This window comes from Cryptomeria japonica, chromosome 7 (assembly GCF_030272615.1).
Source record: "Cryptomeria japonica chromosome 7, Sugi_1.0, whole genome shotgun sequence".
NCBI lineage: Eukaryota > Viridiplantae > Streptophyta > Pinopsida > Cupressales > Cupressaceae > Cryptomeria > Cryptomeria japonica.
Window position 1 is genome coordinate 17,273,306 of NC_081411.1, and position 72,089 is coordinate 17,345,394.

General features: G+C 37.8%; 2 protein-coding genes across 2 annotated transcripts; both read right to left on the minus strand.

The window, feature by feature from the left end:
• Positions 1–32,914: 32,914 nt before the first annotated feature.
• Positions 32,915–37,791, minus strand: LOC131056903 (disease resistance protein Roq1-like). The gene is made up of 5 exons (XM_059208115.1): positions 36,977–37,791; positions 35,642–36,727; positions 35,206–35,550; positions 33,786–35,105; positions 32,915–33,697 (listed from the first exon to the last, which is right to left on the minus strand). The coding sequence occupies exons 1-2, from the start codon at positions 37,789–37,791 to the stop codon at positions 35,785–35,787; spliced, it is 1,758 nt and encodes a 585-aa protein (XP_059064098.1). The 3' UTR covers positions 32,915–33,697; positions 33,786–35,105; positions 35,206–35,550; positions 35,642–35,784.
• Positions 33,216–35,746, minus strand: LOC131037163 (disease resistance-like protein DSC1). Its single transcript, XM_059208114.1, has 6 exons — positions 35,642–35,746; positions 35,206–35,550; positions 34,574–35,105; positions 33,786–33,922; positions 33,641–33,697; positions 33,216–33,509 (listed from the first exon to the last, which is right to left on the minus strand). Exons 1-6 carry the CDS (start codon positions 35,744–35,746, stop codon positions 33,216–33,218), a joined length of 1,470 nt encoding a protein of 489 aa, XP_059064097.1.
• Positions 37,792–72,089: the final 34,298 nt, after the last annotated feature.

Genomic DNA, 72,089 nt, shown 5'->3' on the forward strand with positions numbered 1-72,089 from the left:
GCTCCAGATACTTGTCGTCCTTGTGAGTGTTGGTGTTGAATATAGCATCCCTGACATCAATATCCATGGTAACAAACCTCACCATCTACTCACTTGTCTGCTTCATATCCAGAACATCTGCCTGAGCGATATTAAGGGATATGTTAAGTACATTCTAGCATTCTGCAATCCAAATCCCTTTATCCTTTAACTGCTTTGCCTCATCTACAATATTTTTTAGTGTTTCTTCAATTACCCTTTTTGTCTTGTCTATCAGCATAGGTTTTCCCAACTGATACTTTGGATCTCACCCCATCTATTTCCCCTTTTCCCCAAGACTTGACTTATCCCAATGGATCCTTCTTTATTAGTCAATTTTTTTTTATGTTACTTCAGGGTATGTCTCTCCGATGAAAACTACCTTTGCTTATCGCTCCAGTCATTTCATCGGACTTCAGCTGAAATCACTTAATATTTCATCATGACATATAACTCACCTTTTGATCAGCGTAACTTTTACCAATTTCTTCATTGGGCATCGGCGTAGCATGTTTCCCTTACCTCCAATAGTTATAGCTTCTCCGATAGATCCTCCCTCTAGATATGTTTTAGTTTCACCTTTGTGTCACATCGGCATAGGTTTCCCCGATGAGGTCTCCTTTCTCACACCCATCTCTACTTTTTCATTGAGTATCGGTGTAACGAAAAATGTCTCCTCCCGATGAGTCGATGATATCCCAATGACTTCAACTTCGATCGATGTAACTTATCCCGATCAAGTCTCCTTCTCCGTGCTCAACTTGTCTTCCTCATCGGGTATCGGTATAACCTGAAACACCTTTCCCTGATGGCTTAAGTTACCCTGATGACTCAGTATTCTCCTCCTTTTGGTATCACCTCATCGGAGTAGATTTGGCCGATAACACTGTCTTCGCCACCTAGTTTTCCACCTCACTATGAGCTGCACCCGCCACTAGACTCGGGCCCCCCTTGTTGTTGATCCATAATGGGTATTCATTGTGCAACTTTCCTTCATGGTATAGCGACATCTGTTGGATCTTTTATATTTGCCCAAACTTTATCTCATTCTTTACTGCACATGCTTTGTTGCTGATCCGTGATGAGTAACCAACGAGCATCTTCGAGTCGCGGATCAACCACCACCGTTGATCTTCTCCAACTTGCATGGTTGTTAACTCGCCTTTTCCATTTAGTGTATCGGGTATCAAGGTAACATAAATTAGGATTTTCTGATAACCTGATGTCACTGCTATGAAAACATCACCCCATCCATTGTCGGTAAGAGCTCCACCGATAAACCCATCGGGTATCAGGATGACATTATTTCCTCGTTGCCGATAGTGTATGTTACTCTGATGACTCTGACTTCATCACCGTAGCTCACCCTGATGGATCTCCACTTAGTCACACCTTTTTCTACCGCTCTCACTTTAGGAAACACCATCGGTATGAGTTACTCCAATCAACATACTCCTTTCTTGTGTGATCTCATCGGGGTAATTTATGCCAATAAGCAAAAATTTTGCATTTCTTACAAAAGAAGTCTTTTTCCATGCATGCAATTTTTAATAATCATACTGAAAGGTTTCTCCCACACCAATGACATCTCTAAACATGTTCACCACCCTACTCTATGTTGATCTTCCAAAAAATTCTTCTGTAATGAAACTAATTTTGAAGATGAGGATTGCTAGAATGCCATTTCACTCAACACTTCCCTTGAATATGCCCAAGTGATGCCCTTTTATGAAGACACTGCAACCTAACTCCTGCACATACAAACCAATAGTAAATGCTCTTATGACGGAACTATATGCAAAAAGCATCCATATTTAGCACAAAAAATATTTTGTAAAAATGTGTGGTAACAGTGGCTCTTTCTGGGGATGTATGTTCTCTTTAAGGATATAGCAAGATCTCAGCTATCTCTGGAAAGCAGACCAAAATGAAAATTGAAAACATGAAGCAGTAAACAAAAGGAAAACTATATTACTATGATACAAGAAATACTCCTTGATTATCAAGAAAAGAAATGCTTGAGGTATTGAGCATGGACTGGAAACTCCAGCACTTTGCCATCAGTATCCTGCAAGTAATATGAGTTTTCTCCACTTTTTTCCAAGATGATATAGGGTCCTAGGCAAAGTGCATCAAATTTTCCATGTTTTCCTTTGTCTTGGTCCTTAGCATTCCATTTAAGTACTCATTCTCCTTCTTCAAATGTTTTGTCACAAGCCTTTTTATCATGTAAAGCCTTAATCATCTGTTGCCTCTGAATGTTTCTTTCCTGAGCCTCTTTTCTATACTCATCCAACTCAACTAACTGCATCAACCTGTCCCCCATGAAATTTACTTCCTCTAGACACTCCTTTGTAACAAACTTATAAACTGGAAGGAAATTATTCAAGGGCAATCTTGGTTCTTTACCATATACAAGATCATATCGAGCGAATCCTGTGGACTTCTTCACTGTTACTCTATCAGCCCATGCTGCTAGGTTCAATTTTGAATCCCAAGCTCTTTTATTATCACCCAACATCCTTTTAATAATCTTCAACAAGTTCTTATTGCTTGATTATGCTTGTCCATTTCCTTGGGGATGGTAGGGTGATGAAAAGGACAATGTGATGCCATAATTTTTACAAAAATCAGAGAACTCCTTGGATCTAAAACACATCCCATTGTCCACCATAACCTTCTAAGGTACTCCAAATCTAGTCAGAATGTTTTCCAAGAGAAACTTTGTCACAACTTTTCTTGTAGCATGTCTTGTGGGAATAGCTTCAACCCACTTAGTGAAGTAATCAGTAGCCACCAAAATCTATTTGCGCCCACCACTAGATTTGTTTGCTATCTCCCCTATGAAGTCAGTACCCCACATCTGGAATGGTTCTTCTATATGCATGGGTCTAAGAGGAATAGCTCCATTATACTTAAGCTTTCCTAAAAATCTTTGAAATGCTTCACATTTTCTGATATAAGCATGACAATCCTTGAAAACTTGGGGCCAATAATAACCAGCATTAAGAATTTTTTGAGCAATGGTTTTTGCTGAGAAATGACCTCCACATACACCTTCATGCAAGTCTTTTAAAACAACAGATGCTTGATACTCATCTAGACACAATAAGAGAATACCATCTCTATTTTTCCAATATAAATCTCCTTTAAGTAATACATACCTAAATGTTTGAAGCTTTAAAGTTCTTTTCTGGCTATCATTTAAACTATCAGGATATTTCATATATTTCAAGTAATAAACAATATTTTTATACCAAGGACACCTTTCAATGCTCATTTGTGCATCTTCCAACTCAATTTGATTTACCTATATTGCTTCAAGATTGGATTCTGCCATCAATTTTGCTAAACCCTGACTTCTTCCCAACTTTTTGATTTGTATATCAATATTGAATTCTTGGATCTAGTCTATCCATTTGCATCTCCTTCCAGTAGTCTCTGATTGTCTGAAGATGTCTTTAACAACAACATTTGGTACATATGCAATGACAGTGGCACCAACCAGATAAGGTTTGAAAGACTTTACAGCTTTCACAAGAGCATAAGCCTGTTTTTCATTTAAATCATAGTTCAACTCAGATGCTTGTAATGCTTTGCTAAACAATGCCATTGGTTGTTCATGGCCCTCATTTTTCTTTTGTAACATGACAGTAGCAATAGTATGGAATGAAGCAAATAAAAACACTTGGAAAGGCTTAGAGAAATCAGGGGACTTTAATATAGGGGCTTCCTTGATGGCCCTTTTGATATTTACAAAGGCTTCAAGAGGTTCATTAGTCTACTTTAGTTCAGTACCCCTTTTCAACATTTTAGCAATAGGTTTTACAATTTCAAAGAAATTTGAAACAAATCTTCTTACAAAGTTAATTTGACCGAAAAAAGATTGAATTGCCTTAACTGTTTTAGGGATTTGAATTTTATCAATAGCAGAAATCCTTTCTGGATTGATTCTCACACCATCTTTTGAAACAACATGCCCTAACAATTTCCCTTAAGTAACTCCAAAATGACACTTTTTAGGATTTAAAGATATGCCATACACTAATGCTCTAATAAAGATTTTTTATAGATCATTACAATGATCTTCTGCCTTTTTAGAATAAGCAGTCATGTCATCCTGGTAAACTGCCAAGATATAATCAATTATACCCTCAAAGGCCACATCCATAGCCCTCTGGAATATAGCTACTGCATTTATCAATCCAAAATGCATCCTAGCATAGACATAGGTGCCCCAAGGTGTGGTGAAAGCAGGTTTGAACTTTTCTGCTTCCCTAAATTTGACTTGATTGTAGCCTGAGAAGCCATCCATGATAGATAACAATTCATTTCCTGTGACTTTCTACAAAAGAGCCTCCATGTTAGGTAAAGCATAATTATCTTTTAAAGATGAAACATTTAAATTCCTAAAGTCCACACATAGTCTGATATCACCTTTCTTTTTTCTGACTAGGACCAAATTAGACACCCATGTTGAGTGCCTTATAGGCTCAAAAATACCAACATTCCTCATTTTCATCAGCTCTTCCTTCATCTTGGGAGCCAAGGTAGGGTTTATTGGCCTTTATTTCTGTCTGAAAGGCTTTGCATCAGTCTTCAATGGTATCTCATGCTGGAACAAACCTTCCCTATATGCTTTAAGGTCATCATATGACCAAGAAAAGACATGTATGTACTTCCTTAGTAGATTAATCAATAGTGTTTTGATTTTCGGTGTGATATTTTTTCCAATATATAATTCTCTTGGATTGCGTTCACTTCCCAAGTTTATTTTTTCAACATCCTCACATCCTCCTGGATTAGGTCTAAAACTTGCCATATCTTTATCATCAAACATTCTTTCAAGCTCTACCAATCCTTTTGGGATTTTGTTTTTTTTCAGCTGCAACACCTCTTGCCCAAGTACAGTCTCCTTGCCATCCTTGTCCTCCACAAGTCCATTCCAATCAATCTGCTGGTGCTCATAGTGATCCTCACAAAATAAAAACTTTAGCAAATCCCTATCATCATCAAATACTTGCCAACTCTTTACATTGTCAGGGACTAATGGTCTGGTCTTGATTTCTACTTGGGTAATATCATCAAAAGAGATATCATTATGCTTGATAGATAGGTTAGCCATGAAGCCTGCCCAAATATTATTGGACCTTTCAGTCCAATTGATGGAGAAAGCATCGAAGAGCTCAATGTAATCCCAAATCTCATTCCTGTAGCTTCTTAGTTTTTCATTTTTTGCAGCAAATTTGTCTTTAACTTGTGAAACAACTAATTCTAAATCACCATAAACTATTAGTAACTTAATGCCATGTTTATTTCCTAATTTAAGTCCTAATAAGAGGGCCTCATATTCAGAAATATTATTAGTACACTCAAAAGATAACAAGAAAGAGTATTTAAAAATGTTTTCATTAGGTGAAATCAATACAACTCCTGCTCCATTTCCATCCTTACTACAGACACCATCAAAATATAATTTCCAAATTAAATTTTCAATTTTTTTAACTATTTCTGTAATTTTATCAATTTTTAAAGGTTTAGAGATACCTAAAAGTTGTCCATGTCTAAGTGGCAAAAACATGTCACTTTAGCAGGATCAACCTCTTCTATGAGGTAGGGAGATCTTGGTTCTTTGTTTACCCTCACCTCTGTCCCTTTCACTGGAATAGTGGCATATGACAAGTCAAGCTGGACATGTCCACCCACCAAGTTAGACCACTCTCTGGACAACAACATCCCATAGTTTGCAGGAACTTGTACAACTGTGATATCTGTCTTGTACGCAGTGTCTGGGCAGGCTGGGAATCTGAACTCAACATCCTTCATGATTCCTACTATAGGAATTGACCTATTATCCATGGCATAGCACTTATCGTAAGGTGTATCAACATGCATTCCCAATTCTTTCATGACATCCTCTGGCATGATATTTACTGCTGCTCCTGAATCTATCATGCATTTTTTTAGCATTTTCGTGTTTATCTGCAATGTGAGATAGAAAGGATCTACCTGTGTGAGATTTTTGGTAATGGATGTGCCAAGATACACCACAGGAGGATCCTCTTTTGATTTAGGATCTTCCCTACTTCTCGGACATTAGATATAATTTTCAATGTCTCATTTTTGAAGTCTAGGAATTTCATTACTTCTAGCAGAGGCATAGATGCCTTGGACATGAATGAGTTACTACTTGAAGTGGGCTTACTCACTTGCTTCTTTTCCACGGGTTTAATTAGTTTAGGCATTTCTTCTTTCTTGACCTATCCTAGTGTTGTTCCCTTTCCCTTCTTGGTATTTACATGTTTGCCTGTGAAAGTGTTGTCTTTGTTCCCATCTGATTTTTTAATTTTGGAAAACACACTTGCTGGCTTGCCATTCTCATTATTTACGTTTCTATTTCTCAGCTGAAAGTTACTCTTTACTTGTTCTACCACTGCAATAGTGAAGGCTTTATTTTCTTCCTTAGTTAAGTTCCTTAGTTAAGGCACTGAATCATCCAAAAACAATCTTCTCAAAGCTGGAATGTTTTCATCATCATCATCTGAAAAGACCTGCTATATATTGTAATGTTGGTTTTCTCTCATTTGCTGCACATCAAAAAAATGCTCCCCCTTAGATGAGTCTTCATCCCTTCCCCAATATGCATCAGATGAAAGTACATTTACAATAGGTTCACAATCCTCATTATTATTTTCCTCCTCTATCAAACCTTGGGCGATCATGCACTGTTCTGCAACATGAGGTAAATCACAAACATCACACCATGGATATTCATCTACAAAATTTGTGGCCTTTTTCAATGGATCATGAGTTTCTTTCCTTACATTAGGCTTTACTGGGCTTCCCATCCTTCTAGTTTGTGTTATATGGCATGTCATGCAGCCTCAGCCTATTGTAATGCATTTGCTTATTGTTTCTATATGGTGGTTTTTTATTTGGATTTTGCTTACCTTTTTGGTCCTTAAGCACTTCCATGATCTGAGTAAGATCATCTTTCTTGGGAACCCTGGAATTGTACAACTTTGGATCATCTCTTTTAGAAACCTTCCCAACAACCTTCCTATTGTTCTCAATGGTAGCAGTTGTCTTGAATTCTTGTTGTAGTGTATCAATAATGCATATTAGGGAAGCATTGAATCCTTCATATTGTTTGTAGCCATGAGTAAACCATTGAGGTTTACCACACCTCGTTGCCTATGAGCTTTGGCCTTATTCACCAGTAAGTGTTTGTCATCAATGACAATACTAATTGATGAGCCGGTTGTGCCAACACCATTAGTTATGCCAACAATCTCCCCCTATGGCATTGATGGCAACACTTCAAACTTCACTTTTGCAACGAGTCACTTCTTCTTCTGTTGTATCGATCAATTTCCCTGTTTGATCTTGAGTAATGATTTTACTCCCCCTTTCACTGGCTCCCATTCATGTCACATCTAACTTCATTCTCCTTCATTCTACATTCTCACTTCATTCCCCCTTTGACAACAATGTCAAAGGTGTAGTCTAGACATCCTATTGGCATATGTGCAGAGTTTGATGACATGATGATATTGTATGTTGTCATTGATGTCAATATGCTGAAGTATGAATCGATATATTGAAGAAAGCAAACTGGCAAGAGAACCGGTATGATGGTATGAAGTGAACCGGTATGATGATGTGAACCAGTATATGTGAAAAGGTGAACCGGTATGTTGAAATGTGAACCGGTATATGAAAAGTTTGTATTGGGGTTTCATTTGATATGACTACCGGTTGGTAGTCTCAGCTTCAGGGTTTCCGGTTGATGCATTTCAAGTCTGTATGATTCGACTGACGACATCCTGTGATGGGTTAGCATTGAAATGAAGATCAGATCGTGTTGCCACATCAACCTTGTGTGTGTGAAGAATTTCCTTGAGGATCTTGCATGAATAAGATTGATCCTATCTACCTCGGGAATGTGCAAAGTCTCAGTAAACGGTGGAGAGCGCATGATGGGTTATCAGCTTCCAGAAGTGGCAAAGAATGAACGATGGAGAATGTCTTGAGATTTGTTAAAGATTGTTTTATCCTATGCAATGTGATTAAACGATCAGGATTGGACCAACTGTATTGATAACCTAAATGTTTAGGGTTTAGGGTTTATGCCACCAACCTATCTGTTTCCTATAAGGTAGATGATGATTTGCATTGTGAAGTTGTTGGCAAATGGTTGTGTCTGTATCCAAGTGAAGAGATACTTGATTCTTGCCAGACTGGTGCAGTGAGTAGAGATCTGTAGAGTGTGATTGCAGATGAAAAGGAACTAAAGTGGATCTGCCTTGGCATTGAGTGATGTTATCAGATCAATGTATTACTTGTTGACTTCTAACCATTTCAGCAATTGGAAAATCCCTTTACCAGGTAGATTTAATAGGATTTTTGCAAATCCTTTAATAGGGTGACTCAAAATCATTGAGTTCTTCAAATCCTCTTGTGAGGTAACCTTTAACAGGGTTCTAACCTTTAACCGGGTATTTAGCCATCCCTTAACCAGGTGATCCCTAACAAGATTGATTCCTAGCATAACCTATTGTAAAGTCCTTAATCGGACTAGGCTCCTAACAAAGTGGACTTCAAAAGGGTTCAAGAACAACTTGTGGGTATTCATCCCCGCCATGGTTTTTCCTAGTTGGGTTTCCACGTGAAAAATCAATGTGTTATATGTGCTGCCTTTTCATGTGATGTCTTAGTGTTTTCTGTTAAGTTGTAATGCATGTTAATCCAGTGGTCATTATATTTTTGATGATGTATTACTTGTCTAATCTTATGGGTGAAGTGGAAATGAGACATTAGGTTTTGTGAAGATCTAAGTGTTACCAGTTTATGTCTTTCACAGTCTCACTGTGTTTTACCGATAGTGCCCTGATTTAGATCAGTGATGTTGTTTACCAGTTAGTGTAGTCTTTGCAGTTTATGTTGTATAAGAAGTTTTGTGTATACTGATCACCCCCCCCCTCTCAGTATCTGTTGGTTATTTACTATTCATCATTATTCATCAATTGGTATAAGAGCGTCCTCCAGGTCCTCTATGCTATAAGCTTAATCGCTTGAGGAAAACATCCTATTCTAATGATGAAGAAGGAAGGTCCTAAGTTCAACAGAGATAACTTTAAGACATGAAAGGAAAAATGAAGATATACATTAAAAGCATGGGTGCTCAACACTGGAACTATGTTGAGAATACTTATGTTGTCCCTACCGGTACTCTCACCGATGAACAAAGAAGAGAAATTCAGGAGAATGGGCAAGTCATGGAAGCTCTTACCAGTAGTCTATCTGATTTTGAGTTTATAGATGTTCTGGAAAAAGACAATCCCAAAGATGTATGGGATACTTTGGAGTCTATCTATGGTGGTGATGAGCATGTGAAGCAAGCTAAGGAAGAAAGTCTTAGAGGAAAGTTTGAAGACATGCGAATGGTTGAAGGAGAAACCATTCAACAATATGGGATAAAGATTAAAATTGTTGTTGGAGACATCAAGAGTGAAGGAGGTACAATGGATGGTTCCAGCATTATTTGCAAAGTTTTGAGAACATTATTACCAGTCTGTGCAATAAGGGTTGCCGCTATTCAGGAGTTGAGATCTATTGACAAGACAAAGGTATCCCTAGATTTCATCACTGCTAAGTTGACCGCATATGAGCTAAACAGTTATGATGGTAGTGTTAAGAAGACTGATTCAGCCTTTAGAGAATCTGTTGCACTATCTAAAAAGGGTAAGGAAGCCAGTACCAGTTATGAACCAAGACAAAGTAGAGATATGGATGATGAGGAGATCCTGATGGAATTTGAAGCTTTTCTTGCCAAGAGACTTCCTAAGGGAACTGGAAAATATAGAGGTAAGCTCCCTTTGAAATGTTTTTCTTGCAATAAGATAGGACACATTTCTCTAAACTATCCTAATAGTGATAATAAGGACAAACCAGAGAGGTTCAAAAAGTTCAAAGGAGGAAATAGGAGAAATTGTCTTGTTGTAGTTGATGAAGGAGTCACTGATGATGAATCAGAAGATGAAGAAAGCGAAGACATAGTATTTGTAGCTGTTAAGGAAGATGTGTCAGACAAGAAGGCTCTTGTCTCCCGCTTTAATAATTCTAATGAAGGGATTATTGGTAGTGGTTGTTCTCACCACATGACTGGTGACCGGAGAAAGTTTTTGGCTCTGGAAGAGTATGATGGAGGTGTAGTCCGATTTGGTAATGATGCACCTTCTATGGTAAAAGGCAAAGGGTCCATCTCTCTAAATGGAAAAAGAAGTGCTGATAATGTGTATTGGGTAGAAGGTCTCAAGCATAACCTTTTGAGTGATGCTTAGCTGAATGATAAAGGACTCACTCTGGAATTCAAAGATGGAGTATGCAAAATAAAAGGAAAGAGTGGTGAACTGATGGCCACCAGTATGCAGACCAAAGGTAACTTATTTCAGTTAAATACAAATATCAATCAATGTCTAATGGCTAAGTTTGATGACAGTTGGATATGGCATAGGAGACTCTACCATGTAAATTTTGATAATACTGTGAAGGCCAGTAAGATCAAGGCAGTTAGAGGATTTCCTGTGCTGAACAAACTAGAGAATCCTTTGTGCAGAGAATGTCAACTGGGGAAAATGTCTTCCTCAACCTTCAAAGTTAAATCTTTCACAACAGGTAATTTACTTGATCTTGTGCGTACTGATTTGTGTGGTCCTATGAAAATAGAAGTGCTCAGGGAGATAGGTACTTTATGATTCTTACTGATGATTGCTCAAGAATGATGTGGGTCACATTCTTGAAAGACAAGTCTGAAGCTTTTGGAAAGTTCAAAGCCTTCAGAGAACTAGTTGAAAAGGAAAGCGGTAAGAGGATCAAATGCCTTAGAACCGATCAAGGAGGTGAGTTCACCTCTGGGGAATTCAATAAGTACTATGAAGATAATGACATCAAGAGGCAATTGTCTGCCCCCCGGACTCCACAGTAGAATGGCCTAGCAGAAAGAAACAATCAGACTGTAGTTGAAGCAGCCAAAATGATGTTGATTCAAGGGAAGGTTGCTCACACCTTTTGGAGAGAAGTGGTGAGCCCTGCAGTCTACACTATGAACTAGGTACTCATCAAGAAAGGTAAGGATAAAACTCCTTATGAGTATTGGAGTGGTAAAACTCCAGTGGTAAGCTACTTTAGAGTGTTTGGTAGCAAATGTTATATCAAGAGGAGTGAACACCAGAGCAAGTTTGATGCAAAATGTGATGAGGGAATATTCCTATAGTATTCCACCAAGAGAAAAGCTCTCAAGTGTTTTAATAATAGGACTCAGAGAATTGTTGAAAGTATCAATGTTAGAGTTGACGAAACCTCTAAGAAACCTGAGGAAACTGACAGTGAGCGAGTGGTAGATGAACCGGTTGTAACCTTCTGGGAACCGGTTACAAATCAACCAAGTACCAGTAACAGTGCTCCTACACTGGTAGATGCTGATGCTGATGAAGATGAGGATGAAGAATTAAAGAAAGAGGAATCAGTTAAGATCATTCCTAGGTATGTAAAGCTGAATCATGATCCAAAGCAGGTCATAGGAGATAAGGATGCAGGAATTCTTACAAGAAGAAAGGTTAGAGAAAATTCTTGCAAGATCTCTAAATTTGAGCCCAAAAAATTTAAAGAAGCACACAAAGATGAAGACTGGATTAAGGCTATGGAAGAGGAACTTGACCAGATAGAAAAGAATGGTACATGGTCTTTGGTACCCAGACAGACAGGAGCATAAAAATGTTATTGGCACCAAATGGGTTTTTAGAAACAAGGCGAATGAAGATGGCACAGTGGTAAAAAACAAAGCAAGATTGGTATGTAAGAGATATGCTCAAGAAGAAGGAGAAGACTATGGAGAAACCTTTGCTCCAGTAGCTAGATTGGAAGGAGTTCAAATGCTACTTGCATATGCATCCTTCAAGGGATTCAAAGTGTATTAGATGGATGTAAAATCTGCATTCCTGAATGGAATACTTGAGGAGGAAGTATATATAGAGAAACCAGATGGGTTTGCCCTATCAGAAGACAATGATATGGTGTGTAGGCTACATAAAGCCTTGTATGGATTGAAGCAAGCACCTAGAGAATGGTATGAATGTTTACACTCCCATCTTGTGAAGATTGGATTTGAAAGGACAAGTGAAGATAGCAGTATCTATCTGAAGTCAGAAGGAGATCAGATTCTGATCTCTGAAGTGTTTGTTGATGACATAATTTTTGGTGGAGATGACAAGATGAGCCATGCATTTGCAGATGAAATGAAGAAGGAATTTGAGATGTCACTAATTGGAGAGATTAAGTTCTTCATTGGACTACAGATTCAACAATTGAAAGATGGTATCTTTATCACTCAGTCCAAGTATGTCAAAGAGGTGTTGAAGACCTTTGGTATGGAAGACAACAAACCAGTTGGTACACCGATGCTGACCGGTTGTAAATTATCAAAAGAAGATGACTCAATGTTGGTGAATGAGAAAGATTACCAGTCAATGATTGGTAAGTTGCACTATGTAGTACACAGCAAACCGGACATAGCACATGCAGTGGGCATTGCTGCACGTTTCCAGAAAAGTCCAAGAGAATCCCACTTGGTAGCAGTCAAGCAGATTCTTAGATATCTGAAGGGAACTATAGACTATGGATTGTGGTATCCATACAGTAATGATTTCAATCTCAAAGTGTTTAAAGATGTTGATTGGGCTAGTAATGTGGATGACCGGAAGAGCACAACCGGTGGTGAATTCTTTCTTGGTGGTAGACTAGTCTCATGGATGAGTAAGAAGTAGAGTTGTATCTCTCAGTCTACAGCAGAAGCAGAATATGTAGCAGCATTTATGAACTGCACTCAGACAATTTGGATGAAGCATGTATTAAGTGGTTTCAAAGTCCCTATATCTGAAACGGTGAGTATATTTTGTGACAATACAAGTGCAATTAATATTCCCAAGAATCTGGTTTAGCATGCTATAACCAAACACTTCGAGCTCAAGTATCATTTCTTGAGGGAGAAAGTTCAAAACAAAGAGGTTGTATTGGAACATGTTTCCAGTAAGGAGCAGTTAGCAGATATATTCACCAAGTCTCTACCGAAGGCTACATTTACCTATTTAAGAGGTGAATTAGGGGTGCTGCCCCTTCAAGAGGTGAACTAAAGGTATGTGCTCCACATCAATCAGGTATTGTATTGTCAAATTTTTTTCAGGATTGGTGTGTTGAAGGATGCTACTCCTCAGGGGGAGCAACATAGTGGAACATGGATATCTATGCCCCCACTTTGGCATTGTTGTCAAAGGGGGAGAAGATGTGAAGCAGAGAAGATATCTGCAGTTTTGAAGATATTATATGGAAGAGATTGAGGAGAAGATGTGAAGTGGAGAGATATCTTTGTTTATTGCCATCAATGCCAAAGGGGGAGATTGTTGGCATATGTGCAAAGTTTGACATGATGATACTGTATGTTGTCATTAATGTCAATATGCTAAAGTATGAACCGGTATATTGAAGAAAGAAAACTGGCAAGAGAACCGGTATGATGGTATGAAGTGAACCGGTATGATGATGTGAACCGGTATATGTGAAAAGGTGAACTGGTATATTGAAATGTGAACCGGTATATGCAAAGTTTGTATCGAGGTTTCATTTGATATGACTACCGGTTGGTAGTCTCGGCTTTAGGTTTTCTGGTTGATGCATTTCAAGTCTGTGTGATTCGACCGACGATATCCTGTGATGGGTTAGCATTGAAATGAAGATCAGATCATGTTGCCACGCCAACCTTGTGCACGTGAAGAATTTCCTTGAGGAGCTTGCATGAAGAAGATTGATCCTATCTACCTTGGGAATGTGCGAAGTCTTAGTAAATAGTGGAGAGCACGTGATGGGTTATCAGCTTCCAGAAGCAGAAAAGAATGAACAATGGAGAACATCTTGAGATTTGTTCAAGATTGTTTTATCCTATGCAATGTGATTGAACGGTCAGGATTGGACTGACTGTATTGATAACCTAAATGTTTAGGGTTTAGGGTTTATTCCACCAACCTATGTGTTTCCTATAAGTTCGATGATGATTTGCATTGTGAAGTTGTTGGCAAATAGTTGTGTCTGTATCCAAGTGAAGAGATACTTGATTCTTTCCAGACCGGTGCAGTGAGTAGAGATCTGCAGACTATGATTGCAGATGAAAAGGAACTGAAGTGGATCTACCTTGGAATTGAGTGCTGTTATCAGATCAGTGTATTACCTGTTGACTTCTAACCATTATAATAGTTGGAAAATCCCTTTACCAGGTAGCTTTAACAAGATTTTTGTAAATCCTTTAACAGGGTGACTCAAAGTCATTGAGTTCTTCAAATCCTCTTGCGAGGTAACCTTTAATAGGGTTCTAACCTTTAACCGGGTATTTAGCCATCCCTTAACCGGGTGATCCCTAGTAGGATTGGTTCCTAGCAGAACCTGTTGTAAAGTCCTTAACCAGACTAGGCTCCTAATAGAGCGGACTTCAAAAGGGTTCAAGAACAACTTGTGGGTATTCATCCCCACCGCGGTTTTTCCCAGTTGGGTTTCCACATGAAAATTCAGCGTGTTATGTGTGATGCCTTTTCATGTGATGTCTTAGTGTTTTCTGTTAAGCGGTAATGCATGCTGATCCAATGGTCATTATATTTCCGATGATGTATTACTTGTCTAAGCATATGGGTGAAGCGGAAATGAGACATTAGGTTTTGTGAAGGTCTAAGTGTTACCGGTTTATGTCTTTCACAGTCTCACTGTGTTTTACTGGTAGTGCCCTGATTTAGATCGGTGATGTTGTTTACTAGTTAGTGTAGTCTTTGAAGTTTAAGTTGTGTAAGAAGTTTTTGTGTATCCTGATTCACCCCCCCTCTCTGTATCTATTGGTTATTTACTATTCATCATTATTCATCACATCCTATTTCACATATTGCAATGACTGCTCCCCCTAACAGGAGTAGTCCATAAACATCAATCCAAATACATAGGATTTTCAGGAAAATCATACCGGATTGGTGTTTTTCCTATCTTCACTCATCTTAGAGTATGCAGTGGAATCTCCCCTAGCTTACCTCTGAGATACTCAAAAGTATCCTTAGGTAGCGGCTTGGTGAATATGTTTGCAACCTGTTCCTTGGTTGGCACATATTCCAGTCTAACTTCTTTGTCCTACACCTATTCCCTAAGATAATGATATTTAATTATAATATGCTTGGTTTTATAATGCATTATAGGATTTTTTGATATGTTGACGACACTTGTATTGTCATAGTGTATCACCACAGGTTCAATCACCTTTTCTTGGATACCTTCCAAGATCTTCTTAATCCATAATACTTGTGTATACTTGATTGCAGTAGTCACATACTCCACCTCAGCTGTGGATTGCGAGATACAATTCTATTTCTTACTTGTCCATGACACAAGCCTATCTCGAAGAAAGAATGCACCTCCACTAGTGCTCTTTCTATCATCAATATTCCCTGCCCAATCTGCATCGGTGAAGACACTTAAGTTGAAATCTCCCTTATGTGGATACCAGATACCATACTCATCAGTCCCCTTAAGGTATGCAAATACCTTCTTAACCGCCACCATATGATTCTCTTTTGGATTTACAACAAATATAGCAACCAAACCAACTGCTTGTGCTATATTCGGTCTAGTGTGCACTACATATTGCAACTTACCGATCATAGATCGGTACAGTGTCTCATTCACTTCATTAGCCTCATCATCTTTGGAGTACTTGCAACTTGTAACCATCGGAGTTCCAACAAGTTTGGAATCTTCCATTCCAAAGGTCTTCAATATTTCCCTTATATATTTGGTCTACATAATGAATATACCATTCTTTAGTTGAGATACTTGCAAACCAATGAAGAATTTTATTTCACCGATCATGGACATTTCAAATTCTTTCTTCATTTCTTCTGCAAAACCTTTGCTCATTTCATCATCTCCTCGAAAGATGATGTCATCTACAAAAATCTCTACAATCAGATGTTTTCCTTCTTCTCCAATCTTCAAATACAAGTTACTGTTGTCACTAGTTCTCATGAACCCTATACTTATCAGGTATGAGTGCATCCTCTCATACCAAGCTCTTGGTGCTTTTTCTAGCACATACAGAGCCTTCTTCAGCCTACAGGCCATATCTCTTCCTTCTTCTAAAGCAAACCCTTCTGGTTGCTCAATGTACACTTCTTCCTCTAGAACACCATTCAAGAATGCCAATTTGACATCCATTTGATAAACCATGAACTTCATGTAGGCAACATAAGCAAGAAAGATTTTTACCCCTTCCAGTCTGGTCACCGATGCAAAGGTCTCTCCATAGTCCAAACCTTCTTCCGGTGCATACCCTTTGCAAACTAACCTTGCTTTGTTTCTTACTACTTGACCAGTTTCATCCATTTCGTTTCTAAACACCCACTTGGTACCTATCACATTTTTGTTCTCCGGTTTGGGCACAAGGGTCCAAGTTTCATTTTTCTCAATCTGCTCTAGTTCTTTCTCCATAGCTTTGATCCAGTCTTCATCTTTTACAACTTGCTTTGCTATTTTGGGCTCAATTTTAGAGAGTAGACATGTATTCTCCCTTGCTTTTCTTCTAGTCAGTACTCCTGCATTTTTGTCACAAAAATATTGTCAGCAGAATGATTGTTTTTGACATACCTTGGTAGTACCGGTTCATTTCTTGGAGCTTCTTCTACCGGTTGTGCAGATTCTACTTCACATGCTTCCTCATTTTCAGCTATACAAGGATTCTCTGCAGCGGGTTCGACCGGTAGAATATAATTGAATCATTGATATTCCTCTAGTAAACTATTGTTGTCATGTTCATTTCTCTCAGAGAACGCATCTACTCTAACATTTGCACTTTCCACAATCTTACCGGTCTTTTTATACAAACACCGGTATGATTTACTCTTTGTGGAGTAACCTAAAAAGACTCCTTCATCACTCTTAGGATCAAACTTTTCAGAGTGCTCATCCCTCTTTATGTAGCACCTGCTTCCAAATACCTTGTAGTAACTCACATTGGGTGAGTATCCACACCATAATTCATAGGGAGTCTTATTTGTCTCCTTCTTCACCTATATCCTTTTCAAGGTATACACAACAGTACTCACCGCTTCTCTCTAGAATATATGTGGAATATCCTTCTGAATCATTAGAGTCCTCGTACAATCAATTAGAGTTTTGTTTCTTCTTTTAGCAACCCCATTTTGTTGAGGTGTTCTGAGTGCAGACATCTGCCTCATAATCCCCTGTTCTTCGTAATAATTTATGAACTCTTGAGAGGTGACCTCTCCTCCTCTATCCGATCTCAAACATTTTAGACTCTTACCAATTCCCCTCTCCACTCAAACCTTGAGGATCTTAAACATGTGAAAGGCTTTAGATTTTTCTTTCAAGAATACAACCCACATCATTCTTGAGAAATCACCTACAAACAACATGAAGTACCGATCCTTATAGAAACTGTTAGTCCTCATAGGACCACACAAATATTTATGCACTAAGTCTAGTACATTCTCAGATGAATAAGATTTTCTGGTGAAGCTAGATCCAGTCAACTTTCCTAGTTGACATTCTTTACACATAGCATTCTCAGATTTCATAATGTCAAGCATACCTTTGACAAACTTCATTTTACTAACCTTTGCTATGCTATCAAAATTAACACGACATAATATTTTGTGCCACATCCAACTATCTTCTACCTTTTCCATTAGGAAACTTCCTACAGTGGTGTCTAGGTAGAACAGATTACTTCTAGTTTGTTTATCGGTAGCAATCAAACCTCCTGATTTATCACTCATTTTGCATATTCCTTCATTAAACTCTAATCGGTAACCCTTATTGTTAAGTTTTGCAACACTTAATAGAATATACTTTAGCCCTTCTACCCAATAAACATCTTCACAATTGGTTTTATCATTTAGGGCTATAGATCCCTTACCTTTTACTGCATAGGGAGCATCATTGTCGAATCTCATCGATCCTTCATCACAGTCCTCCATGCCGAGGAACTTGTTCCTATCACCAGTCATGTGGTGAGTGCAACTACTATCAATTACCCAATCTCCACACTGGTTTGAACTGGAGATCAGTGCCATATCACTTTTCTCTATGCTATCTTCCTTTACCACTACAAATGCAATCCCTTCTCCATCATATCCTTCTAATTCTTCATCGGCAACTCCTTCCACAAGATAGCACTCCTTCTTGCTCTTCTCTTTGTATCTTCTAGAGTTGTCCTTCCTATCATTTTTAGGATATCTGGATGCAATATGACCTATTTTATTACAAGAGAAACACTTCAGGGGTAGTTTACCTTTGTACTTTCCTTTTCCTCTTGGCAACCTTCTTGTTATTAGAGCTTCAAGCTCATCTTGTTCCTATTCTTCAGATAACAGGTTGTCATGTTCATGAGAATGACCGGTTCTTGTAGTAGAACTACTTCTGGTTTCCTTTCTTCTCCTTGTTGGTGCAAGTGTCATGGAGGCTTTGAAAGCAGCATCAATTTTTGGCATATTGTTATCATAGTTGCTCAATTCAAAGGCAGTCAACTTATCAATCAGAGAGTCAAGTGTAACATTAACTGTTCCCAAATATCTGAGTTCCTGAATTGTAGAAACCCTTATGGCATATTGTGGTAGCAAGGTTCTCAAGATTTTGCTAACCACATTGTCTTCCTCAAGTTTTCTTCCAGCATTTCTGATGGAATTTACCACATCCTTTATTCTTTTGTTGTACTATTCTATATTTTCTCCTTCTTGCACCCTCATCTCATCAAATTTGCCTCTCAAATTGTCCACCTTAGCCTTTTGTACATGAGGATCTCCTCCATAAACCGTCTTCGGCTTATTCCATATCTCATAGGCTATTTTTCAGATCTTGAACCTCAACATACTCATTATCAGATAGAGTACTAGCAATCACATCCATGGTTGTGATGTTATCTTGCTTCTCTTTGATCTAATCTACAGTGAGAACCCTTGTAGGTTCATTCTACTCTATGCTTACATCGTTCCAATATAGATCTCCTAGGGTTCTTAGGTAGAGCTTCATCTACCACACAATAATGAGTAATTATTCTTAGCGAGCTTGGTGCCTTCCTCTCGCATCATCTTGGATCTTTCCTTAAGCTATTAATTTCTTCTGAATCTAAGGACCAAGGCTCTGATACCAATTGTTGGTCCCAACCGATGTTGAGAGGGGAGGGGTGAATCAACACTATACTTGTTCTTGTAGATTTAACCTTAATCAAAATTTCTACTCAAACTTAACACTTATCAATATGAGAAACATTAATAAGAAATCTACGCACATAAAATCAATTACACATGAACACCAAGGTTTATCACGTGTAAACCCAAATGGGAGAAAACCATGGTGTGAGGAGAAACTCACAAAATCTGCACTCTTTTGGAGTACACCTGGTGAGGAGCCATCCTTGTTAGGAGATTACAAAGATATTGTTAGGTGCCACCAAGTTAAGGGATTTTCTTCAAGGCCTGTTAGAACCTTTACCCTATTAGAGGTAGCCTTATTAAAGGACTTAGGATCATCAATTAAGATGTCACTCGGTTAAGGGGTCTTACAAAGGGACTTGTTAAAGTCCACCCGGTTAAGGGATTTTACTGTTGTAGTTATTAGAAAACAACAAAGAGAATGATATGCTACAATAGCTACTCTTAGCTTAGTCAAATCCAATTGAAGATCTTTGTTTTGACCACCGGTTACACTTGCTATGCACTCTGCTGGTGCTCTGCACTCTTTCTCTTCTCTTCACACTATCCGACCTCTGCACACTTTGTTCACCACTATGCCATTCACTTAACAGTTTTGCACTCTTCTCACCTTGCTGGATTGCCTTCTCATCTAGATTGCACTTAGCAATTTCATGATCAAATCTTTTTGGTTTTCACCAAAAACCTTTATACTATGTTTTTCCAACACATAACTATTGTTTCCTAAATGAGTTCAAACCTAAATCTCAATAAATTTTAAATTCAAATCTTCCCGCACTTTCTCTGGGTGCTCTCCATCATTCTCGCCTGCAACTTCTAAGTCACGTTCAGACTTTTTAATGCGAACCATAAAATCCTCACAAATCTCGCCTTAACTGGTTGTTACTATTGTAGACTTCACTAGCAGTTTGTTTGATGATAACTCACCTTGACTGACATACCTTTGGTCATCACATCCAACTTACCGGTCACCGCTCCGAGATTCTCGATGGATAGCATCCTTCAACCTGTATCAGCGGTTCACCGGTGTCACTCTTCATCTTTTGCCACCAGTCACTGATCATCAAGAAGACTGATCACCTGTCTGTCCAGAGTGTTTCAATAATACATAAGACTACTGAACTGCAATCTAAGCCACCTCCTGTGACCGCATCATCATTTCAACTACTAGTTGGAGAAACTAATCTCAACACCTATTGGATGCTTGACTGACTGGTCAACTACTCTATTTATCCTTCAACCGATTAGTCTTCGACCAACACACTGCTTAAGTGTGTCAATAATGCATATTTGGGAAGCACTAAATCCTTCATACTATTTGCAGCCATGAGTAAACCATTGAGGTTTACCACACCTCCTTGCCTATGAGCTTTGGCCTTATTCACCGGTAAGTGTTTGTCATCAATGACAATACTAACTGATGAGCTGGTTGTGCCAAGACCATCAGTTATGCCAACACAAAATGCACCAGATGAGTGTCAATTGCCAATAGGCTATACATCTGCGTGAACAAGGTTTCACAAAAGGTGTAGTAGATAGCAATGTATACTTCAAAATAAAATGTGATAGCATGCTGGTTGTTTTTGTTTATGTAGATGATATCATATTTTACAATAATGAATCTAATTTATGCTCCGAGTTTCCTAATATTATGAAGTCAAAGTTTGAAATGTCAATGAACCATTAGGTGAACTCTCATTCTTTTTTGGGTCTGCAACTCGGTCAATTTGATAAAGGGAACCTTTATATCTCAAACTAAGTATGCTAAAGAAATGTTAAAAAGGTTCCAAATGGATGGGTGTAAACCTATTAGCACCCCTATGGAAACAAGTTCCAAACTTAAATAGGAAGTTGATTAACCAGACGTATACCATATAATGTATAGGTCCATGATTAGCAGTTTGTTATACTTGACTAGAACAAGACCTTATATTATGCATTTTTTCTCTTGGTTTCAATGTTTCAGTCTTCACCTAAACAATCTCATTTGAATTTTGTCAAATTAATTCTGAAATACAATTATGGTACACTTAATTTTGGTTTATGGCATCCTAGATACAATGATTTCACTTTAATTACCTATATAGATGCTCATTGGGCAGGTTGTCTAGATGGTGGGAAAAGCACTTCTGGTGGTGCATTATTTCTAGGTGGCAGATTGGTAGCTTGGCACAACAAAAAACAAGATTTTGGGTTTCTATCAACTGTTGAGGCATAATATGTTGTAGTTGCTACTTGCTACACACATGTACTTTGGATGATTCAAACATTACAGGATAATCAAATTGCAGTCTCTAAACCTATACATATACTATGTGATAATACAAGTACGATTAATATTTACAAAAACCATGTTCAACATTCTCATACGAAACAAATAGATATATGATATCATTTCCTTCAAGAAAAGGTATTGGCCAATGATGTGATTCTAGATTTTGTCATTTCAAGTGGACAAGTGGTTGATATTTTCACTAAGCCATTACCCAAAGCAATGTTTGAATCCTTGTGTGATAGACTTGGTGTCTTTCCTCTTACTCTTTGTCAGTGATTTCTCCTTGTCATGGAGTTAGGGGGAGCTCTTCATGCTTTCTTTTGCCCATGTTGGTCATATTTGGTATTGTGGGTTTTACATATTGTTTTGTATGATGCATGATTGTAAACTGTAATTTTATGTACCATGCATTATGCATTTTTGTCCTCCATGGTTCTCCTACAACATTCCTCTCTTTCCCATTTTTGGTGTTGTTGTCAAAAGGGGGAGATAAATTTGACAGTTATAATGTGTTATAGAGGGATACAAATATTGATGTTGACAGTTATACAATGATATAGTGATACAGACATTGATGATGCAAGACAATGACAGTTATGTAGTGACACATTTTTTATGGTGCCTCACACAGTGCAGTATTTTTTTCTAACAATGTTGGTGTATCCTCCAATTATAGATCTTTGGCAGAATGTAGTGATATTTAGTCATTTTTTATGGTGTCTCACACAGTGCAGCGTTTGTTTTCTGATAGTGTTGTTGTTTCCTCCAGTGTTAAATCTTTGGCAAAATGCAGTGATCTTTAGTAATTCATTTGATATAGTTACTGATGTTTCAATTTTGTTTTATGTTTTTGATAATAGTGTAGATGATTTCAGGAAAAATTTTGATACAGTTTGTGCATCCTGTGTTGCTATGTTAGTGCTATAATTCCTTTGTTATACACAGTTTTTTTTGTGCAATATATGAACATTGAACATTCATTGTGCAGTTACAGTTATTTCAGTGACATTGATAGCTCATATGGGTAGACTGTGCAAATCTTGTTGAATCTAATTTCCAAGTACATCTATCTTTTTCGTATCTCTTTTTATTGGTTTGACATCAATGTCAAAGGGGGAGTTTGTTTGCTCCTTCTTGGTCTTTATTGGCATTAATGTCAAATTTCAATTTTTAAATGGTTGACTCAAATTTGGCATATTGTACATAATCTTGTATCAAAGGTTACATATGTGATAAGTGATAGAGGTGTCATGCATATTCATTATTCTTTATGAACAAGAACTTGGCTAAATTGTTTCTTGCAAAAAGTGTTCCACAATGACTGTAAAGTCATATTGATCAAGAGTGTGCTAACATAGTATCTTTGAAAGGTTTTCCATGACCTAAGACTTTAACATGTTTAAATGGAATTAATAAAGTAAAAGATATAAGTCCTTCAAACTTAAGATGCTTATATGGTGCAAGGTAATGAGTCACAAATTCGCGGAAGTCCGCATGTTGGAAAACGCACTCTTAAAAATGGGAGCCCGTTTTCAAAAAATGGGGCCTCATTTATGCTTCGTGCTCCCGAGCCGAAAGGTAACAGGGGCCCAAAGCGAAAATAAACGGGCTCTCATTTTGTTCTAAAATGGGGGCCCGCTTTTAAACAAAATGGAGGGCCATTTTTTAAAAACGGGCCCTCGTTTCTAAATCATGTTTTACCTTTTCTTTCCACAAGCTGCCCTTCTTTGAAAACGGGGGCCCGTTCTGTGGAAGTTGATTCCATAACTTGCCACTTGGCTCAAGATTAGGCCCGAGATAGCCACACCTGAGACATGGACCTGCAAATTCAAATCTCCATGAATGAAAGCACAAATATGAACTTCTGAAATAGTTTACGTGCCTGTAATTAGAGAATTTTTATACGAAATTAAAACCCATTTCAGATTATACTATCTAGATTATAAATATATAAATTTATTTAAATTTTAATTATTTTAACTATTTTTCATTTACTTTATACTAAATCTGGTCCATAAACTTGAAATTTTAACTAATTTTGTTAATTTAATAACTTTTTTATTTTAATGAATTTTGAAAAACAAATTATATGTCATCAATCTACACAAAATTATTTTCTATTTAAAAATAAAAATAAAAACAAAATATTAAGTTTACGTCAAATTATGTGGGCCGTACACATCAAATTTTTAAAAAGATAATTACGGCCATTAAAAAATTAATTAAAAATAAAATATTTTAAAAAAATACAGAAAAATATGCCCATCAATCTTTAGTGTGTTGCAAACCATTTCCCAAAACGGTTTGAGAAAATGATTTTAATTGTGTCAAAAAGTGTGGGTCGTACACATGCATGGTATGGTCCTGAAATAGACATTTTTAAAACATAGTTTTTAGAATTCCATTTTAAAAGTTAATTTTTATTATGTGGGTATTAAAATAAATTACATATTTGGAAAGTACACTCAGAGGGGTGTCTTTTATTTTACTTCCTTTTTCCAAGATTCAATCTCCAAGTGTTTCAAAATTTAAGCTCAAATGAGACAAAATCTGAAAATCAGGGAAAACACTTCCACTTTTTGGCAAAAAAGTGGACTCAGCTTCTGCACTGACCCATATATCATAGTACTCAAAGCTCTTTTCCATGGAAAAAGCATTGTTATCATTTCTTTTTGGAAACAAGCTCTTACGAGCTAGGGCACAATCGGTTAGGGTTTCTTGATCTCAGTCATGGAGGAAGATATTGACAGAGGAGGACAATGCGAAGGTGTTGTTGACTATCTTTGACAAAGATTTCGGGAAAACCAGACAGGGATCTTTACAGGTGTTTCTACTCCTTGTATCTACATTGTGTTTAATAACGAAAAAAGATTAGTTTTTACTTTTTGTCTACAAAATCTTCAGTTGTTGATATCTTTTTTGGAGGATTTTGATTTATGTGTTAATTTGTCTTAAACTCTTTCCTTTTACTTAAGTCGAGTTTTCCTAAAAGTTTTAGATTCAAACCCTAGTAACTGTCTTTTTGTTATGACTAGAGTTCATCAATATTCGTGAAGGGTTTGTTATTATGTTGCAGTTATATTATGATGTAAATTTGTTCTTTAGTTTACAAACCCTAGTTTGAAGTCTTAACTAGAGCACGACTTTTATTTTGTATGGTAACTAGCTTCATTAAAATTGCATTCCTATGTTGGTTCTGTGTTAACCCTAGTATTCTTTGTATACTCTTAAGGGTTTGTGTTTTTGTTTTCATCCTAGGGTTTGTTTTTGTTCTAACCCTAGTTCGGGTTATGAGAGTTGGTATGTTCTATTATGGGTTTCTCTACGTTATACATGCATATCTCACTACATTTCTCTTAACCTGAGTTAAGATGTGTTCAACAAATGATCTTATTTCATGAACAAGATTATCTTTCAGTTATTTTTTAAGAATTTGATAACAATTATGAAGGAAATTGTTTGCTTTCAGTTACAGAATGTTGTACGGTTTTTATATTATATGGAAGGCATTCAGATTGATGGGTGAAAGATGATCAAAAGAAAATTATTATGTACTCTATATTAAAAGGTTGAAAAGAAACATTATTGTATCTCATTGAGATAGTCTTGTGAACATATTTGTAATACTTTCTAGAAAAATAACAAATAGATTCATTATATTATATATCACTATGTATATTCTTTTTATATACACAATGTCATATTGTATGTAAACAAATGATTCTAAAAATCAAGCAATATGAGTTCAAAAAATATTGTGACATGAAACAGAGATAATACTCTATATATTTATTCAAAACAATTGTTGAAGTGTGATGTATAGTCAATGAGAAATTCAAAAAATCTATCAGTGACATTGTATTGTTAGTGAGACAAATCATTTAGCCAGTGAGGCATTGTAAACATAAAGATTTCAGATTAAGCCAGTGAGGCATTTACAAGTGGTTTTAATTCCCCAAGAGGATCTTCCATTCATGAAATTCCTCGTGTTAAATTTCATGGTTGTATGATATTCTTGTCATCTTCTTTTCAATTGTTTGCTTCAATGGTCATAGAAATAATTCAAAATAAGTTATTTGAGTTGTTTAAATTTATAGCACATTGCTAAAACATTGATTCACCCCCCTCTTAGTGTTTTTGGTACTCCAACAATACATGCTCACCCGGATTCAATCCTTCCTTTGTTGCCTTGGTATTACTTCTACAAATTACACCATATTTATGTCATAGTCAATACCTCTCTACTACTTCTACCCACTTGACATAAGCATCATAGACCTCATCATTTTGGAGAAACAAGAGGGGGATTATGTAAAGTTATTTGAGAGCAATCACACCACTTCCCCTATCAACAAATGCGAGGTGAAAATATGTCATCAACTATTTGATATTTTTATAGAAAATACATTTTCATTTATAAAATCTAGGCATAATTTGATTTGATTTCATATAGATACAATCTGAATTGATTTTAAGTGGCAAATGTAGAAGGTACTAATCATTCTAAGGAGATTGATATTTGAAAAATCTAACTCAAAAAACCAACATGATTTTTTAATGTGAAACAATTTTCCTACTAAAATTTACTACAGAATATCACACACATTAACTTTTGATAAATGAGATCAAAATTGCTAAAATATAAATATAAATAAATAATGAGTGAACCTCATTCAAACATATTTCTTACCTCTCACCTCTTTTAATGATTACACATCCATACTTTAAATGAAACTTCATCATCCTAAAAACTTATATTTGATAAGAGGACAAATGATTCTTGTCAAAAGATACCTGATTTAATGGCAAAGTCCATGTTGTAGACACCTAGATAGTACTCTCTTCAATACAAACAAATTAAATTATTATTTTGATTGTGTTAAATGATTTTGTATATCTAGCCCACCTTCAATATTCATAATTACTCACAATTCACAACATAAACACTTATGGATTTCTTCTTTAACCATAATTAGCAGAAGCCACTGACATAATCAGCCTAAAACAAGGTTGACGAAGTCTTACAAATACACTATATATGACAAATCATTACACTATACATGACAAACTATTACATCAAATACACTATAAACGACAAACCATTACATCTTAAACTTAACTAACATTTGAAGTTATTTGGCACACCGAATATCTTTGTCATGTGACTGCACAAACCGATGCTTGATCACCTCCAATGCGTGTGGTAATTACCATCATCTTTGAACAGAGAGAAACAAACTGTAGCAAGATGTCAAAGTCAAACTTTAGAGCATTTCAATCCCCTGATGCAAAATATGATTAGAAAACATAACAGAACATCTACTCTTCCAAATATTGAGCAAGATAGGGGAAAGGACCCAGTAGTTGAGCATGTTCCAATTGTTGTGAGGGTTGTTGATACCTTTTGTTCCAAAAATTGAACAAATAAAACCTATTGTTTGAAACAAAAAATATCAATTTTTGTTAGGAAATGTACCAACAGTTGTTAGGAAATGTACCAATAGTTGTTAAGAAATGTACTAATATTGTAAAAAGTAACCAATCAGGTGATGCCACATCGGCTGCACAACTATTGGGGTCTCTTTTGCACGCCTATTGGTCTCACTTTTTTTTGGGGCTATTTTGGACACCTTGGCAAAAAGCATGCTGATGTGGCATCATATTTGATGATGTGGCCCTGAAACCTTAGTTATAAGCAGGGGACTTGCCAAGTAAGCTGCTGTAAAAAAATCGGAGTGATTCGAAATTTCCAAGTAGGATTTTGAGAAGCGTGAAATTAGGGTGCACGACTACTAATGTGTCTCAAAAAAAATCAGCAATAACATTATGACTGCGTTGAAAGAATCTCACTTTACCGTGTTGAAATTTCCCTTTGTTTTGATGTATAAATAAAGCCTCCGTTATAAATTAAGAGATTTATAATAATAAGAAAATTATAATTCCTAACAACATTGAACATATGTATGTCCACAAGATAAGAAGACAAAGAACTTTCCAAGCTTTTGGTCTTCCTCTCTCCACTGTTATTACTATCTGCCAATCCCACGCAATTTCCCTGGTGGAGCAATACCTATTTGGGTTAAGGACAATACTTTGATGGAACAAAGCTTTCACCAGAATTGACTGCCATGTGAACATTTATTATTTCAGATCAATCTGTATTCCAAGCGCCTTAACCATTGCACACAAATGACACGCAATTGGAGTTAGGACAATAATTTGATGGGACGAACCTGTCACCAGAATTGACTGCCATGTGAGCATTTATTATTTCTGATCAATACGTATTCCATGCGTTGAACAATGCAGACAAATGGCATTCATCTGGAAAACTATACGAAATGTAGGTAGCTACAGATTTCAAAGGAAACCAAGAGGAAGCAGAGCATTATGATTGACAGTTTTCAAACTTTCTCAGAAGCTAACTTTTCGTATTCTTTGGCCTCTTTTAAATTGCAATTCTACGCAGTTTCCTTTGTTTAGCACTATTTGCGAGGTAGGGACAATAATTTGACAGGAGAGAAGAATGTGAACACCGACATTGCAGGCAAGTCAGTGTTTGAATGTACCGAATTTGAATTTGGATTGAAATGCAAACTGCTAGGTAATAAAAGTCACGGTTTTATACTTTGTTGACCAGATGAGATTTCTATGGTCCCCTTATAATTTTGCCTTAAATAAGGGATTATATTGGGTGTGCTCAAGGCACAAGACGCTATCACTGGATCTGATTATTTTGTGAAACTGTAAATGAAAGGGTGAATAATTTAATATTGGCACTCGTATGAGCGTATCTGTTTTCTTTAATGAATGTATCTTATTTAGTAAGAGAGACTATCTAAAAACAAAAGAGGTCTAATTCTAAAATAATTCTACAAAAATAATTAAGTAATCATGGATATGTCAAGTAGAAAATCTTGATTTTCAAGTTTCTCCAAAAAAATCATCAAAGGTGTAATTATCAATTGGCTCTCATCGAGTGAGAGCATGATCTTTAGCGTTCTACTCAAGAAGTGGTTGAGAGTGAGCTGCAGAGATGGTGAGTGACACATGAGAAAATTTGGTGTTCTTTAAAGGTAAGAAGAGTGCCAATATTGAGGCCCTTCTAGCCTAGGCACTATGAGAGATGCTAGCCAATACCAATGCAATGGAGAACAAGAATTCTCAAACCTCATTTCCAATAAATATCTTAATTATTTACTTAGCATGTAAAGAAATGCCCTTTGGATGATAGAGATCAAACTAAGACTTCTAGCCTCCCATTGAAAGAAGTAAAATTCTCAAGCCACCCACTGAAAGCCATGATGTGCATCGTTGAAAGGGCAAAGAAAATTTTTGAGGAAATTTTCAGCCTTTAGGTACAAAGTCGTAAAGGGAGCCGAGCAACAGGAGTAATAAACATTAGTGGCTTCCAAAATCGTGGAACAAATTTGATACTTTCCAACCAACAAGAGAGGCTTTGTGATCCAATATTGAAGTTTCTCCTTATTTTTGCCAGCATAGCTTGCCAAATCTTGGAATGGTTGGCATGAAAAGTATAAGGTTTGTCTAAAAATTAAAATATTTCCTCATGATCAATCCATTTCGAATTGAAATAGCTCCCAACTAGGAAAGCTTGGGCAAAAATAATTGTAGGAATAGATACGTTACTCCTCAACACCCCAAAAATCCTTGCAAGACAAATCACTTCCACAAGAGAGAATGGAAAGAATATCTTGCTTCAACAATGCAAGATTGAATAATGGTTGAATATAAATTATGCAATGAGATGCCTTTCTTATAAAGGTAATGTGTGATGTAATATAAATAATTAATGTGACACATGCTTACTTGATGTTCTATTTTTCCTTGTAAAAAGTGAGAAAAAAATCATCAATAAATTGACCATTAATAAGGATCATAATTGGGAACGATATATCCCCTTAACATGGGACTACAAAACAACTTGGGCAAGGAGATATCCAAAATCTTCCATTATCAAAACATAGACAGATGAGATGATATGGCTTCATTATCTATTGGGCCTAAAAATTCTAAAAGAAGGAGATTGCTAACTAGAAACAGTAATGCAAAAAAATAGCATCTATAAAAAATCATTTGATCTAATTGGATGAATTGCACACCAAAGTAAGTATCTGGAGAACATCCATTCAATGTGATCATAAGCCTTAGCATATTCAATTCTAATGAAAACTAATGGTTGTTGAGAATGTTTGTCTTGTTCAATTCCTTCCCAAATTACTATAATTTTATCCAAGATAAACATGGATTTGATAAAACATGCCTACTAAGGTCTGACAATAAGAGATAACATCAAACATAGATTAAGGGCCAATGTTTTGGCTTTGATCCTGTATGATACATTCAAGCAAGTGATAGGGCACCAATTATTGATATCCTTAGGGTTGTTAGTTTTAGGTGTGAATTTAATGTTCCTTTTGTCGATTAAATTACCTAATGACTTTGTTTGTGTGGCTTCAAAATACATGTTTTGTAGGTCACTACCAACCATGTCCCAAAATTCTTTGAATAATTGGGGCAAGTGAATTCGTTAAGGCCAAGAGAATATGTATTGTCCATTGAAAATATTGCCTTAGGAGGGGATTTGGTCAACAAAAATTCATTGAGTACTTGACAAACCACAAGTCATGGCTACAATACATTGTAATAACTTCAGTCATCTTGTAGGTGTGTAATCCTGAGCAATAAGCACCTTCTCACACTGTCAGACAAATTCCTAGAAAACATCAAGAAACTCTTGGAAGAGTTGATGTTATTTATAAATTATCTTGATGGTATGAGAGGATTGGTAGCCCATAAGCATTGAAAGAATTCCTTCAATATCTCATCCCCAAATTTAAACCAATGCAACTTGGCTTTGATCTAAGCACTATAGATAGCATAAGCATCAACAATATTGTTTTATTGGCATAGTTGTGCCAACCAAAATTTAAGTGATGGAATCAAATGATTGAGCCTCCAAAGTGGTTATGACCAAGAAGAGCTCCCGAGTAGTGTCTTCATTGGAGAAATAGTGAAAGTAAGCCACTTGGAACTCATAGATGCAAAGAAAGTGGAGAACACATTTTATGGCATAATTTGATTAGTTGATCTGTCCAATTCCATGAAGGAGAGAGAGGGAGAGACCTAAGGAAGAGACCTGAGAGAGAGAGAGAAAGAGAGAGAGAGAGAGAGAGAGAGAGGAGGGGGTGGGTAGGGTTAAGGGAAAGAGAGGTAGAGACCAGTGTGAGATAAAAAAACCCAAGTGAAAGAGAAGGAGGGGGGAGGGAAAGAGAGGGAGGGATGTGTGTGTGTGTGTGTGTGTGTGTGTGTGTGTGTGTGTGTGTGTGTGTGTGTGTGTGTGTGTGTGTGAGAGAGAGAGAGAGAGAGAGAGAGAGAGAGAGAGAGAGAGGGGGGGATGAAGGTAGGGGTTAAGGAAAAGAGAGGGAGAGATCAGAGAGAGAGGTTTCTAGAAAGTGAGACAGATACCAAAGAGAGGGAGAGAGAGGATGGGAGGGGTTGAGGGAAAGAGAGTGAAAGACTAGAGAGAGAGGGGTAGGAAGGTAGGGGTTGAGAGAGAGAGAGAGAGAGAGAGAGAGAGAGAGAGAGAGAGAGAGAGAATGTTGATTATTATAATTTGACTAAATCTGAAACTTATATGATATTCTAAAAAAAAAATATTAGAAATGCTTGAGATCTAAAACCACTCTCGAACATCCTACCAATATATACATAAAATAAATTTTAATCTTTTTCCTCTCAAGAATACTTGTATTGGAGAAAATTTGTCACCTCAAAGATGATAAACCCAAGAGGACAAACTAACCCTCTAGTACCTCACTTATACTGGCACTAAGGGTGAGCCTAGGGATAAAAGAAATCACAAACACAACTATAGTATGATGTGAATGCAGAAAATGATTGAATGCACAAAAAATGATGAGAAAGGTCACAAAATCTCTCTTTTTCTTCTACTCCTTGCATTCTATCACTTTTTTCCCTCTAAATTTGTCTCATTATGGTACAAGTAGTAGGCACACAACCAAATTTTTGGAGTTATTTATTTATTTATTATCAGCTAACAATTATGTTTGTTGATGATGGGTGTCCATAGCTTCATGCGGCCATTGAAGGAAAGTAGAAATGGTGCTTTATATCATTAAATGCATTATTTCATACATCTTGTTTTCATGTCGTGGAAACTATACTTGTGTCTTTACTCTCCTTGACTGCCATTTGGTAGGTCTTCACTATGTGGGATGTGATAGAAGGATACATAAACAAAGATCTTAGTGTGTTTATTGGTTATTGTCTCTTTGAGATACCATAATGGTATTCCATTTTGCGTTGGTTTGTATGGATTATAATAGAGTATATAGCTTGCCTCATGAAGATTGCATTAGATGCATTGATACATTTTTTTTTTAAGATAATGGTTTCTTGTTCGTGTTCCAAATAATGAATACACAATTACGCTAAGAGAATGTTACTAGAAGAAATAACCATTTCAAAGGAACATCTACCATAGAAAGACTTTAGAATAATAAATAATAATCAAAGAATAAATCCTAAAGGCATACGCACAAGGTTCTAACACAAAGCAACATAGCATCTATATTTATGGGAAAGTATGTGCAATAATTTACTTGCACTTCAAAGACAATATTATAATATTAGATTTAAGAATATAGGAAAGCATTGATTAGGGGTCTTGAACATATATAAACATGCTTTTTATTTAATATACATATGTAATTATTCATCTTATATGTTTAACTATGATCAAGGATGTTAAGAAAAAGTGGTACTAGATTAAGTGTTTCAATTGCCCCTTTGCCCATTATGAATAAGTGTCTTAGGTGATGTAATCACTATTGTCATGTGAGTAAAAGCTTTAATGATATGTAAATTTTGAGTGGATGTTCTATTTTATTATCATTTGTTCTTCCACACATTCTTTAAGTTATTGATTAATATACATATGCCTTCTATTTTAAATTTAATATTACATCCTTCTAATCTTATGTATACTTTAAGTTGGACCTCCTTAAGAAGTAATATACAAAAAGAACACAACCAACAAATACAATGATATATTTTTCCAAATATTATTGACAAATTGTATAAATAACTTGATCATCATATAAATATTTGATCAATTCATAATTTTTCGTCTTTTCCCAATATCAAAATAAAATTTTATTATTTTTCTATTTATACATTTTTATAAAATTTTATAAATTTTTAACAATTAATAAAACATCTTATTACTCGTAATTAATAAAAAAAAATACATGTTTTTAAAAAACAATTAATTACAAGAAAATCTTTATTTAATTATCAAAATCTTTTTTAATTCATATGTATATGAATATTGTCAACAGGGGCTTCGGCCCTAGCTCGCCCGGTCGTGGATCGCAACTTAAGGCGTGGGTATGCTTCCCATGGTCTTGAGTTCGAGTCTCCGGGTGTGTTAACTCTGTGTGTGTTGCTACCTTGTGAGCGAGTCGTACACACTGAGGGATTAGTCTTGCTTCGGCGAGGACACCTCGGCGAGGACACCTCCAGATTCCACGATAGTGAATATAAAAATATTGTCAACAACAATATTATCAATTGGATAGTGACGCCAACAAGCGCGTAAAAGCCTCTTTAACTCTCTCTTCTTCACCCATCACAAGCAGTCCGCGCTCCACTTCTCCTTCCTCCACTTTTCCTGCCTTCACAAGCGGTACCCGTGATCCTGCGTCTCGTGAAATGATATTGTGGAACAAAGAATATTGTGTGAAGAGCGCTGCCCATACCCATTTACCCTTCTCCAACTCCATCCAATCATAGCTCGAAATGTATATTTTACGCTCCGTATTTTCTGTGGTGCATGCCAACCGCAATGAATTTTTTGGAGACTCGCAGTTCACAACAAAACACAGAAGAATGCAGCGAGCGGTGGAGGGCCATTTCAGGGTGGGTCGGATTTGATCTTCCGTTTAGCGAAGGAGTCAACCACAGAGAGATTGGGCAAGGCAAAGGATTTTACAAGTGCCGAAGCGTCAGGGACCGCCCGCGTGCATACTGTTATTTCTTTTGGCCATTTCTGCTAATCCATTGTATATCAATACATTAGCCAATGCACAATCAATTGAAAATAATTAGAATTCTCTATGTCAATAAACTATCATTACCTGAATGTTTTGAATGCAACCTTCAACACCTGATCTACCGAATGCTTGGAGTTCCACTCTTCTCAATCTTTCCACGTACTCCAAACTTTCTATACCTGCCTCCTCCCACCTCGTGTGTGCTCTCAGCTCCTCCAACGCTGTGCAATGTTCCAAACCATGTATTTTCTTCACTCTGTAGCAGCCTTAATACTCTGAGAAAAGCTGATTGTGCAAAACTGGGAAGGGCTTCCAACTTGGGGTTTCCTTCCAAAAATATATAGTCGAGTGAATTTGGTAGTACCTCTAAATCAGTTAGATATCTATTATTACAAAGGGAGAGACTCTCGAGTGAATTTGGTAGGACATCTATACTGGTTAAATAGGTATTATTACAAAGTGAGAGACTCTTTAGTGCGGGACAAGAGTCTTCAGAGATGGAGATCTTGGACATTTCAGTTTCCTTTAGCTCTATCCACTTCAAACATGTAAACAACCTTGCCCCGAGATCCAATTCGCTGATTGGACACCTCCATATTTGCAAACTTCAAGATTAACTAGTTGCCCAACTGACTTTGGTAAGGATTTCACTCCTAAATCTGTTATCTCTAAATTACTTAAGAGATTAAGGCGCCCCAGAGAGTCAGGTAGACATTTCAACTTGGGACAATTATAAATGTATAACTTATTTAGGAGATTAAGGCACCCCAAAGAGTCAGGTAGACAATTCAGCTTGGGACAATTATGAATTCTAAAAGAAGTCAAGGAAGACAAATCTCCCATAGATGTCGGTAGGCTTGTCAACAATTCACCTCCAATCGATATCGTTTGCAACTTGCTCAGTTGACCGATATTCACTGGAACTTCCCTTAAGCTCTTTATACTACAGGAGAGCTCTGTCAAGGAGGCCTGATTTGTGATGTGACGAGGTAACTCTTCTAATTGGTCGCAACCTTGGATCTTCAAACACTCTAACTTTGTCATGTTTTCCAGAATGTTTGATTCTAAGGCGAGGTTAAAACATCCATCTAAGGAGATGTGTTGCAGAAGTGTGAGCTCCTTAAAAGAGATGGGCAACCTTTTCAATTTACTACAATTATGCAAATCAAGATGCCTCAGGTTTCTCAAATCGCCAAAACTTTTGGGTAGTGATGACAGCTCTGGGCCATTTAACTCCAGTTGCTCCAATGATTGCAGAAGACAAAACTCTTCTGGCAAATTCTTCAGCTTGCTTCCATAACTTACAACTATCTTTTTCAAATGCCTGAGACAACCTATTGACTTTGGGAATCTTTGGAATTCTGAGCAACCCTGAATAGTCAGCTCTCTTAACTGCATAGGAGCCTACAAGAAAATATTAATCAGATCGAATCAAACTGAACAATGATAAAAAAAAAATGGAAGTAAAGCTTTAAAATGTAACTTATTAAATGAAGATACATACATTGTTCTCAGTCCACAGTTCTTTTAAGCAATGTCCTCCATGATACCCATTTCCATAGAGTTCTAAGATCCTCAAATTTTTCAGTGAACTCAATGACTGAAGATTTCTTTGCTCAATGCCATTCCAGCGAAGCCATACCAACTCTCTTGATAGCTCACCAATTACTTGTTTGTAACAATTTCCTGTAACATGAAAAAATTTTAATCTAAGCGAGGAGGGTTCCAGCCTATAAGGTCCTCTGTTTGTGTTAACTATGAGCTTTCCACCCGGTGAACATTGAGGAAACTCCTCAATCTCGCTTGTGGATCTAGCTGCTATGGTCGTTATTCCTCGAATAGCAATTCCCTTTTAAATACAAACAAAAATGAAAATCACATATTTATGGAAATATTAAACTGCATGGAAACGAAGAATGGAAGAAAAGTATTAATCTTACCTGTACTTCATTATCAACATTCATAATCTGTTGGGGAGACCAAAGACGGTAGGGGGACTGATTTTCTGCAATTTCTCTTCCCAAATCTATTAAATGATCGTGCATTCTTATGTGATGCTCATTGGATTCAATGAGACACTTATTCAAAAGCTTCTCCCAACTATGCAGAGACCATTCGACCCTGATCCATCCCAAACTGCAATAGCTTTAGTTTTTTCCTCTCCTAGAAAGAAACAAGCAGTATCTAAGAATGCCTGCTTCTCCTCATCATCTAGGGCATCATAGCTGATTTTTAATCTCTCTTTGATATCTTTGGGCAAAATTCTAGAGATCTTCTCCAACTGAGTTTCCCAATAATTTTTGTTGGAGATATTATACAGCTGTGCTCCAAAAACTTTTAGAGACTGTGGTAATCCATAACAAACATTTAAGAAGTTTTCAACCAAATCTTCAAATCCTTGATGTGGAGAGGGTTGCAAGAAAGCATGCCAACAAAAGAGCTGCTTGGCATGAGGTGGATCTAATGCTTTCATTTTATACATTGATGAGATGCCCCAAGATCTAAGAAATTCGAATTCTCTTGATGTGACTACAATCAGACTACCCCATCCGAGACTGTCCCTCTTGGGCACCAAAGCATCCAATTGATCTACAGTATCTATATCATCCAGGACGATGAGCACCCGAATAGATTGCAAACGGCTGCTGAGAATCATCTTTCCTTCTTCAATATTTTCAATTGATACTCCTTGGAGACCGAGGTCCTCTAGAATTTTCTTCTGTTTCTTATGCAATTTACTTCGGGAAGCAGCATCTCTAACGTCTAATAAGAAACTAGACTTGTCCATAATTGCATATTTGTTGTTATATATCTGTTTAGAAAGAGTGGTTTTGCCAGACCCACCCATACCCCATATTCCCACAATCTGCACGGTGTGATGGCGTTCTGCAGATTGAAGTGTTGTCGTTTCAAAGTCTTTGACAGCTTCTTCTAGTCCAATTGGATGCTTAGCAACCTCAAATGGCACATTTTTTATTTCTTTCAGAACACGATTAACAATATCCTTTAGCAGCCTCTGCTCGTCACTGAACATTTATACCAACGGCAAAACGAAACAGGACAAAAAATCATGTAAGATCTTAAGAAACTGTAAAGGCCCAGAATGCAGAAGACGAACAATGAAATAGAGCAAATATACAGCAAAAGCAAAACGAAATAGAACACACATCACTTGATGTGCAACGAAAAATCAGAAACAAAAAACATCCAACAAATGCAGGAGATAATTTATAAGAAAAAGGTAAGTGTTGGAGGCAGGGTATTTGTTTACTCACTCTTCATTACGAATGATGTCACCGAAATTATATGAAACATTCTTCAGCGCATTCTTCCATTCCCCAGCAATTTTTGAAGTGTATCTGCCCTTTTCTTCATGACGGGAAAACGCTTCAGTATAGACTCCTTTTGCGTATCGGACAACATCAGTCTCAACATGATAGAAAACAGGAGCAATTTGAGTGCCCGTCTTGAGCATAAATGCGAGCTCTGCCAAACACCATGGGGATTCTGCATAATTCTGGGAAAATATAGCTATATGAAGAGATGCACTGCGCATCGCCTCTTCTATTTCTGTGGGCAAGAAATCCCCCAATTCAAGCTCTTCTTTATCAAGAAAAACCCTCAATCCCATGACAGTGAGGGTGTTATAGAGACCGGCTGCGAGTGTGTGCTTGACATCAGGGCCACGATAATTAATAAATACATCGTAGGGAAGCTTTCTCTCTGGCATTGTGGGTCTGCCAGAACTGGATGGAGATGGCGCAATCCTTTCAAATGCATTTGTTTGTTCATTCTCTGGCTCACGCTCAGTGTTACAGCTAAGAGTAGAAGTAGATGGTGCAGCTTGTTCAAAAGGGTGTGTATCAGAGGGAGATGGTTCGATCCATTGAAAAGAATCCGTATCAGATGGAGATGGTATGATCCCCTGAAAAGCATTTGTAGCCTGAGTGCTAGTGGTCGATGTAGATGGCATAGAATTGGATTGGACAGAACAGCAATTAGAGCAACTACAGCGGGAGGAAAACAGAAATCTCAGTCCCACTGAGCGGGCAATGGCTACGCAGGGGCCATAACGGCCCGCCCATGCCATGACGCCACCGTCCAATCAAACTGTCCCGTCAGAAGCTCCGCCCCCAAAATTCGTACTGTCCAGTCAAATGTGCGGGCTACTCCATGCCTTGAAAAGGATGGAGGTTTTTTTTTTATTTGTTCATTTTTATATGAAGTCTTTTATATGTTTATATTATTATTATTTTTTTTTTATATGAATTTTTAAATGTGTATATAATATATTATTTAATATTTTTTCATAAATATGATATAAAATTAAATATGCATAATTAAAAAATATTAAAAATATGTGTAATTTAGTTAAATATTTTTAACTAACTTAGTTATTTAATTTCTTTTATTTTTAGTTTTAGTAAATTTTTTGATTTTTTTTTAACTTAAATATGTGTAACTTAGTTACTTAAATATTTGTAACTAAGTAACAAAGTAAATTTAATTTAAAAATTAAAGTAAAAAAATTGTAATTAAGCCAAAAATTGTGTAACTAATATAAAAATTTAACAAATATATTTAAAAAATTATTATAATTTAGAAATATCACTCTCAAGACACTTTTATTATATTCATGACACACATATATTAATATTTTTAATTATAACATATTAAATATTAATTTAACATCTAATTTCATATTAATGAATCTATCATTTTTTCTAACATAATAAGAAAATAATAACTTCGAATTTTACTTACAACTTTTTACATTAAAGAAATATATCTAAGGAGATTACACAAGAATACATGTCCAAGTAGATTACGAACTATACAATAGACAAAAAAAAAAGATAAAGTGGAAAGGAAAAGGGCTTCATGTTGACGACACCAAAGTGATGAAACATGGAGATTGAGTGGTTGAGAGGGAGTCATCATGACTGGTTGAGAAAGAGTTGTGTTTGCATATGTTTACATAGGAAATCATGTGAAAAAAATAAGAGTATCATGCAAGTTGCAACCAAAGTCTTACCACTTAAATTATAGGGGAAGTAAGGAATCACATGGAATCATTAACATAAATCTTGCCAATAATAGTAATCGCCTATTCACATCTCACTATTAATATTTTTATTTTATTTGTTAATTATTTTTTATTTATTTTCTTTACAAAAATATCCTTCTACATTTATTTAATAAAAAATAAAATTACAAAGAATAATATACCTTTTCAAATTTAATTCATTAGAATCTTGCGTTGAGGGTATTTTCTAGGAGAGGGAGCAACTAATTTAGTTCATCTATGGTTGTCACAACATATTTTTTAATGTAAGATGATTGTATGAATCTTGTCCATCTATCTCCATAAAAACTTATTTCTTGTTCATTAGTATTTCTTGTGTTGGAACCCATTTGTGTAGGTTTATTTTTGAAGATTTGGTTGTGTATAATGCACGTGTTACAATGATATTAAGTAAATCTCTCTTTCATAAACAATTGGAGAGAATATAAGTAGGTGTAGTCACATAAATCTGTCTATTTTAATAAAATGAATATTTCCTATTTATTTAATTAAATCCCCCTATTCCTCTTTTTAAATTAAATTAAACATTTATTTAAAATCATTATCCCCCCCCCCAACTTGCATATTCCTACAAATGCAACTTGCACACATTTATTGAAATAAATGAATTTTATTTTAATAAAAATCATATTTTCCCTCACCCACCAAATCCACTTGCAAAATCTAATCCCCTTCTAGATTCTTCTAACCCCTTCCTAATTAGCCTAATCCATCCCCTAATTATTGTCACATTCCTAAGCAAAATGGAGTCACTTCTCAAAGACTTCAAAAGTCTTTGAAAAGCATTTAATGCTTTGTGTGTTCAACAAATTAACCCCCAAAGTCTTCCAAGACCACTAATGGCTCTTACATGACCATTTATGGCTCTTACATAACCATTTATGGTTATTTCAAACGTGTCTCCCCAAACATTTATTGTTTTGACCATATTTATCCTTTTTACATTTGCACAAAAATTTATCCATTGGATAAAAGCTTTATTCTTCGAATAAAGAGTTTATTCATTCAACTAACCTTGACTTTAACTCCCAAGGTCATATCAAGCATTTAATGCTTATTCCCTCTCCTCTCAATCTATCTCACATTGACACTTGTCATCCTGGGATTGGGTTGAAAGCCCTCACATGGATTTGAAATCATTCAATCCTGACCCTTGTTGAGATTGCTCAATCTCAACCATCCATTGCTCCATTTTCCCTATAAATAGAGCTCATTTCTTCATAATCCAGATCCTGAAAAATTTGTATGCATTTAACCTATAGGCATTTTAGAGAGCATTTAGCATAGCAAACTAAAATCCTGTTATTTTGGTTAAAAATTAATCATTTCAATAGCATCTAGTATGTTAGCTTTTCATTTTACATTTGGAGCGCAATACTAAAATCTCAATCCTCCATAAGCATCCATAGTGCAAAAAGTTGTTGAGAGCTACACTATTTTGGAACTTGGAGAGGAGAGGAACAAGGGAGAAGGAGCTAAGAACATGCTAAGAGGCATTTGGAGATGCCTCATTATCTTTGTTTCATTTGTTAGATATATTAGCATGATTTTAGTGTCTCTTTTGATATGCCTGTTTAGATTAGTTTTTGATTGACTAACACTAACGGTTTCTTGTGTGTGTGTTATTTATCATTTGCTAACCTTGTCCATTTAGCAGAGCATCATTTGGTGAACCCGACATGAATCCAAACACCAAAAAAGATCATTTTTTTAACCACTAGCATGTTTGAATGTTGAAAATGTCACACAGGTTGCGCTTTGGCGCTATTGAACTCGTTCTAGCGCTATCAATACTTATGGTTTTAGCGCTATTGTTCTTACAATAGCGCTATTGCATGGCGCGTTTGACATTGTTTTGGTGCTATTCACCCTGTTTCAGCGCTTTTGCCTTCTTTGTTTTTCTTTTCTTTTAGCGTGTTTGTGTTAAATAGCGCCTCTGTTCAAACACAGACTAGCGCTATTGTAACAGAACGTTGTAAAAAAAGGACCTTGTAACCGAAAAGTGAACGTTTTTGAGCTTGTGGAAGCCCCCCTTAAACATGGATTTTACTAACCAGTTGTCATTTGTGCAGGTTTAAAATTCACCATTAAAAATCACAAACTTTCTTTTGGTGCTTTAAAACTTGAACAAACAAAATTTCCTTGTTTTATGCTTAGGGTCACTTTTCTTTGGTGCATTAAAACTGAACAAAACAAACATTTGTTTTCTTGCAAGTTAGAAAACACACTTCATTTGGGGCTTAAAATCAACAATTCTATTTTTCTTGCATCAAACTAAAGAATTTACAATCCACACTTCAATTTTTCATGCACATAAAATACACAATCCACTTGTTTTGATTTTTGCAAACAATTTTACTTCATGCAAACGTGTTTTTCATTAAGTTGACCAGGATTTCAAATTTTAGTTTACTCAAACATATTGTCTTTGAAGTTAAAACGAACACCATGACTGTTGGAGCAACATCTCCAAATAGTTAGATCACATTGCAATAACAGATTAAAAAGAACAAGTGTTTTTCGTGCTTGGCACACTTGTGCAAAAAGTCAGTCAAGTGGTCCCACTTCTAACACACACTATCCTCTCCCTTGGCTTTCATGGTCCTAGGTGCAAGAGAAAAGTGTTAGTAACACTCAAATTTTTTATCTTTTTAAGAGAGGCCTGCCAAGAGACACATCACTCTTGGGAACGACCTCGTGCAGTAAATCCTTCGAGCCGCTATAAAAATCAGGTGAGAGCGAAAGCTATAGCCTTGGGTATAGTTGTTCCTACAGTGTAACTGGCCAAAAGGACAAATGGGCCCCACCACCAGTTACAAGGCTCTTAAGTGAGTCACTGCAGAATGAACTTATGTCCAAAAACATCGAACATGACTAAACACCTTTAAGTAGTAGCCCACCCATTCTATTAATTGAGGATATTTGTGATATAATTTAGTGCAAGAGCATAGATGGTTTTGCTCCCAAGATACTCACCATACATATTTCCTTGAGTAGAAACATAGCTTTTTGAAAAGTCACTTGTGGCTTGATAAAAGTGGTGACTCCCCCATCATTGGGATCATCTATCTGTTATGCTCATGCAAGACTTAGTATATCACATCCTTACCTACCACAACGGGATTCATAAGGTATGTAGTACCAAAGTCGAAGAAATATCAAGATGTGGGCTAAATTTATCACAACTGGCCATTTGACCTTAGGGATAAAAAGTGTTTAAAGTGTGTTCATTTTAAAGACCAAGTGCAAATTGAGCCGACTTCAGGCTTTGGAAATACACCTTAAAATACATCTAAAGGAAGGGTCATATAGAAGTCCAAGGATTGGGTTGATCTAGACCCATACTCATTTGTGCCTTTTTAGGCAACATTCTTGTGTTTGTGTGCTTGCTTTGTTTTCTTGTCAAAGAAAAATCAGAAAATCACTTCCAAAAACAAAGTATTCATCCAACCAAACATTTCTCAAAACAACCAAACACACCAAAAACAAAGTGCAAACAACAAAGAGTCAAATTTTATGACCATTCTTCACATCTTGCGAAAGAAGAAGCGTCATCAGAATATCAACTTGAAAAGAAGACCATTAAGCTCAAAGGCTTTGATCAAAAGGAGGAAATTCTTCTATATAAATAGACAAATCTTTGTCTCCCATAGAGTTTTTTTGCGTCACATGCGCCTCTACTTTCAACGCAAAACAAACAAATTTAATTCAGAATCATTGAACCACAGAGCTTTTGTGCAATATAGAGCTCTGAGTTATCACAAAAACCAAGGAGGTAAGATTAATCCCAACTTTTTCCCAAAAGTTTGTATCACATACAACACAGCTCGAGAAATACCACCAACACCCGAAAGGGAAGAGGTAGAGTTTGTCCCATTTGTAACACAAAGTTTTTATTGAAGTTGAAAACATTTCATCCATCATCACTTCATCATCAATTCATTCCAACTCTCAAAACATTAAGAGGTTCTTGTCCCAAGATCCCTTTTTAGATATTGCTTGAGTCAAACACATCACATCACTTTTTAGATTATTTCTACATCTAGGATAAGCTCATCCTAAGAGACACATCTACGCAAGTTAAAACTAGTTCATGAGTGATTCCTCTCATTCCTAGGTAGTTAAATCTGTAACACATCTCAGATTTCTCTACACCTTATCACATCAAAACTTATCAAACAAGCAAGCAAATTCAAAAAAAGAAATTCGGTTACATCTACCTTAAAAGTGCTAGAGATCCACATACAACACAATTCACCAACCATCAATCTCTCATTTCATCAAAAACTCATTTTCATTTTCACACAACTTCAACAAAAGCTTGCAAGCAAAATGGCCCAAACCCGATCACAGTCAAGGCAACGAGAAATAGAAATGAAAGAAGAAGAAGAGGAAAATCTCAATGAATTTCAAGAAGCACAGGGAGGAAATGCGAATGACAAAAACCCAAGTACTCCTACTCCTGCAACAATAGAAAGGGCTCAACATAACCCTCTCTTTAACAAACTGTTTGACAATATACTCAGGAGCAATGCGGATGCTCACTTTTTAAAGCTCGCTCAAGAAGGAGCAAAACTCCCCTCTAACTTTGATCTTGCCCAATTAAGACAAGCATCAGAAAGACAAAGTCGCCATGAAGAGGAAAGAGGTAGAGATCCCATCAGATATAACATTCCTCAAGGTAACCCACCACCTCCTCCTCCAAATGAAATGGAGATGTTGCGGCAACAAGTCGAGAATCTCGCCCAACAACTTCATAGTGGTGTCAAAATTAACCAATTCTCACTCAATGACATCTGTCTCTATCCTTTTGATAGGAATATTTATATGCCACCCTTTCCACGAGGATTCGAAACACCCAAATTTGAAAAATATAGAGGAAAGGGAGATCCTTGTGATCATGTCAAAGAATTTCATTCCGCTTGTCTTGAAGTGGCATATGAAGACACCTACCTAATGCGCCTTTTTCCCCAAAGCTTGGGAGGAACAACCACATCATGGTTTTCTCGACTATCAGGTGGCATTAGAACATTTGAGGAACTTATCCAGAAATTCCTCGCTCATTACTCTCATAACATTGAACGCGACATCACCATGGCTGATCTATGCAACACCAAACAAAAACCAGGTGAACTATTCTCAGTATTCTTGCAACGATGGCGCCAAATGTCTAGCAGACGTTCTCTTCAGTTACCTGAACGAGAACTAGTGGAAATATTCATTTCCAACTTAAACAAAGAAATGGAATTTCACTTGGATGTCAAAGACACAGACTCTTTTAATGATATGATCACCAAAGGTTTGAAGTGTGAATGGGCACTCATCAAGAAAAGACTCATCAAAATCTATAATGAACCAAAGGATGGTCCTCGCTCGCGCTTCAATAGTGATAAACCAAGCTTCTGGAATAAAAACAAGAATATCGTCAACGATGGGGTTGTGGATGTCGGGACTATACAAACTGCACAACCTGTGGTTCGGTTTGCAAGACAGAGTCCTCCACCTTAGAATAACACAAATGTTCCTTCCAATCAAGGTCGCATCACATCTCACGATGAACCAAGACCTCATCAGCAAAAACAAAAATGCACATACACTCCCTTAGAGGAACCCATTGAAACAGTATTGCGACAACTCATTTCTCAAATTTTGGTCACTCTCCCTAAAATATCAAACTATGAACCTCAGGTCAAACTTGCATGGTGGAGAGATACTGAACACTGCGATTTCCACCAAGAGAGAGGACACAAGACAAGTAATTGTCACCGATTGAAAGATCTTATTCAGGATCTTATTGACAGAGGAGAAATTGAAATTGAAGGACATGACCCAAAAACAACAAATAATGATCATCTAATGTTCAAAAATCCACTTCCATCACAAGATCAAAGGGGTCCTTCCACTTCCAGGTGAGGCACTGATACCACTGATTATACACAAGCTGCGTATAATTACACTGTAAATCATCTGTATGATGCTAGTGAATAAGTTGCAACTATAACCTTCAAAAATCCCAACTCAAATTGCAATGTTGTTACACGTCACGGCAAGGTCACCATAAAGGCAGCTCCACAAGGCACCACCTCCATACCAAAGCAGTACAATCTTGTGGAACAATTAGACAAAACCCCTGCGCTTATATCCATTTTAGAGCTATTGCACCTATCGCCATCTCATAAAACTATCTTGGATCAAGCACTCCAAGAGGCGTCAGTCCCCGCAAATCTGGATACAGACCAATTTCGAGCCATGGTTGGAAGTCTAAAGCCGTCACCTTGTCTCACTTTTTCCGAAAGTGACAACTCTTCCTTCCAACAACCTCATAACACCTCACTCCACATCAAAGGATTTATTAACCAGCATAGGATCAAGCGAGTCTTGATAGATAATGGAGCAAGCTTGAACATTTGTACACTACAGTTGGTCACAACATTGGGATATGCAGTAGAATTAGTGGATCCTCGTAAGAAGATCACAATCAAAGCCTATGACGATGCAGAGCGTTCATCCAAAGGAGCTATGGTACTACCAATCCGAGTGGGCCCCATGGTAAAGCACTTCATCTGTCAGGTTCTGGACCTTCCGCTGCCATACAATCTATTGTTAGGAAGACCTTGGATACATGCCATGCAAGCCGTTCCATCTACCTACCATCAATGTATCAAGTTCCCACATAAAGGTGTAGAGATCACAATCCTGGGCGATGCAAATCCCTTTGCATATTGCCATAATATTAGCCATCAACCAGAGATTACCATTCCTAATAATAGAGAAGCCATTTCCTCCACATCATATATAAGTCCCGCCTCTCTTGCCAGTTCGAACACCACTATACCAAAGCAAGAAAAGCTTAAAATGAAAATAGCAGAGGAAGGTCCTGGGGAATACAACTTGATTTAACTCTTTTGTGTGGGACAAATGTCCACTTCTCCTAGAACACATGGTAAACCACAACAGCTACTCCAGCAACCACTAATCACGACATGGTAAAGTCAAGAAGAAGAAACCCAAGATGAGGACTTAGCGGAATGGATCTATAAAGATCCCATCACCACTGATATACCGCAAGTTAAACTTCCTACAGATCAGTATGGCAAAGGTCTCCTCATTATGCAAAGAATGGGGTATGATGGTCAGAGTGCTTTGGGATATTGCAAACAAGGACAACATGAACCTTTGCTACCAAAATTAAAGCCCAAAGGTAATACAGGCCTAGGCTTTGAAAAAGAGATCTTTCCTAAACTCAAATTCAAAGGAAAACCCAGCAAACCATTATGTTAGCCTACTGCCAAAAGGACACCTTTCATTATCAAAGCAGCATCAAACACCATCACAACTGCCCCACCGAGGCTCAGAATCCCAACACAACTATCACCAATGCCAATCATCCCACCAATCGAACTAGTAATCCCATCCGCAGCAGCCATCCCATCAATAGTACCATTAGCAGTAGCAATTGTATCAGAACCCGCAGCAGCATCTATGGCACCAACAGTTCCAGCAGAAGCCACTGAGTCAACACTACCGATACTCCCCGTACCAGATCCTTTAATCCCCATCGACCTTCCTGTAGCGTCCTAAAATTGCGACACTTGCAATTTCGACTGCATTTCGGTCTTCACGATGGCGACGCAACACGCAACCTGAATGGAGACCCCAAAACTTGTTCACGACACTGAAAACTGCATTTCTCAAGCACCATTGGCCTGAACCCCCTTGCACCCCGCTATCCTGGAGGTGGGACCAGAGCGCCCAGCGCCCTGGTCCCTCAGGACCAGGGCGCCCAGTGCCCTGGTCCTCCAGGACCATGGCGCCCAACGCCCTGGTCCCTGGGTCCTATTTTGGGCCCGGTTTCCTAAGTGATATCGGGTCTTTTTTATTGCAATTTGGGAAATATACTTCCCTCGTCGGCCTAAGGTCGGAAAAATCAGTCTATCAGCCCTAAATAACAAGTATATAAACTACATTTTCCTCTTTCATTCGATATGATGATGGAAAAGGCGTGGAAACTATACTCAAGCATTCAAGCATTCAAGCATTCCTTCAAGCAATTGATCATTCCAAGTCTCCATTCAAGGCTAAGTGTTGCATTCAAGTCAAGGATTCAACCATTGAAGAGGAGATCATTTACTACATGCTACTACAACATACAACATACAACATCTAAACCTTTGCACATAAGGATACCAACATCCTTAGAACAAGGTATTAGTACTTGTTTTACAATCATTTACATTTACAGCACTTGCTCATTTCTTGGTTAATTCCAAAACCGGGGTTTGACCTAAAGGCAAACCCCTAATCCCTAACCCCCCAATCGTCTTCGCTTTTCTGTGTGTAGGTTGCAGGTACGCGGCTGAGATTGAAGATCTGGAATCCTTGTGTAGAGACGAACAGATCCCCCTTCGTTTCGCGGATTTTTCGGAGGACCGTGGCGCCGGGCGCCATCGTCCCGACAACTTTTTCTCAAATTTGTAGGACAGCGCCGTATCGACATTCTACTGCTAATTCCAGGTCCGCAGCTTCATCCTATAACCTAAACTCAGTTTATAAGCGAATCTTTATGACTTTCTATGCATTCTTAGCTTAATTTCCTTAATCAAAATTCTTTACAAAAGAGGGTAGCTTTGCTTTCCAAACCCTTGAAATTCATCTAGCATCCAATCTTACCTTGTGTGGGATTGGATCTTATGAGTTTCAACCCCTCTTTTGAATGTAAAGTCTCCCCCCTAAGTGAAAACCCATCGAATCCTAGCGAACCTCCCTTCTCTCTCCTCGGAGTTGGAAGAGGGGAGACCAACTAGGGTTCAACCGCGATTTTCCGCTTTACATTTTTGGTGAACCCGACGTGAACATCCTTTCTGATTTTTCATGCTTAGATCTGAAAATTGATTCCTTGATTACGTTTCCATGTTTGATCTTTTGCAAAATTTTAGAGGTGATTGCATAAAAACCCTAAATTTTCTTTTTGAACATTGAACTTGCGAAATGTTTAATTATTAATGCTTGCTTCAGATCTGCTTTTCTATTATAAATGTCAAAACCCTAATTTTTGAAACCCTCTTAATTCAACCTTTGTCCGACAATTTGACCGATCAAAACATCTCCAAATCAGCTGTAACTTTGGATTCTGTAATAAAATCACAATATCTTTCATCCCTGAAAATTTGGAAAAAAGTTGCGAGGACCGTGTTGCACTCCGAGCGCCATCGTCCCCGACATTTTTTCCAAAATTTCGGGAGCGAGATCTTGCTGTATTTTCCTACTAAAATCCAGAATTTTGGCTGATTTTGTCAATTATAACACTTTCAAAATTACAGTCAAAGTGGGTCTTGTGATTGTTTGGTTTAAGGCTCCTAATCATTCAAAAATTGTTGAAATTGAAATTTTGTGTCAAAATTGTGTTCTTACTGTCCTAAATCTGAAAATTGTGTTTGCATTCATTCAAAATTTCAGTGCTTTATTCAAATTCTTACAATTTGTGACTTTCGAAATTAAGTGCTTAATTACAACAACCTTGATTTCCGCTTTCAAAATTGAATTTTGCGTGAAATTGAGTCAATTTTTAAAATTCAAAACTTGCACTGCTTTTGACATTCCCTCTAAAATCATAAAATTCAAAATTTCAGTTTCCCTCTCTTTTTCAAAATTCAAATTTTGCATTTTTCGACAATCTTGATAGGGTTCAATTTTGAGATTGCAACTTTAATTTGGCCTATCTACAGATCGTAAAATCATTCAATTTTTTCAGATTAGCTCTAAAATCATCATACCTTTCATCCCTGCAAATTTCGAAAAAAGTTGCAAGGACCGTGTTGCACTCCGAGCGCCACCGTCCCGAACATTTTTTCTGAAATTTCAGGAGACTGTCGTGATTGCGTTTAACAGCTTAAATCTGGAAGATTGGCTGTTTTTACTGAAAATTGCTACCTCTAAATTCAAAATTTTATCTTTCTCTCTAGTGCATGAGTTTTACAACAATAAGCCCTACTTACACTATTCCCATTAGACGAAGCCGTAGAATTAAGTCTTTCCGAGGTTTAACTATCGAGGAGATGGAACCTAATTTGAGTAGCCTTTTTAACGAGGACATGGGTAATTCCTCTAATCCTCCTAATGATGAAGAAGCTCTCCATGAAGTTTCCGTTGAACAACTTTCGAAATTGGACAACCAATTTGACAATTTTCACCAATGGATGTCTCATGAGTATCCCGATAGTCAAGCTCTTCCTTTAATTGAGGGTCTAAAATGCATGCTTCAAAGTGATAAGAATGGAATTGATGTTTTGCGTGGTATTGCACACATTGTGGATTCGAATGTGATACCTATGAAGAGTTGTGTTGAATCTTTAGGTTATACACAACCTCCTACACAAGTCAATCATTCTATTCCTTTGACCACTCCTATTGCTAGTATACCTACCTTTACATCAAACATAATGGCTACCTCTATACAAGACATTCCTCCGGTGATTACTAGTCATGGGGGCAATCCTCCTTCTTCAATTAATCCTCTTCCTTCATTCAATCCAACTTCTTCGTACATTCCTTCAATGAGTGTTCCTATTACATCTTCACAAATGAACATGACGCAAGGGGGCAATCCATTTAACCATTCCATTCCTCCCTGTAGTGTTCCTCCTATCCAATCATCCCCTATGGTTGACTATCATAGGGTCCCACCACCTTACTCTTTACCTTCTTTCAATAACATAACACCTCCATCTCAATCTAACACATCCAATATGAATTCTTCAACTGAAGCGACCATTAACAATCTAGCACAAACTATCTCTTCTTTACAGCAACAAATTGCCTCTATGAATCAATCTAAGTTTAGTGTGCCCACATTTGATGTTGCGAGCCCACTCTCTCTTGACATTGTTCGAGCTATCCCTCCTAAACATGTTGAAATCCCGCATTTGGAACTTTATAATGGTAAAGGAGATCCTCTAACACATGTTAAGACTCTTCAAACAATTTGTACTGATTTTGCTTACGACCCAAGGTTGCTTGCGAAACTATTCACTAGAACATTAAGAGATAAAGCCCTACAATGGTATTGCTCATTGCCTTCTTATTCTATTACTTCTTTTGAACAACTTGCAAATGCTTTCATTCAACAATTTCAAAACAATATAAGTCCTAAAGTTACTTTGATTGATTTAATGCATTGTAAACAAGGTGTTAAAGAAAAAGTGACTGATTTCATTGGTAGATATAAGCATTTGTATGCTCAAATTTCTTTTTCAGTGCCTGATAATGATATTCAAAGAATCTTTATTTCTAATTTGCAAAAAGATATTCGAGACAAACTTCTGTTTTCTGAGTTTACTTCTTTCCAACAGTTGTGTGCCACTCTTCACAATTATCAACTGACTGTGAGTCAAATGGAACAATCACATCCTATGGCTCCGAGTGATAAGGGTGATAGCAGTCAACAACCATTTGGGAAGTTTAAACCGAACAGAGATTCCATCAAATTCAATGAAAACATCATAAACAACAATGTGAATGCAGCATCAGATGTGCCTCCTATTTCTAAATTTTTCAAGAAAGAAAGAAAGTATACTCCTTTGAATGAATCATTGCATGATATTATGAATAAGTTATTGGGACAAAATGTGCTTACTCTTCCTCCTGTACGACAAATTGATCCTCCAAAGATTACTTCACCTTATTTTGATCACAAAGCCTTTTGTCATTTTCATCATCAGCCTGGGCATGATACTGAAAAATGTTTTTCTTTAAAGGGTAAAATTCAAGATTTGATTGATAATAATACTATTTCTGTTTCTGGAGTGAATGATAAAGGCAACACATCTGTAGCTCCTCCTAACCAAAATCTTCAGATTTTTACTGATCCATTACCTTCTCATACCTCTCATACCTCTAATGCGATTGAGGCTAATGATTCCTCTTTCTCATCTGATGGTCTTGTGTCTATGACTCCGAATGTGATTAACTTTGTAGAGCAGCAAGAAATCCCTAAAGAACCTTCCATCACATTTGATTCTAGTGAAACCATTAGAGCACCTGCTGGTCCTTTATACATAGTTGCAAAAGTCAAGAATACACCTTGCCGTGGAGTGCTTATTGATCCTTCGTGCATGGTTAATGTTATTACTGAAGAATTTCTTTTTACTTTGCAATTGAATCAAGTGATCTATGACAAAACAGATGTGATTGTGAAATTATTTGATGCATTTTCTTCTCCTGCAATTGGTTCTATTACATTGCCTATTGAGGTCCATAACAAATCCCTTGATGTGAACTTTGCTATTATTCCTTCTTCCGAACAATTTCGTGTGAAGCTTGGCTATCCTTGGCTATCTTCCATGAAGGCTATTGCTTCTCCTATTCACAAGTGTTTAAAATTTCCCCATAATGGTGAAGTTGTTACTGTCAATCATAGTCTCTTTAAACCAGCTGAAAGAACCTCTAGTGTTCCTATTGATTATTTTTGGCCCAAACAATTCCAATCTCTTCCTCCGCGAAGTGATCATCTTTTCAAATCTTATCAAAAGTGGAAAACAGATATGATCCTATCTCTAAGTGAACCTAGAACACCTAAACTTGACATTCCTATCATTCTTGAGAAGGAAATTCTTCCTTTGAAAGACAAAACTAATGTCTTTCCCCAAGAAGATTCCCAACCCGTCCCCATGGATGTGACTATGTCTATGCCTAATAAACTTCCTAAGAGTAGATCTATACCTCCTCGTCATGATGGACTTGGTCTTCTCCCTAAACCAAAAATTCCTCCTTTATATGGAGCAGTTCCTCCTCCTGCCTTTTATAGAGAGAAGAGACCTTCTTCTTCTCCTATTATCCAGCCTAAGAGACCACAACCTAAACACCCAAGTGATAAGGATGAGAACATTCCTCCTCCTCTATCTTCTACACTTCCTACTAAGACTAGATGTAATCGTTCTGAACGGGAACGCCGACGAAAGCGTCGTCTTAGGGCTCAAGCAGCTGCTTCTCAAACTTTGCAATCTCCAAAAACACCTTCAACAAGCATTATTCCATTTTCTCCTCAGCCGGATATTGAGCCTAAATCTCCTAAACATAAGATGCATGATGGTCTTGATCCTGTGCGAGTTAAAGATCCTATTTTTATAAATCTTGATGATGATATAGATGAAAATGTTATTCATGATGAAAATGTTACTCCTCTTGCTTCTGACAGTGAATATGAACTTGTTGATGTTGATAACCATTTATCTAATGAATTTTCTAAAGCACTTATCCTAGCTCCTAGACAAGAACAATGTGGCTTGGAACATGAACATAGCCCTTGTTTGGATCTTGTGATAGCTCCATCTGCTGTGTTGGATGTTCCTCCTCTAGCGTGTTCCCTGCCTTCCCGAAACATTGATCAGCAAGATCGGGGGGTAGATGACATGCTAGACTAGTTACATTAGCATAGCAGATTCTCTCTCCCTCCCTTTTGTTACTTCTTCTATATGTTATTCTCATTCTTCTATTTGTCGTCCTTAGTGTTGTCTACTTGAGGACGATGCAAAGCATTGAGATCTCTTTGGTCTCTCTCATGTTGACTCAAAAGACACATGTGTTCCCTTCTTCTAGGTGACCTTCCTTGATTGGGGAATGAAGAACAATTATGCATACATACATATGATATATACATGACTTATCATACAACATACTGACCCCGAGGAAAGCGAAGTCACCTTGTGCTTTGTGTTTGTGTTCATTATCCTTGGGTTTATCTCATACTTGGGGGCTAAATCTTTGCGATAACGTGCTCCTTTTCCTTTCTCATTTTTTATGTGTATCACTACATTAAAACAATCACCCCCGTTGAGGCATGTGCGATCGCTTTAACGTAGGGGGGCATACACCCTATCTATCCCTTCACGATACTTGAAAATTTCTGGGCAAACTTAGCTTTGCCTTGAAAATTTTTGATATCTTTCTTGCATGACTCATAGTGAGGGAACCTTACTACTGACAGTCATGGTTCTCCCTCGTGATCTTCCCTTTTACTTTGTCAATCGAAGTCGTAAGATCCTTAGTCCACTGGGGGCTTGGTGTATCTTGCCTCCTTGACGTGGTGAAAGTCTTTCAACGTTGTTTCCTTGTACTTTACTGGAAGTATGAGTATACATACTCCCGCTAAAGTGGGGACTAAATGTAGCGTCCTAAAATTGCGACACTTGCAATTTCGACTGCATTTCGGTCTTCACGATGGCGACGCAACACGCAACCTGAATGGAGACCCCAAAACTTGCTCACGACACTGAAAACTGCATTTCTCAAGCACCATTGGCCTGAACCCCCTTGCACCCCACTGTCCTGGAGGTGGGACCAGAGCGCCCAGCGCCCTGGTCCTCCAGGACCATGGCGCCCAACGCCCTGGTCCCTGGGTCCTATTTTGGGCCCGGTTTCCTAAGTGATATCGGGTCTTTTTGATTGCAATTTGGGAAATATACTTCCCTGGTCGGCCTAAGGTCGGAAAAATCAGTCTATCAGCCCTAAATGACAAGTATATAAACTACATTTTCCTCTTTCATTCGATATGATGATGGAAAAGGCGTGGAAACTATACTCAAGCATTCAAGCATTCAAGCATTCCTTCAAGCAATTGATCATTCCAAGTCTCCATTCAAGGCTAAGTGTTGCATTCAAGTCAAGGATTCAACCATTGAAGAGGAGATCATTTACTACATGCTACTACAACATACAACATACAACATCTAAACCTTTGCACATAAGGATACCAACATCCTTAGAACAAGGTATTAGTACTTGTTTTACAATCATTTACATTTACAGCACTTGCTCATTTCTTGGTTAATTCCAAAACCGGGGTTTGACCTAAAGGCAAACCCCTAATCCCTAACCCCCCAATCGTCTTCGCTTTTCTGTGTGTAGGTTGCAGGTACGCGGCTGAGATTGAAGATCTGGAATCCTTGTGCAGAGACGAACAGATCCCCCTTCGTTTCGCGGATTTTTCGGAGGACCATGGCGTCGGGCGCCATCGTCCCGACAACTTTTTCTCAAATTTGCAGGACATCGCCGTATCGACATTCTACTGCTAATTCCAGGTCCGCAGCTTCATCCTATAACCTAAACTCAGTTTATAAGCGAATCTTTATGACTTTCTATGCATTCTTAGCTTAATTTCCTTAATCAAAATTCTTTACAAAAGAGGGTAGCTTTGCTTTCCAAACCCTTGAAATTCATCTAGCATCCAATCTTACCTTGTGTGGGATTGGATCTTATGAGTTTCAACCCCTCTTTTGAATGTAAAGTCTCCCCCCTAAGTGAAAACCCATCGAATCCTAGCAAACCTCCCTTCTCTCTCCTCGGAGTTGGAAGAGGGGAGACCAACTAGGGTTCGACCGCGATTTTCCGCTTTACACTTCCTGCAGCACCGATCACTACAAAGGTACATCAACCAATCACACCTGCAGTATTTAACTCAAAAGACATCCCAGTATGGTATAGTAATCGGATGCTAGAAAGTGATTTAGAGACCGACTCACATGAATGGGAATTTGATTCTGTACAGCTTAACACTTCAGATGAGGAAGACACATCACCACCTCCGCCATGCAAAGACATCCTTGTTTATGGAGAAGCACAGATAAAGACCACTTGGGTTCCTGAATTGGAAACATCTTCCATAGACCCTACGTCTCATCCTATGCCTGATTCTGACAGGGAGAGTACCATCAACGACCTTCACCATAACGTCTTAACCCTCACTGATACATCTAACGCACTTAACCTAATCGATGAAGTAATGTCCATTATCCACCCTGAACTCATCGAATGGAACCAACCAAATCCCCCGTGTCTTGACTTCTTCCAAAACGATGAGGGCATCATTGACTTTTTGGAATTAAGGGATAATCTACCAAGCGGGGATCACAAAGCTGGATTCGCCATTGAACTTAATAGCGCAGCATACTTCAGGGCGGATGCCAAACCTTTCAACTGCAAAAATATAACAATAAAACATGGATCTTCCAGTGAAAACCACACTGTGGCACTGTTTGATCCAACAAAAGTAAAAAGAAAGAGCGTGTCCAATGGTGAAAACCTCTCTGAGGCGCCTGAGGATGAAGGGTTTGACATTCTCCCTGCTAATGCACAACCGGAATGATCAACAATTCTCATTGAGAAAACCAAAGAATACAATGTGGGGACTCCTGAAAATCCTCATCTCACACATCTGGCATCTCTTCTCACTCTAGAGGAATAGCCTAAATTTATAGAGTTCTTCCCGAAGCGTCAGATCAACTTTGCATGGTCATATGCAGACATACCTGGGCTTGATCCTGATTTAGTCATGCATCACCTCACCATCGTAGAAGGAGCTAAACCTATCAAGCAGAAGCTTTGTAAGATGCATCCTTAGATTGCAGTGCTAGTCAAAACAGAACTCAAGAAACTCCTAGATGTTGGTTTCATTAGACCAATTGATTATGCAGATTGGATCTCCAACATTGTACCTGTCAGCAAACCAAAAGGGGGCATCCACATTTGTACTAACTTCAAAGATCTAAACAAGGCATGTCCCAAGGATGACTTCCCCCTTCCAAATATCGACATCATAGTAGATCTGACAGCAGGACATGCCATGCTTTCACTCATGGATGGCTTTTTAGGATACAATCAGATAAAGATCACACCAGAAGATCAACATAAGACAGCCTTCACATGTCCATGGGGCACATATTACTGGAATGTAATGTCTTTTGGTCTAAAGAATGCAGGAGCAACCTATCAAAGAGAAATAACCACCATCTTCCATGACATGATGCATACTATGATGGAAGATTATGTGGATGACTTACTAGAAAAATCACTTACCAGAGAAGGACATCTCCACATCTTAGATAAAATCTTTGATAGACTAGAACAATACCATGTTCGACTCAACCCAAAGAAATGTGTCTTTGGAGTAACCTCCGGGAAGCTTCTAGGGTACATTGTCTCAAGCAAAGGTATTGAGGTCGACCCAGCAAAGGTAAAAGCAATCATGGACATGCCACCACCAAAGAATATCAGTCGGCTAAGGACATTACAAGGGCGACTTCAATCCATCCGAAGATTCATTGCACAATTGGCTGATAAGTGTCACCCATTCACACACTTGCTACACAAGAACATCCGCTTTCAGTGGGATGCCCGATGCTAGCAAGCATTTCAGACGCTTAAAGACTATCTCATGAATCCACCATTACTGATGCCACCAGATCCAAGTAGACCATTGTTACTCTATATCTCAGCAACAAGTACAGCATTGGGTGTACTACTGGCACAACATAATACAGAAGGAAAAGAGTGTGTTGTTTACTACATCTCTCGCACACTAGTAGGCTATGAACTCAATTACACACCTATTGAGCGAGCTTGCTTAGCAGTAATCTTAGCAGCCACTAAACTGAGGCACTATCTGTTAACACACAAGGTGCAACTCATTGCAAAGATTGATCCACTCAAGTATTTACTTAGCAAAGCAGCACTGACAGGCCGCTTGGCCAAATGGGTGATGATTCTAAGTGAATTTGACATCGAGTATGTGGACCGTAAAGCTATCAAAGGTCAAGTTATTGCAGATCAGTTGGTCGATGCACCACTCATAGGCGATCATCCTCTCATTTCCAATTTTTCAGATGAAGAGATATTCATGATCACAACAACACAACCATGGAAACTATACTTTGATGGTTCATACACTAGGCACAGCTTGGGGGCAGGCATTTTGTTTATCACACCTCAAGGTGACAGCATCCCAAAGTCTTACAGGCTCACATTTCCATGCACCAACAACATAGCGAAGTATGAGGCCTTGATCACGGGACTCAGCTTAGCCATACAATGGAAATTACAAGAACTACAAGTATATGGCGACTCCCAACTGGTCATTCAACAAGCAACAGATGAATATCAAACAAAGGATGATAAACTCATGCCATACAAGCAAATGGTGGACAATCTAAAGACATCATTTACTACTATCACTTTTGAGCAGATACCAAGAGATTAGAATCGAGTTACTGATGCTATGGCTACCATCACATCTCTCCTAGATCTTCCATAGAATTCAACACGCTACGAGTTCTTGGTAGAACAGCTTTGGATTCCCGCTTATGATATCCCCGAATCCAAAATGATGTCACCTTGTCGGTTTTGAATCCCCATGGTACGGTGAATTCTACACCTATCTCCGCGATCACACCCTTCCTCCCAACCAATCGAATAACCAACGTAAAACCTTCATTTGCCAACTGCTTGATATACCATTATTGCCCAAACCCTATACCGATGCGGTCTTGATGGTACTCTCCTTCGATGTCTGGAGCAAGGTGAGATAACAAAAGCTTTGGAAGAAGTCCATGAAGGAATTTGTGGGACTCACTCAAGTGGTTCGTCACTAGCCAAGAAACTCCTGCGCAATGGATACTATTGGCCATCTATGGAAAAAGATTCCTACTACTTTGTCAGAAAATGCAAGAAATGTCAAGTTCATGGCAACCTGATACATGCACCAGCATAGGAACTACAACCAATCACGACACCATGGCCTTTTTGTCAATGGGGCCTTGACCTTGTGGGTAAGATTCATCCATCTTCATCCAACAGTCATAAATTCATTATTACCGCCACCGAATATTTCACAAAGTGGATTGAAGTTGTTCCACTTACCCAAGTCACCGGCAAGCAGATCGCCTCATTCATCCTCAACTACATCATTTGCCGGTATGGTGTACCCATGTCCATCATCACAGATAACGGTCTTCCTTTCAAAAATCAGGATGTCCGTGAACTTTGTGAGAAATTTCATATCCAACACCACTTTTCCACTCCCTACTACCCACAAGGCAATGGTCAGGCCGAAGTATCCAATAAAAACATATTGAGGATCCTCAAGAAGACAGTCAATGATGTCGACCGTGATTGGCATGTTCAACTAAATCCAGCACTATGGGCATATCGAACTAGCATTCGAACCCCTACAGGTGCAACTCCTTATTCATTGGTCTATGGTGCAGAAGCTATCTTACCTATTGAGGTTGAGATACCATCATTACGAGTTTCCTTGCATAATCTGATAAATGATGAAGCGTACAGAGTCTCACGCCTCCAAGACTTAGAGTTACTTGATGAGAAGCGACAAGCTGCATACAATCACCTCAAAGCCTATCAACAGCGCATGAGTAGAAGCTACAATCACCAAGTTAGATCTCATACATTTGAGGTAGGTGATCTTGTTCTATGAGAGAATCCTCACAACCAACCAAACAAAGAACATCGGGGCAAGTTTGAATCAAATTGGCTGGGCAGATATGTTGTCACTGCTGTATTCAGGTCTGGGGCATATTAGTTGGCTACATCAGAAGGAGAACCACTCGCAGATCCAATCAACAGCATGCACCTCAAACGGTTTTATACCTAAGCTATACAGAGCATCAGGCTCCCCTGCATACTAGAAAATACCAAAAACATTCAGAACAATGTCCTGAAGAAATACAAAAACATTCAAAAAAGTAAAGAAAAATCATGCATCCTGTAGATGTATAAAAATGACTATATTCCTAAATGAATATTTTATGTTCATTTCCCTATTTAATTAAATCCAATTTAATTAAATTATCCACATTCTTCTATTTTATTAAGTAAATTACTCAATTTATTTAAATAAAATTCACTATACCATTTAATGAATAAATCATTTTATTCAATTAAATCCCCCTAGCCACTTTTAATTAAATTCAAATTTAATTAAATAGTTATCCTAAATTGAATAAATCAAATTTATTTAATTACAACCAAATTGAATGAAAATCATTTAATTCAATTAAATCTTATTATCCCCCCCATCCACTTGCAAAATCCCAAACCCTTTCCTAATCCCTTCTAGAATCTTCTAATCGCTTATAATTAACCTAACCCTCCTCTAAACTTTGTCACATCCCTAAGCAAAGGGAAGTCACTTCTCAAATGGCCCAAAGTCTTTGATAACCATTAAAGGTTTTCAACCTTCAACCACCAAAACCCTTAAAGTCTTTGAAAACCATTGAAGGCTTCCAACCTTCAACCACTTAATTTCCAAAGTCTCCAATAACCATTAATGGTTAATTCAAACCCTCCCACATGGTTAAAACATTTGTTTTGACTCAACCTCTACCCAACCCAAAGGTCTCATCAGGCCATTAATACTTTGACCATGATTATTTCTTAATCATTTGCACAAAGGTTTATTCTTGGATTAACTCTTAATCCAGTGGGTAAACCTAATTTAGACTTGACCTTTAGCCTTTAGATAACCTTGAGGTCTTCTCAGGCCTTTAATGCCTCCAACCTCTTCTTTCAACCCAACCCTATGTTGACACTTGTCACCATTTCATTGGTGCCAATTGTGCACATGGATCCCCAACTTTCAAACTTGGCCCTTGATTAAACCATTCAATCTTGACCATCCATTGCCCTGTTTGTGCTATAAATAGAGCACTCATTCCTCCATTCTAGACAATCATCCTTCAAATTTGTAACATCACACTTATGCTCAAATATATTCAAGCTTTCATTTCATATATGCTCATCATTTAGCCTCTCTTTAAATCAGGAAATAGACTAAATATACATGTTTAGATTACTTTCTTTATCATTTTTAGTTCAATCATAGACTAAATATAGTATGCTAGGATAGTATTCATACTAATCTTGTCATCTTATCATTTAGTTTATTGCATTTCTAAGATCATACATAGCTTAGCATCCATCTCATACTAAAATCTATAAAAGCATCTCTTGTTCTCATATTTGCCATCCCTACACCATTTTGTTCAGTGATCTGAGAGCAAAAATGTTGGTTTGAGGGACATTGTGAGATAGAGAACCATGGGACCCTCCTTGGGAAGCTGAGTAATACTACGTTACTCCATAGCTTGCACCAAGAAGTCCTGTGTGTGTGTGTGTGGACTAGTTTTTCTCATTATTTTCACATATTAAGTTTTATTCGCCCACTTTTCCACCATACATTTCTGGTGCCCACCGTGGGGCCCGACCCCAAATATCACATCGGTTTTTGAAACTAACCTCTTTTGCAGGCACGCTGGAAAAATGAATTAGCACTTTGAACTCACTGTTTAGCGCATCAAGGAAACAGAATAGCGCATCCAGCTCCTTGTTTAGCGCTTACAGTCTACAAACTAGCGCGTGGAAACATTTTTCTAGCGCATAACTCCCTCTATCACCTTTCCTGTAGGTCTCGACGTGGGTAAAACACAGAGTAGCTCATTCAACAACCAAAATAGCGCATACAATCCCCAGTTCAACGCTTATAACCCATAATACAGCGCGTGCAACCAAAACATTAGCACATCATATTTAAAATTATCTGCAAAGTCGGGGCGAAAAAGAAAAAAAAACCACAGAATAGCACTTTGAACACCCAGAGTAGCGCATCCAGAAAATAGAGTAGCGCGTTTATCATAAAGTTTAGCGCATAGAACGTATATTGTAGCGCGTACAGTTTGTTCTGTAGCGCATCACAGACAAAGAAAAACGAAAACAAATTTTTTTTTTTTATTGTAACCGAATTGGAATTTTAGACTTGTGGAAGTCCCCCAAATCCGCTAACAATTTTCTTTTTTTTGGTTTACTTGCAAGACTCTAATAATTTTCTTGCAGGTGGAGCGGACGCCTTTCCTTTGTAACCGATTTCTTTTGTTGACCTCAAAATCGAACATTTGCTTTGTTGACCATTTCCCTTTCATAGATTAGAAAATCATTGATTTGCCCGGATAAAATAAACACCATGTTTTGTGGAGCAACATCTCTACATAGATTTTAGCAAAATCACTGATCTAAAAGGCTAAAATAAAATTGTTTGCTTTGTCTCGAAAGTGGAAAGTATATGCTCTCCCCTTAACTGGGTGATCAAAAATCCAGACCACTCTTACAGCTTTCAGTAATTCAAACATTAAAACCTTTAGCAGGTCTGCCTTCCCGAAGAGTTGCAATCAACTCTTAAAGTCATTTATGGCCGGTGTGAAGGGAACGACCTAAGTGGGGAACGGCTTTGACACCAAGAATTCCAACCCACTATAATCAAATGTGGAAAGTGACGAAAATCCTTTTCAACGGTTGCACGCAGTGATTAGCCTTCCCCTAGTATCCTTGAGATACGTAAAGCCTTTGTTCTAAAGGTTGGGAAGCCTCATGAGGGAGTTTATCACTGACGGCCGAACAGGAAGCCTGATTACGAACCATAGAATTAGAAGCTTTGAACTGAGTCAGTAACCGAACATTTATAACATCATAGTGCAAGGGTGGGGAAGAATCCGCCCCCAAGATTACTCACCATATATCTCCCAAGATAACTACTCAACTGTGAAGCAATTCACTTTGAGTTAATTTCTGGCAAAAGGCAAAAAAATGGGCACCCCCTAGGCTATTTGAGCTGACGGAGTATCGAGACTAGTGGGCTATGATGTTATTTATGACCCTTGAATAAAGAGTCTTTTTGAAGTGTATTACTTGTATCCATACCTGTTAAAACATTGGGGATTTGAACACATCCTCACAGAACATACACTTTTTGTTAGATTAGGCAAAATGGTTGTACTTTTTGTGTCGTGCTTGCAGTTATTACTTCAGAAAATCATCCATCGCACTTGAAAATTTCTCAACAAAAAATCAAAAACCTCAAAAAATCACTCAAACAGAAAAATTAGGGCAGTCTAGCGCATAAGAACAACATTTTAGTGCGTGGAAGACTTTTGTTAGCGCATCCAAATCTCACATTAGCGCGTAAAATTAAAATAGTAGCGTTTCATCCTTAGGCAAAAAAGTAATAATCCTTTAGCGCATCCACAACACAGTCTAGCGCTTAGCAGCAACCTCTTAGCGCGTGGGAACCAAGAATTAGTGCATAAAACAAAACAGTTAGCGCTTCATAGGCCCAGTGTAGCGCGTAACTTTTTCAAAAAAATTCAACAACAAATTTCAATAGTCTTAACTTTAGCGCATGGAAGAAACATCTTAGCATGTAGAAACCATATTTTAGCGCATATACTTCAATGGTTAGCATGTGTAAAGCCCAGTATAGCGCGTAGATTTTTCACCAGCTAAACAAAAATTTTCCAAAATCCAAATTTTAGCGCGTGTCTAGGGGCAGCTTAGCATGTGTGCTTAGTCTTTTAGCGCATCTGGTAAATTCAATAGTGCATATAAACTTTGTTCTAGCGCGTGATCCAAAGTCGAAAAACAGAGAGTTAAAACTGGAAAATTTTTGAAAATTTTAAAAACATTTTAGAAGACTTTTTCATCAAAAATCACCTATTATCAAACCAGAGTGACAAAAACAAACCATTAAAAACTTTTCTCAGGCTAAATTTGTGTCAAACAAAGTTGTCAGAATCTGAAATGAATCGCACGATAAAGGACGTCTCTCCTATCATAATCCAGAAAATTTTCATCATCAGTATCAATCAAATCCTTTACCATCTTACGGATTTTTATCTTAAAAACACTTGTCTAAAATTTTCAAATTGTCAAATCTAATTTCCAGATCGAGAAACTTTTTATCCATATCATTTGGCACGCTTTGTCGTGAAGGGGCATCTAAACCTTCATTCTGATAAAGTAAGATTTGAAATTTTCAAAACAAGAATCAACTGAATCCAAACAAATCAAAGGAAATCATTGATCACTCATGAATGACTAATCCTCTTATTCTGAGAAGAAAGAACCTCTATCGTAACATCATGTTGAAGAAACAACAACCTAGCTTTTCCAAATTCATCAAGAGAAATAAGTTTTTATACATCAATCGTCAACTCTTCAAATCTCATCGGGTATTCCTTCATCACGTCAAACGTTATATCCAAAACAAATCTAGCGAATTTGACAAAGAACCCCTGAAAACAAGAGCATATTGTCAAAAGTCTGCTTTTAATCAAAAGATGAACTGTGGAGGAAAGATCAATCCAGCATTCTTGCCCGACGAGTGCATCACATATAACACATCTCGGCCAGAACCACCAACGCCCGAGCGACACATCGAAGAGGACTTTGTTCTTTTCATCACTGAAAGTTTCTATTAAAATCCCTGTCACTCGCTCTCAAAGAAACAAACAAAGCGAGACACATGCAGAATCAAGTATGAATCGCAGATTATCAAACCCTTTTGAAGTGCCACACTCAGAAGAGACTGAAATTACTGACGCAATTCTGTAGAAATGTCAAGAAAATCCTTCATTCCAAAAACTCATCGAAAAACTCATGGAAAATGACAAAGAAAAATATCTACTCATGCTTACGAGTAAAGGCGTTAAACTTCCTGAAGATTTCGATGCAAACGTCTTTCAAACCAGGTCTCAACAATATACATATCAAGAACAACAAAGAGAAGAAGAAACTCGCATACCTGAGCAACATATTCTAGAGCAACGTATACCAGAAATACGTATACCTGAGCTCGAAACCCCAGAACAACACATACCATTTACTACACCTTTTCAGTTAAGAACAAATACGAGGGAAGAATTCATCCCTCGACAAAATAATTCGCCCTTGGTTGCTCTTACTCAACAAATGCAAATGTTGCAAAGACAAATACAAGATATGCAACAAGGGACAACAGTGCGGTACTCTATAAACGAAATATGTCCTTATCCCTTTGATAGAAGATTAAACATGGTACCTTTTCCTCCAAACTCAGACGTTCCCAAATTTGATAAATATGATGGGAAAAGTGATCCTCGGGATCATGTTCGAGAATTTTGTACCATGAGTCTTGAATTTGCTCATGATGACACTTATCTAATGAGGTTATTCCCAAGAAGCTTGGGAGGACAAACAATGGAATGGTTATCCAAGATTACACCACCTGTCAGATCATTTGACGAATTGGTTAACAAATTCATCACCCACTATTCTTACAACATCCAACATGCCATAACCATGCTCGATGTTTGCAACACCAAACAAAAGAACAATGAAACATTCATGTTATTCCTTCAGCGTTGGCGACGCATGGTATCAAGATATCCTCGAGATATTCCTGAAAAAGAAAAAATGGAAATCTTCATTGATAACTTAAATGGCGAAATGAGTTACAGACTCAAACTTCAATGCATACCATCTTTCGCCAAATTGATTGAAAATGGCATTAAGTAGAGGAAGCTTGTGTCAAAAAGGGAACACTCAAGTTCTACAAGGAAGGAACGAACTCATCAAACTACAATAACCAAAACAACACCAATCTTGACAAATCTCGATTTTGGACGCGAAACAAAAACGAAGGCAACAATGAATCATATGATCCCAAATCTAAACAGCCAGTGCTTGCATTATCAGGAAATACTCAAATTACGAAAAATCCTAAAAATGCTACTCCCAGTGCTAACACATACGCACCAAACAATGCTCAAGGACAACTCAACACCAACAACGCCAACGATAATCAAAGCAAAAACCTGAATCCAGGGCCTAACAACAATTCACACAACAACACTAACAATTTCCAAAAGTGTATCTTCACACCACTGGGCCAATCATTAGAATCCGCATTCAGAGAACTGTTGGCAAACAAGATTCTTTCTTTGCCTCCAATCAACAATTATGAACCCCCAATCAAACCACCTTGGTGGAATGATTCACACTATTGTGATTTCCATCGCAACAAGGGTCATAGAACAAACGAGTGCATGAGATTGAAACACATAGTCCAGGACATGATTGATCGAGGTGACTTAACGGTGGATGGTCTCAAAACAAATAATGATCACGAAGCCTTCAAAAATCCTCTCCCAAATTACAACAAAGATGGAGCAACAACTTCAAATGATACACGCGGAGCTCGTATTAATCACATCTACAACAACACAATCAATCACATATCAGCTGAAGACCATCAAGTCAATGTCATAACCATTCGAAATCGGCATGATCATGAATCTGTCAATGTAACAACCTGGACTCAGAAATATGTCTTGAAGGGACATACTGCACCTCCAACTGCCACACCAAAAATCCAATACGACTTGGTTAACCAACTATGCAAGACTCCAGCTCAGATATCTATCTTGGAATTGTTGAAACTATCCCCAAAACACAAAGACATATTGGAGCAAGCGCTATTGGAAACAAATGTACCTCAAAATCTGGATACAGACAGATTTCAAGCCATGGTCGCCCATATGACAGAATCTCATAACCTCACCTTCTCAGAGCATGACAATACTCCTCTACATATTGAAGTCATTGTTTGCAAACACCGAGTAAAAAGAGTCTTAATAGATGGAGGAGCCGGACTTAATATATGTACTTTAAAGCTTATCTGTGCACTAGGCTTCTCAGAAGAATCTATTGATCCTTGTAAAAAGATTAGAATAAAAGCATATGATGATGAGGAAAGGTCCTCTAAAGGAACAGTAATATTACCTATTCAAGTAGGACCAGTGCAAAAGGACACTATATGTCAGGTCTTAGATATTGATCTCACCTACAATATCTTATTAGGACGACCCTGGATACATGAAATGCAAGCAGTACCTTCTACATATCACCAGTGTGTCAAGTTTCCTTATGATGGACAAGAAATCTCCATATCAGCTGATCACAATCCATTTCAACATTGCAACACAATGGGGGCAGCCCAAGACAGTTTGGTTCCTCATAACAGAGAAAAGCAGTGGTCTTCAACATCCGATCCACCAACAGCAAAATCCAACTCCTTATGGGGAGACTTCAAATAGAAAATACACATCAAAGACCAGGGCATGGGAGAATATTCTCTGGAGCCTTTATGTTTGACCAGATTGCCAACATCACCTAGATCGCATGGTTTACCTACTATATCAACACATCTGGCAACTCAGCCCATCACTAAATTTGATGGTACCTTCATCCAATTGGGTACTCTAGCACATGAATCAAAAGATAAGGACGTTCTTAGCTGGCTATACAAAGATGAAGAAGAAGCTAATAGAGCAGCCGCTCTGGACATTGTTCTACCAATGCACCTGTATGGAAAAGGCTACTTAATCATGAAGCAAATGGGATATGGTGGTAAAGGACCTATTGGGAAACGCAAAGAAGGAGTCACTGAACCTATAGATCTTCCTTCACAACCTAGTAGAAATAAAGCAGGATTAGGTTCTAAATTCACCTTCCTATTGAAACGGCCGCCACACACAAATGCAAAACCTCAATGGAAGGAAAAGAAGAAGTACAAGGAAGAATCCTGGCAGGAAGCACTCTTTGAATCAGCAGAAACAATCCGCAAGGCACGAGAACGTCAAGATCAGAAGTTGCATCAGGGAAAGCTTTTAAATCATAAGAAGGCCATATCTGCAGCAGTGGCTCATATTCACACACCAATGGCTCACGAACAAATCATGTCATCACAAGAAACTGTCATTCCTCCCCGAGGAAGCACAATCTATGAACAAATCCAAACCGTGGAAGATGGATCGGATACAGAATCAACACAGAATATCAAAATAGTATCCATCATCAAAGATTTGTTTTCACCATACAACATACCTGTTTGCAGCATAGATAGAATTTGGGATGATGCCTATGAGATAGATTCCAATGAATATGAATGGGGTACCTACTCTGATACTACTACAAATATCCCAGATGATACTAATTTCATATCCATTTCTCAAGAAGAACATAACGTAGAAGATAGACCTCTTGAATTCGGACCACAACATATCTATGACGTTCAAGAAAGCGAACAAAAATATTACGAACAAGTCTATGTAGAAGATGATACCATCGAAGACCTCGAGGAAACCCTGGACTTCTTTAAAACCAAGACCCATCACGATGACAACTCTATCCTAACACTTATGGTAGCCGAACTTGATCCACCCAACGATTCCTCACCACTTGTCTTCCCTGATCTCATCGACTGGAATGAACCTGAAACCCATGATATACCAATTTTCCCAGATGATGAATCTATTATCCATTACCTATGTGTCGTAAATCCCGAAATAGGCTCTACCAATTAACAAAATAACGATGTCTGTCTATTAGGGAGTGCCAAGTCTCTCAGTCGCAAAAATGAATCAAATAAAGAATCTGATGCTGAAAACCAGTTAATGGCAGCTCTAGATCTCAAAAAAGTAAAAATAAAGGACGCATCTGAGGGTGAAAACCTTTTTAAGGCACCTAACGATGGGAGACTTGACACTCTTCCTGAACATTTTCATGAGCAATCACCCATATTGATTGAGCCCACTCAATCAATCAACATTGGTACCACAGAAGCAGCCAGAAACATACATCTTGCAGAATCTCTGACAGAGGAGGAAAGATCGGCATTCATCATCTTCTTTAAAGGATAGCAAATTAACTTTACCTGGTCATATGCTGATATGCCCGGAGTTGATCCACATTTAATCATGTATCACTTGTCCATTTCTATAGGAGTCAAGCCAGTCAAGCAAAAGCTACGAAAGATGAATCCACAGGTGGCACTCATGGTCAAAACTGAATTAAAGAAACTCTTAGACGTCGGATTCATTCGACCCATTGACTATGCAGAATGGATTTCCAACATTTTTCCAGTTTCAAAACCAGATGGTAGTATTAGAATATGCACTGACTTCAGAGATGTCAATAAAGCTTGCCCAAAGGATGACTTTCCTCTGCCAAGTATCGATATAATTGTAGATCTCACAGCGGGCCATGCAATGCTCTCATTAATGGATGGTTTCTCAGGCTATAATCAAATCAAAATAGCTCCTGAAGATCAAGACAAAACAGCATTCACCTGTCCTTGGGGAACGTACTGTTGGAATGTTATGCCTTTTGGCTTAAAGAATGCAGGAGTCGCTTATCAAAGAGCAATGACAACAATATTCCATGATATGATGCACACATTTATGGAAGACTATGTGGATGGTTTACTAGCAAAATCCTTCACCAGAGCTGAACATCTCGGCATCCTAACAAAGATCTTTGATCGATTACAGAAATTCCAAGTCCGACTCAACCCTAAGAAGTGTGTCTTCGGGGTTACATCAAGCAAGTTATTAGGCTACATAGTCTCAGCTAAGGGTATTGAAGTTGATCCAGCAAAGGTACAAGCCATCATGGACATGCCACCACCAAAGAATATCAGTCAACTTAGATCTCTACAAGGACGACTTCAATCAATCAGGCGATTCATCGCTCAACTAGCAGATAAAAGTCTGCCATTTAATCACTTGCTACACAAAAATGTACCGTTCAGATGGGAGACTAAATGTGCAGAATCTTTTTACCAAATTAAACAATACCTGCTGAATCCACCGGTTCTAGTACCACCAGTTGCAGGAAAACCTCTTATACTATATATCTCAACAACAGATATTTCACTGGGGGCACTATTGGCACAAGAAGATCAACAAGGAAAGGAACGCGCCATATATTACATCAGTAGAAAATTGAATGGCTATGAACTCAACTATACATTCATTGAAAAGGCTTGCCTAAAAGTGGTCTTTGCATCTCAGAAGTTTCGACATTATATGCTAGCACACACTATAAAGCTAGTGGCAAACATTGATCCACTTAAATATTTACTCAGCAAGGCAGTTCTCACAGGCCGATTGGCTAAATGGGTTATGATTCTCAGTGAATTTAACATCCACTACACAGAAAGATGAGCCATCAAAGGACAAGCAATTGCAGATCAGCTGGCTGAAGCACCGCTACCAGGAAAACAAACCATGGAGATCGAATTTCCAGACAGGGACGTTCTTGCTCTTTCTTCCAAACAATGGACCCTATACTTTGATGGATCCTATACACAACATGGTTCAGGGGCCGGCATTCTATTCATCACTCCTGAAGGACACACTATGCCACGATCATATAGACTTATGTTCCCATGTACAAATGATGTGGCTGAATATGAAGCATTGGTCATAGGCATCAAAATGGCTGTCGAATGGAAAATCACAGAGTTAAAAGTCTATGGAGACTCACAACTGGTCATCAATCAAATCAACAACAACTATCAGACAAAGGATGACAAGCTATTACCTTACAAACGCATGGTGGATGACTTCAAACAGTATTTTGTACACATCACCTTTGAGCAAATACCAAGGTTGAACAACAAAGTAGCCGATGCAATGGCTACGACCGCTTCATTACTACAAATTCCAGAGCAACAGAGTCGTTATGAATTCTTGGTAGAGCAACTGTTCTCCCCCGCCTATGACCACTCTGAATCCCAGGTTATATATGCCTTGACTGGTTCAGATTCTCCATTATATGGACCAATATACGACTACCTCAAGCATAATATCTTACCCATTGACCAATCCCGTAACCAAAAACGTAACTTTATCCGACAAGCTGCCCGTTACACCCTTACCGCTGATACCTTATATCGTCGAGGTCTAGATGGTACTCTTCTTCATTGTCTTGATCGTAATGATTCTGATTCTGCTTTACACGAGCTTCACGAAGGTATTTGTGGCACACATTCAAGTGGCACTACTCTTGCTAAAAAGCTTCTACGAATGGGATACTACTGGCCTACAATGGAGAAAGACTCATATCATTTCGCCAAGAAATGTCCTAAATGCTAGATCCATGGCAATTTGATACACGCTCCAGCACAGGAACTGCAACCATTCACAACATCCTGACCCTTTTGTCAGTGGGGACTAGACCTAGTTGGCAAAATATAGCCTTCATCTTCAAATGGACACAAGTTCATTATAACTGCAACAGAATACTTTACCAAATGGATAGAAGCAGTTCCCATCACCACAGTGACTGGGAAACAAATTGCTTCTTTTATCCTAAATTATCTGATCTGCAGATATGGTATTCCAAGTTCAATCGTCACAGATAATGGACGACCTTTCAAAAACCAAGATGTACAGGAACTATGTGAAAAATTCAAAATCCAACATCGGTTTTCTACACCATACTACCCACAGGGAAATGGTCAAGCAGAAGCATCTAACAAGACAATTCTAAAAATCCTCAAGAAAACAGTGAATGATGCAGGCAAAGATTGGCACGTACAACTCAATCCAGCACTTTGGGCATACAGGACCAGCATCTGCACACCTACAGGAGCAACACCATATTCATTGGTATATGGATCAGAGGCCATTTTACCCTTGGAGGTAGAAATTCCATCTCTTAGAGTCTCTTTGAAAGGTTTAATCCCCGATGAAGAGTATCGAGCTAACCGACTGCAAGAACTGGAACTATTAGATGAAAGACGCCAACATGCTTATACTCATCTCAAAGCATATCAGCAACGCATGTGCAGGAGCTACAATCACAAGGTCATTCCCCGCAACTTCAAGGTTGGTGATCTAGTCCTCAAAGAAAATCCAAGAAATCAGCAAGATAGAGAAAAGAAAGGGAAATTTGAACCAAACTGGTTGGGTCCCTATGTCATCATATCAGTCTAGGGATCAGGTGCCTATCAGCTAACAAATTCTGAGGGAGATGTGCTCGATGATCCAACTAACAGCATTCATCTGAAGAAGTACTATACTTAAGGTAGCCTAGTGCACAGAAAAAGCCAAAAACAAACAAAAAAATCAAAAAAAAAAAATCCAGAAAAAGCAAAAATACAAAGTACAATAAAAACAAATGGTGAAAACCTGGTAAACAGGCGCCCTTGTGAAAGAACGGCTCCTTTATCTATTTCCATGCCATTTTATCCATCAAAACACTATCGACCATCGCCCGACACTTAGCATATATCCATTCAGGACATACTTAGCGTAGTCACTATCTTGGGTTATCCATCTGTATCTATTCTCTTACCGCATTCCACCATGGCTTGGAAATCACTATACATAATCATATCCAGAGGTACACTCAGCTAGGGGCATTAAATTGTTCAAACACTTGCAAACATTCAAGACATTCCAACTATTGCAAAACTCAGACGCATGACATCCAACAAACAAACCTACACTCCATCGCCAAAACCAAAACAAAAACAATACACACAAATCTCAAGGATGGATGATTTTCTGAAGTACTAAATGTTGCATTATCTCATAAAAGTCTTGATTATTTTGCATTTTGAACTTTTTCATTATTAGAATTTTCTCCTTATCTCATAAAATGCTTCAAAGCTAGAGATCATGAGGAAACTCCAATATTTTTATTAGTCTTCTGTCTGGGAGGCGATCCCTTGTACTGTGTGAATATTTGCCTCGAGACGTGATACATTACATATCACTGAAGGCCTGATTCCATTTCACACATATAAATGATCTACTCTTGTTTGTTTACGCAATACGCACTCAGGTCATCCTGGTTCAATTATACCTTGACGCTTGTGCTATCTTACAAAATCAAATATCATGTAAATTTTACTCAGGTCATTATGGTTCAATTATACCATTATGCTTGTATAAATTTTCAACATATCCTAAAATCAATAAATGCTCCATGATGATATTCACAAAGAAAGCAAACAAATGGTTATATCAGATGGCACATACAGAATGAGAGATGCTCCAAAAACAATTAGTTGCACATCATTTTACAATTAGCTGCATATCATTTTACAATTAGTTGCAGATCATTCTTACATCATTCATTACCTATCATTTTACATCATTTTATATCATATCATATTACAATTAGTTGCATATCATAATCATACATCTCATTTTCAAGATACATCTCACAACATATAAAAACATACATCCGACATCATACATTACATCATCTATGTAAACATTACATCATCATATGAAAGAGGAAGTCGCTCACAAAACATGCATCCATATACACATCACATGATAAAAAATGGTGCCATCCATATATATATCTCAAAAATGATCCAAATGTACAAAATATGTCAAAACTGTGTCCAGTACAACGCATACAATGCTCAAAAATACAACAGAGACCATGTCTCTCAAGTATGACTATCCCCTGATGGAGATGGTCTCGCTCTAGATGTGCCCGCCCCTGGATCTCCAGGAGGGTCTTGTCTCGCTCCAGATACACTCGCCCCTAGATCTCCAAGAGGGTCCTGTCTCGCCGGCCCTGTCACACCTCGGCTCTCAGATCGTGTCCTAGTGGTTCAAGATCGACTCGATCTCGACTGTGCAAAGCTCTCCACTCGTCGATCTCTGGGTACTGCAGCCTCATAATGCCGCCTATAATACTCTACCTCCTGCACTCTCTGCGTCAGCTCTCTAAGGGTGTCTCTCAATGGACCACCCGCAGCTGCTCTCTGCACACTCGCCAACGCCTCCTCCGCTCATCCTCGCCGCTCTATCTTAGTATCTCTCTCAGTGGTCAACTAAGAA

Bases quoted from the DNA above. Each gene is read 5' to 3' on its own strand.
- LOC131037163 (XM_059208114.1), bottom strand. From the start codon at position 35,746: ATGCACGATCATTTAATAGATTTGGGAAGAGAAATTGCAGAAAATCAG. The intron at 35,106-35,205 runs GTATGTATCTTC...ATTTTCTTGTAG, and splicing joins AACTGTGGACTGAGAACAAT to GCTCCTATGCAGTTAAGAGA. The intron at 33,698-33,785 runs GTAATGATAGTT...ATGGATTAGCAG, and splicing joins GTTGCATTCAAAACATTCAG to AAATGGCCAAAAGAAATAAC.
- LOC131056903 (XM_059208115.1), bottom strand. From the start codon at position 37,791: ATGGCATGGGCGGGCCGTTATGGCCCCTGCGTAGCCATTGCCCGCTCA. The intron at 36,728-36,976 runs GTGAGTAAACAA...ATAAATGTTCAG, and splicing joins GACATCATTCGTAATGAAGA to TGACGAGCAGAGGCTGCTAA.